General features: G+C 40.5%; 1 protein-coding gene across 3 annotated transcripts; it reads left to right on the top strand.

Moving 5' to 3' along the window:
• The first annotated feature begins 37904 nt into the window (after positions 1 to 37904).
• Positions 37905 to 58152, top strand: LOC147629203 (syntaxin-43-like). Of its 3 annotated transcripts, none has more exons than XM_086812465.1 (8): positions 37905 to 38423; positions 54475 to 54760; positions 54890 to 55009; positions 55206 to 55280; positions 56281 to 56358; positions 56572 to 56637; positions 56766 to 56846; positions 56957 to 58152. In XM_086812465.1, the coding sequence occupies exons 1-8, from the start codon at positions 38242 to 38244 to the stop codon at positions 57062 to 57064; spliced, it is 996 nt and encodes a 331-aa protein (XP_086668591.1). In that variant the 5' UTR covers positions 37905 to 38241; the 3' UTR covers positions 57065 to 58152. The 3 variants fall into 3 exon arrangements, with proteins under 3 accessions (XP_086668591.1, XP_086668593.1, XP_086668594.1); XM_086812467.1 differs by having other exon boundaries at positions 37984 to 38423; positions 54890 to 54979; XM_086812468.1 differs by having other exon boundaries at positions 37984 to 38423; positions 56766 to 56871.
• The last annotated feature ends 13937 nt before the right edge of the window (positions 58153 to 72089 follow it).

Here is a 72089-nt window from a genome sequence, read left to right as displayed (position 1 = left end):
GATTCATACACTCTGTTTGCCCATCAGATTATGGATGATCAAAGCAATTCATACTCAAAGTAGTTTCCTCGTTGTAGAAAAACTCAAAGTAGTTTCCTCGTTGTAGAAAAACATGGCATCATAACAGCAGGAACCATGTATCCATCGGCGGCCTGATGTACCCCACATCTGCTCATGGAATTATCGACATCTCAAGTTACCCATATCAACATAGAGAGTCATCAACGTCTCGATCAGTCACATATGTCCATCCATAAACCATCAGGTTGATTGTTGTATAAATCACTTAAAGTACGGAACTAGAGAAAGAAATACCAATAAAGGAAAAATCCAAATTTCCTTAATCTGAACACAATAGGATAAACTCGTTGAACTCTAAAGAAAGATATTTCAACAAGTGAAAATGCCAACGAGATTACCCTCATCAATACATGCAGGCTATAGATATAAAAGAAGTTTATCTAGAGAATGCCCACACAATAACTTTAAATGAATTCAGAAAATGAGATTGTCTTTGAATGTTGAGGTCAACATGCTAAGCGATGTAAGCAAAGCAATAATCTTGAGCCCAAATTATCTCATAAGATAATATATGTGAGAGATCGTTAGCGTCCTATACCACCCATACATAACTTAACAATTTGAAACTCTCTAGTATGCCGTATCAAGGAATAACTCTTTCTGAGTACATCATTAGAAAAGAATTTGAATTATTGGCGCCTTTCTAATGATAACTACCAAAAGACAATAAAGCTAGGTAGAAAAATAACTCACCTAGATACATAAGCAACTAGGTATCCAAGTTGGAATATGTACAAGAGTACAAGGAACATAGTCCAAAATTATGTGCAAAAAACGAAGGCAAATGCTACCTTCAAAGCACATGAAATTATCCAAAAGATCAAAAGATCCTTATAAAACCATGGATAAAAGCATAAAAGCTCTTGGAATCCATAAAAACCATAGTTGATCATAAAAATCAATGCATGCCGTCTAATGGACATTAATCATGTCAAAAGCAGCATTAAAATTGGTGGCCAACTCATCAATCTGGAGTATATGAATGTGGTGTCGTTCAAACAAAACTCCAAAGTAAGCAAGTGAAACACATATATGTAGCACTCATTAAAAAAACCCCTAGACACAAGTGATCTAGGCAGAACCTGTGATGAGTCCAAATAAAAGTTGAAAAACATTCAATAAAATCCACCAAAACAAACAGATCAACTAACCCATGATAGAATTTGTCTTAAGCTTAAGAAATTAAGCATAGACCACACTTAAATAAGTGAAAAATAAATTATCATGGAAAAGTGTCAAAGGTGAAACACACTTTGAATGCAGATTATAGCCATCAAAAGTATGGAATATGTCCAAAAAAGAATGGCTAAACAATGGTAAAAAATCATGAAAACATCCTTTAGAATAAATCCAAACAGAAATATCTACTAATACGAGGTATAATCATATTAAAAATATGTGAATAACCCGCATCTATCTAATGTTGGCAAGCATGAGAAATCGTACTTCAACCTTAAATAACCCTCAAAAATATTAAATTCTCGAGAAGAAGAATTATCATGATTTTTTTCTAATTTTTTCTACTTTTATAGGACCTCAAAATATGATAATTTTGAATTCCACCAAACCTATCTTATAGTATTCCAAACCTATATTTTTTCAGAAAATTTTTAACAATTAGATTTGCCAAAATATCATTGATATTTTTAAAATATCAATTTTTTAAGATTTTTAAAAATAATTTCTAGAATATTCCTTATTTTTTCTAAGAATCTCATCGTTCATGAAATTTTCAATTCCACCCGACAATTCTCAAAACTAATGAAAATTTACAATTTTAATGGATTTTCTAAATTTTTGGATCAAAAAATAGATTTTTAAAGAAATTTGAATGGTCACGGGCGCTCGAATGGACACACCACATGCCAAACATCAACCCCACATTTTTCCAAAATTTAAAATAACCTTTGTCTAATTTTTCACTAATTTACAGAAATTTTTTAAAAAAAATTAATTTATCCCAAACGCATTAGAATACGAACGGTCAAAAAATTTAAGAATCCCAATAGTTTTCTCGGAATACAGAAAGCCAAGAATTTCGGGAAAATGAAAAGACAAAAAAAAAAATCGGAATGTGAAAGGTCAAAAGTTTTTGGAATCCGAAAGGTCAAAAGATTTTTCGGAATTCAGAAAGCCAAAAGATTTCCCGGGAATGCGGAAAGCCAAGAGATTCCAAGAAAAAAATAAATTTCCAGAGGGAAAAGAAATTTTTTTCAGAGAAGTAATTTTTTTTTCAAAATCTCTTATTCCTTTTTCAAGCTTTTTTTAAAAATTTTAAAAAAAAAACTCTTTTTATAATATATTTTAAAGCTTTAAAAAAATAATAAAGCTTTTTTTCTTAAGCTTTGTAAGATTTTTTTTAATTAAGGGGGGGGAAGAATTTTGCCCGACGAGGCTATAGCGCAGCCCCCCCTGCACGTTTTCGAAAAACTAAGAGAGGAGGAGTCCTCTCCCCTCTCTCCTCTCCTTCTTCTCCATTCCATCCCTCCTTCTCCACCCCCTCCTTCTCTGTTAATAGAGAGGAGGTTGATTAAAGATTTTAATTAGCTTTTAATTAAATCTTTTTTAATCATAATTATAAATTAATTATGATTAAGCTTAATCAAATTATGCCTAACAAGAGGCATTCACATTGCGGGAGAGAGAAATAGAAAGAATCTCCGGATTTTGGGAAAGCGAAGAACTTTACGCGCACGGGAGAGAACCCAATGCATCAATTGATTGTCCCACACTACTTTTCAGCAAAAATTTGACAGAAAATCGAAAACATATCCGCGAAATACATTAAAAATACATTTTTAACCATAAAAATGCTCAAAACATTTCTTAGAAATTAGAAAAAAATTTCTAAAAATTATAAAAATTCAAAGAATCCATTCTACCAAAAATATCCACAATAAAATATGTGGTATTTTGGTAAAACTTTCCATTAATGCTTATTTTAAACCACAAAAAATAGAAAAAAATAGCATTAAACTCACGAAATCGATTCGTCCATTAAATAGTAGTAACACGCGTTTCAACCGCCATATCGACGATTCACATGCAAATCATCAACACAAAATCAACAAAATAATATTTTTATTTAGTAAATGTTAAAATTTACTTCAAAAAATACTAAAAACTACAATAAGAAAGAAAAAATAACAACAATTAACTAGAGATTGCTCTGATACCACTGTTAAAACCCTAAGATCTCTCTAGATAATTGTTATGCATAAACATGCATAAATCAGGCATAAACTCATCCACCTGACCACCCCTGAGCCCAAGGGATGCACACATGAATTATAATGAAGTACATCATACCTTTGCCTTGATGTCCCATACCACCAAGAGATATAACTCCAATCCAGTAGCATGTCGCTATAGTGTGAAATGGTAGGTGAGTAGATATAATCCTCTATACAAGAGAAAATCATATCATAACCTAGCCTCAAGATAATATAGCCTTAGTCCCCCTTGAGTGTGCCCCATGCCCCTATTATATAGGAGAGCCCTCAAGTGACTCTTGACTCTCTATTTCCCATGTGTGATCCTTGGATGCCTGACCCTAACCTTAACCCTTAAAGTTAATCCTAACCCATGCTCCACTAGAGCTTGTTCCCATGCTCCCATGCTCACAAGCCTAGCCTCCTAGTATATGCACACATAATGTGCATACAACAGCAGCTTACATTGCTAGGACCTATTGCACCACAGATCCTTAAAGGTTTTCAAACCTTTATTATGCAATCTTTTATTTCTGAGTATAGGTGGGATCCCATCCTTATATGCAGCCTTGCATAACCAGATGCTTTGCAACAATGAGGAGTCACCTCTAGCAGAGCCACTCTGCTCAACATCCAACAGGGACTCCTTCCAGCTCTGGATTAGTTTTTGAAGGTGTTCATAACCTTTGATTTTGATACTGCCAGCAGGGAAGACTAGCTTGTCTAACCAGTGGATACTAGTCCACCTTTGTCCCAAAACATCTACTTCACCTATTTTGCTACTTGTGATGATTACCCATGGCTGATTTTATTCAACTTTTGAGATCCATTTAGTCAAGAGACTACTTGCCTACTTGGTGATATCTAGGATTCCCTAGTCTCCAGCCTCCTTGCTAGAGCACACCTACTCCCATGAACCAAAATGCCAAGCATTAGTGTCTGCAAAAGACTACATGAATTCCCTGAAGCATTTGCAAAGTCTGCAACAATCGACTTTTGAGAATTTCACTAGAGTGGCCACATATATTGGTAGGGCCAACAAGATGCGTTTCAAAGCAATTAATCTACCAACCAGGTTGAGCCTCAATTTAGCCCTTGCCTTAACCTTCTAGATAATTCTTTGCTACAGCCAATCCAAGCATTGATGGGCTATAAGACCAAGACCAATTGGGCATCTAAGATATATGATACCTTTGCCAGGTCCAATGTCTTTAAGTTGGAACTCTTCTAGTATGTAATGTTTTTGTCCATGACTTAACAGCAAACATTTAGTCTTATTAGGGGCGAGCTTGGAGCCAAAAACTTCACAAAACCTGTTAAACACAGTCAAAAGGTTGCCAATGCTTTGTCTGTCACACCTGATTATATTGTAGTTGTCATCAGTAAGCATTTGACATAAAAAGGGTTTGCATTGTGGGAGCAGTAAAGGCCTGAGTGAAGCCCTCTAGACTAGCAAATCTAGATTCCTCAAAAGGGGGCCTGTGGTGATGGCAAATAGAAGGGGTGCAAGGGGGCACCCTTGCCTCACTGATCTTTTCAACTGAAATTTGCCAGAGACATACCCATTGATATGGACTGTAGCATAGGCATTGGAGAAGAGTGTTTTAACCATGTTGCAGAACATGACACCAAACCCCATCTTCTCTATAACTGCCAATATGAATTCCCAGCTGACCCTGTCATATGCCTTTTCAAAATCCATGTTGATTATTACACAGTCTTCATGTTGTTCTCCAGCCCAATCTATGATTGAGATAGCATTGAGAATGGCTTCATGGATGCTTCTATCATGCACAAACCCATACTGTCTAGGGTGTACTTTCTGGTTGACCAATGCTTTGATCCTTAAGGCAAGTGCTTTAGTCATGACTTTGGACTCTGTGTTCATCAACATTGTCAAAGGTCTGTAGTTTTTCACATCAGTCTTATCCCCTCCCTTGTGGATGAGCTTAATGACTCCTCTGTTGATTGACTCAGGCATAACCATGTCTCTTCTGCATGCATTGAGTAGATTGCATAGATCTTGAGAAGCATAGTTGCTCATTGTTTGCAAGACTTCAGCTTGGATACCATTAGGTCCAGGGGCCTTCTCTCATTTGAGGGATCTAATAACATATTCAATTTCATCCTCTGTTGTGAGAACTGTTGTAATAGCCGCTCTCTATGACGTTGTAACTCCATCAAAAATCCCCCACAAACATCTCTGATCATGAAATTGCATAACTCTGCTGAGTGGACCAAATCCCTCCCTAAAGAGACATGGGTATCTCCCCCGAATCTCATAGTATACTGGGCAATGGCAAACATAATGCTCCTCTGCCTCCACCTCTCTGTGGCACAATCTGCAGAGATACGTGTCTCCCTTGGGGATCCTGTAGCTCTCCCTGCCTCTATCTCTAGAGTGTGTGAAGATTCCCGAAGCTGCCCAATAGTAGTGCACATGGCATGAGACATATATACATCCATGTACCGCGGTCTCTGTGCATAAGCCCATCCTCTGTGAGCTGTAAGAAATTATCGTGGTAGTGCTACCTCTCTTCACAGGAAGAGGCTGTGGGAGGATCAATCCATGTATGACATGTGATAGCTGTATCAAATCCTGATGTATCAACCGGTTCCTCTCCACATGGGAGAGTCTCATGGTTGGATGGTCCTCATCATACTAAAACGGAGGGAGCATGTCCATGCTCATCCCATGTAGTGAAAACCACTGTAAAACCTCTGCATACCATGAATATTGCCCTAATGCTGCTACTCGCTCTCTCATGACTCTAGGGCCTATCTCAGTAATCTATTTAGGGGCATGTGCCTAATCCGCTAAATAAATGTCACTGTTTAAAAGAGTGCCTCCACTAGCATGGGCGAAGATGCAAATTCTACCAAAATTATCTCATGTGGCGTCGAGGTTTTACTATGAATCATTCGTGAGAGAACATAAGTATCTGTGGGCACTCTAAACCTCGCCATCCACTCGTCTCGCTGATAGTCCTCAAGCCTAGATGGGGGATGCATACATCAAGGCTGGTGTGACCATGGTATTAAAAATAAAGATAGTGTGAGAGACAAAGAGAGACGGAGACAGAGAGTTAGAGAGATAGAGATAGAGACAGAGATAAAGAGAGTTAGAGGGAGAAAGAGTTAGATAGAGAGATAGATAGATAGAGAGAGAGAGAGAGAGAGAGAGAGAGAGAGTTACATCACGGTAGTCACCGCCATAGCCAAGGAGGACTTCGAGCTCTAGTCACCACCCAACCATAGAGGAATGTCGATAAGTGTCCACATTGCTAGGCTTATATAGTGGCATGGTCACACTGCTTGGCCCCATATGTAAGCATCACCGATTACAGTCGGCCCCACCACAGACCAGCTTGGAGGCTTTTCCTCCCGGTTACTTCTCCGACGAAGTGTCCTGGACCACTAATTCCTTGATGAGCTTCTTGGAGAATTTCTTATTCATGTGGTGGAATACACCCTTGGAGGATTCGATCAAACTTTGGAAAGGTTATCCTCCATTAGACTTGTGGCAAGAAATGTTAGCATTTCATCGTACCGGGTCTGGGAAATCGGGATGACTGCGTCGGCTGTGAATAGCTTGGCATTTGGTAGGTCATCTGCTACTCCGCTTGGGGCTTCTCCGGACTCTAGCCGAGATAGAGAATCCACTACTGTATGATTTGCACCCAGGGTATGCACTATTGTGAACTCAAACTCTTGGAGTATTAGCATCCACCTTTTCAGTTTGCCTGCTAAACTCTACTTATCCAAATACAGCAAGGTGGAACCATCCACATGAAGGTGAACTTATAACCCAACAAGAAGTGACAAAACTTGATTGACTGAGTAGATCATGCTACCAAAATGGCTTCCCTGTGTGTAGTTGAGTAGTTTTGCTCAGCATCAGAGAGACTTCGACTGGAATAGTAGACTGGCCGGAACCATTTCTTCTTAGCCTCCTCCATCAGAACACTACCAATTGCCACATCAGAGGCACCGCAAAGATATGAAAGGGCAATTCGTAGTTTGGGGCTTGTGTTGAAATATACAAGTGAATAGGGTGTGTGCGGGAACAAGCCCTTGGTTAGAGGCTGTAAAAGAGAATGTGTAAATGTGAAAGAACCTGTGAAAAGGTAAGAAGAATCTACTGGGAGAGAATAAAGGGTAGCATAAGAAGATTTAGGAAGTGTGGAGATATTCTGGGGGGGAGAGGTGGAGATATTCTGGGAAAAGTGAAGAGGTGGAGAGAATCAAGCAAAAGATGTGGAGTGAATCAAGCAAAAGAGGTGGAGTGAATCAAGGAGAAATCAGTGGGATTTGATGCTTGGATTAAACACTATAAATTGAGGCATTGGCCTAATGAGAATTTGCTGGTTTTTGATTATCCATGCCTACATTAAGCTATTTGTTAATTACTCACTAATCACATCTTAATTATTTGCTAATCACTTGATTAATGATATTGATTCCAGTATTTGATCCACCATAGCTCATCACATTACTCTAATTTCAACATGGTATCAGAGCCATGCCTAGAATCCATCAATTTGTGGGCCCATTATCTTGCTAATTATTTTGCTAATTAGGATTATTAGCTAATCATAAAATTTTCCTCTTTTTTCAACTGGAGAAATCAGTGGGATTTGATGCTTGGATGTAAACACTATAAATTGAGGCATTGGCCTAATGAGAATTTGCTGGTTTTTGATGCTTGGATGTAAACACTATAAATTGAGGCATTGACCTAATGAGAATTTGCTGGTTTTTTATTATCCATGCCTACATTAAGCTATTTATTAATTACTCACTAATCAAATCTTAATTACTCATTAATCACATCTTAATTACTCACTAATCACATCTTAATTACTCACTAATTATATCTTAATTATTTATTGGTTTTTGATTATCCATGCCTACATTAAGCTATTTGTTAATTACTCACTAATCATTTCTTAATTATTTGCTAATCACTTGGTTAATGATGTTGATTCTAGTATTTGATCCACCATAGCTCATCATATTACTCTAATTTCAACAGCTTGGACAATAGGTGCTTCAGACACCATGAGCTTTAGACATCGGAACACAATGTCACATTCCCCTGTCCAGTTGAAGTCAGCTTGCCGCAGTTGCTGGGTCAAAGGCGCTTTGATCCACGTCATCTATTGGTTAAGGGGATATGTGAGCCAGATACCGGAGCATGCAGCTATGCCATCAGACCTGCCCCAAAAACCTTCTGAGCTCTTTCACATTTGTCGGAATTGGAGCTTTCCGGATTACCTCTACCTTGGCCAGGTTGACTACAATGCATTTCTTGGAGATGATGTGGCCGAGAAGCATACCACTTTGGACAGCAACGGCACACTTAGCCAGATTCAATCTTAATTTGGAAACTCGACACTTGGCCAAGTAGCACAACTACAAGTGCATCAAATGCTAAGATGATTTCCCAAAAACACTGGAATCATCAATGAATACTCGCATGAAAGTGGTCAGAAAATCATAAGAATTTCCTAGAACATGTGCTAAAATGTGGCGGGAGCATTCTTGAGCCTGAACGTCATGACATTGGATGCAAAGGCTCCCCATTCCGTGATAAAAGCTATTTTCTACCGATCTTCCAGGGCCATTTGAGCTTGATTGTATCCACTGAACCCAAGAAGGAGTACATCTCATGGTCGGCAACAACATCAAGCAAGGAATCTGTGAATGGTAGGGTAAAGGGATTGAAGATGGTTGTGGCATTCAGTTTTTGATAATCCACACATACCCGTAACTTTTCGTTTTTCATTGGAACAATCATGATTGGGGACAACCAGGTCGCTCAATCAATCAGATACATGAATCCAACTTGAAGCAGCTTGTCCAATTCCTCTTTCACCCTTTTGGTAGAGTTTGGATTCATCCGGTACCTTTGTTTTGTCGGATAGGGGTGGCATGCTCCTTCAGATTGCTGTGATGTTGGTAGAATCTTGGATCAATCCCTCTCATCTCAGTGTAGCTCCATGCAAATACATCCTGGAAGGATGTGAGCAACACGTGGACTTGGAAGTCAACATCCAACCTAGCACACTGACCCGGACCATCTTTGAGTCATCACATCAGTTCCTAAATTTATCTCCATAACTCATCTTCCTTGACCCCCTTGGAGTGCTTGAGATCCCTGTCAAAATCCTTTTCCACTACAAAAATCTGATGTAGGCTCAGGGTACTGCTATCATCCAAAACCTTGTAAAAATCTTCAGCTTCATCCGGACTTTGCCTTGTGCTTTGTGGATTAGACCGATCCTTGGTGACTTCATCCTTGTGTGGAGGGCTTGGTCAATATCTGTCCACCATTATTCAGATACATCAACCTCGAATAGGCTGATCGGGTTTGCATTTTGCTAGAGATACTCTTCCTCTTCATCGAGGTCTAACCCTTACAGCATGTTGACTCCCTCAGCTACTTTTGACTGGGATGATTTATCCACCTTCCGTCTACTAGCAATGGAGATCCTTACTTTCTTTTTTCCCTGCTAGATAGTGATCATATCCATGTCCCAATCTTGCTTGATCCATGCCTGCTAGAGCTAGGGTCTCTGCCAAGCAACATCGGGTAAGCACCTTTGATATCCTCCATCCAAAGCACCCCTACTGCAATCCGGAAACTAAATCTGGATAATTTAAGTGTGAGCTCGCAGATCAATCCGAATGGCTGCACTCGCCGCGCTGATGTGCCATTTTGATAGTGAACGGAGCAGGCTCTCATCTGCTCAACTCGAGCATTCGACATGTTGCATCCGATAGTATTTTCTCCAAAACCGCCATCCAACATAACTGTTGCTATATCCACTCCGGCGGCCAACTTGACCTGGATCATTGGGATGACTTCATCATAGACAGGGGCTTCCCTTGGTGGGGTGTCTGCCTTCTTGATATTCAGGGCTTCCAATGGCTGTGAGGGTGGCATCTTCTCTTCCTGAGGTTTTAAAATGTGAGGAGATGTTCCACCGAGATGTGAATTAGTTGCCGCTTTAGATCTTCCCATAGATCGTATGCGGCTAGTGGTCAGCTTCTGTGAGCCTGCTCGGGTAATCCACTTGCTTCTATGCTTTTGCACATCCTTCCAGCCATGGTGTCTCCGCACCTTGGCTTTTGCATCTCCATTGGCAAGGACACTTCACCTTTCTTCTGTGGGTATATCTCTGAGAAACTGAGTTGTGATTTTGGCCGACATATGGGCTTGAGCTTTTCCAGGTTTATCTTTGAGAAACTGAGTTCTCCGGGTTTATCTCTGAGAAACTGAGTTGTGATTTTGGTCGACATATGGGCTTGAGCTTTTCTGGCTCCTTTTTCCACAGTGCCTCTCTGGCCTATTGCTTTTCCACCCAATCGGACACTTCTGTCTGGACTTTGTGATGTTCCTGCCAGGTGACCACATTGATTCCCCTTCTTATCCGAGGTCGGTTCTTGCGTCGCCTCCAGAGTCTTGGGCTGCTTGGATCTTGTCTTTCACCACCATGGCTGCTTGGATCTTGTCTTTCACCACCATGGCTGATGATTCCGCCACCTGTGTGGTTGGTCGGCACCTAGGCTTGGATTTCTACTACATTTACTACCGATGGATCCGAGGCTGAAGCCTGGGCTCCCTCTACCTCGGCCCTATGCTTCCTCCAGATTTCACACTCCGACTTCCGGGGGCCTTGTCCATGGCAATAAAAGCATGTGAAGGCAATCCTTTGAGCACCGGCTATGTCCCTAGGAGGAAATTTCCCGCGTGGGTAGAATTGGGGTATTTGGTACGGGTCCAGTGGAGCCATTGGGCTGATGGCAGCCACAACGGGAGCTTGGATCACCGGTTGTGGAAGGGCTCTCCTCCCATTGTAGTGGCAAGCTTCAGTGGTATGTGTGGCTATTCTGCAAATGGCACACTAGAGTTCATTCAAGCCACACTCTTCGGCTTCGTGTCCATCATTGCGACACCTCGCACACCAAAGGCTTGACCGGACGGTTGCAGTGGACTTTGCACCTTCACTATTCAGCTGAGCCATGGCTACAGCCAGTTTCTTGGCTGTCTTTCCTACCTTCTTGCTCTTCAACCATGCTTTGCGAGCTTTCTCCTTCTCCTCCAATTCCTCACTTGCTGTGGAATCATTAGAATCATCACCCTTGTGGATGTATGTGAAAGAATGGATGTGGATGTATGTGAAAGGATGGATGTGGATGTATGTGAAGAATGGATGTGGATGTATGTGAAGAATAGAAGTGGATGTATGTGAAAGAATGGATGTGGATGTATGTATGTGAAAGGATGCATGTGGATACATATGTGAAAAGATAGATGCGGATGTGTATGTGATAAGTATGGATGTGGATGTATGTGGAAGAATATACGTGGATGTGAATGTGATGGATATGAACGAGGATGAGATGTGATGTAAATTGGATAGATATGAATGATAAGGGATGTGAATGAATGATATGGGATGTGAATGATTGTGATAGCATGTAAAAAAGGGATGTGAATGAATGATATGGGATGTGAATGATTGTGATAGCATGTAAATCAGGATGTGAATGAATGATAAAGGATATGAATGAATGTGATAGCCTGTGAAGCGGCATGTGAATGAATGATAAGGGATGTGAATGAATGTGATGGCATGTGAATCGTCGGGATGAGCATGAATGGTATGGGATGTGAATGGATGTGATGTGATGAGAATCGAGATGTGAATGAATGAGATGTGATAAGATGTGATGTAAATTGGCTAGATGTTAATGAATGTGATGTGATGAGATGTATGGGTAAATGCGAGTGGATGAGATCTGATGAGGTTAATTGAGGAAAGAAGTGTTGTGATGGAAAATGATGTGATTGGATGAGAATGGGAATGCAAATGAAATGAATGTGGATTAGGTAATGTAGATTGATGTGGAAAGACGAGAGTTCATTATAGAAATTGTATTTATGACCTGTTTTTAAATTACTGTTTTATGTCAAGAATGGTGGGGAAGCATTTTCACCGTCTTGTGAATGAGGTCGTGGAGACCTAATCTGATAAAGTTGCAACAGTTGACGGAGAGTCAATGGAGGACATCTTGCATAGCAAGGTCGGCCGAGGTCTTGATTCCTCCCCCAGTCCCTCAAGATGTCCAGTTTCTCTCCCTGTAATCAATCCCCTTTTCAGAATAATAACAGATCTTGTTTCTATCTGTTTTGGCCTAGAGAGAGAAAATATTCTAGAGAGAGGTAATTAAGTTTCTAGATATCTTTGGATGGAAAAATATTCCTTCTTATTAAAATGATTTCCCCTGAAATAGAAATTCAAAAAGAACTTTCCAGTGTGCAATTGGAATAAATTGAAAATAGGTAAAAAGGACCTTAGCCTGATGGTCTAGATTTTCTAAAAAATTTTGGATTAAGGCTCCTATGGACCAATAATATTAATCCAAATGTAGGAAGGAGATAAAGTAAATAATAAAAGAAAATCTATCAAAAATGAGTAAATACTCACATAAGATGAAGAGTTAACTAAGGACAAGGTTTATTAGTTAAAAAAGAAGAGATATTTAGAGGAAATGATGCATTTTTGACACCTCAGTGTGGGGAATTTTCCTCATGAAGGAGGTGCCTATTTCACATGTGTGGATGAGTTTTAAACTCACAAATAATGAGATATTTTCATCTCTCCTCTCTCCTGTTTCAACTAGATCCAAAAAGTGACAAAAAGTGAGCTAAACTGACCCAAAAATGGTAAAAAATTGACCAAACTCATCTGGAAAATTTTAGAATCACTTTGCTTGGTTAGAGGCTCATTTTTTCCTATAATTAGAAGCCTCCCACTTTATAAAAGATTAATAGTGTTTATGCACTGTTACTCTACTCCTCCCAAGAGCTAAAAGCATTGAATTCATTAATAATTCACTTGTTTTTGACTAATTCCTCTACAAAGAATTGGTGGCCACTCTTGATCCAAGCAAGAGTAGAACCCTCCAAAGGAAAGCTCACAAAACTCCATGTAAGCTAGAAATTCTATTTTTTTAATTCTATTCTATGGTTTTTTGAATTCTTGCTTTTTTTAATGTGAAATTGGATGTTATGCCTTGATGGAAAGGCTTCCCCCTTCTCTTCATTGTGAATTCAGCCCTTCTTTATCCAAAATGTGTAATAAAATAAGTAGAGTTAAACTTTTCGTATTACTCTTAAAAAAATGAGAATTGATTAGATTAGAGTGCTAAATTCATCTTGGGGTAAATTCTAAATAGATTTAGAATGTAAAAATTGAGAAATGGTCAGCCATACAAAGGAGGTTATGGTAAAATTTTCTTAAATTTTGTGAAAATAATTTTTTATCTTTATGTCATTCAAAAAGAGAAATCCCCTCCGTTTGTGTATTCTAAAAGTGTTATTTTCATTCTATGCATAGAAAGATGCATATTGAAATTTTTTTTATTATAAAAGTGTTATTTTCATTTAATTTTGATTTTATGCATAGAAAGATGTACAAAGAAATTTATTTTTATTTCAAAAGAGTTATTCTCATTAATTTTGATTTTATGCATAGAAAGATGTACATTATTTTTATTTCAAAAGAGTTATTCTCATTAATTTTGATTTTATGCATAGAAAGATGTACAAAGAAATTTATTTTTATTTCAAAAGAGTTATTCTCATTAATTTTGATTTTATGCATAGAAAGATGCATAAAGGAATTTATTTTTATTTCAAAAGAGTTATTCTCATTAATTTTGATTTTATGCATGTAAAGATGCATAAAGAAATTTATTTTTATTTCAAAAGAGTTATTCTCATTAAATTTTATTTTATGCATAGAAAGATGCATAAAGGAATTTATTTTTATTTTGAAAAGTGTTATTCGTGATGTGAATCAGATAAATGAGAATGAATGGATGGATGTGATGTGAATTAGATAAATGTGAATGAATGGATGGATGGATGTAATGAGAATCAGATAAATGTGAATGAATGGATGGATGGATGTGATGTGAATAGATGTGATGAGATGTCATGTGAATCAGGATATAAATGAATGACATGGGATAGATGTGGATGTATGTGAAATAATGGATGTGGATGTATGTGAAAGGATGGATGTGGATGCATGTGAAAAAATGGATGTGAATGTATGTATGTGAAAGGATGGATGTGGATGTATGTGAAGAATGGAAGTGGATGTATGTGAAAGAATGGATGTGGATATATGTATGTAAAAGGATGGATGTGGATGTATGTGAAGAATGGATGTGGATGTATGTGAAAGAATGGATGTGGATGTATGTATGTGAAAGGATGGATGTATGTGAAAGGATAGATGCGGATGTGTATGTGATAAGTATAGATGTGGATGTATGTGGAAGAATATATGTGGATGTGAATGTGATGGATATGAATGAGAATAGAGGCGATGAGATGTGATGTAAGTTGGATAGATATGAATGATAAGGGATGTGAATGAATGATATGGGATGTGAATGAATGTGATAGCATGTTAATCAGGATGTGAATGAATGATAAGGGATGTGAATGAATGTGATAGCCTATGAATCGGGATGTGAATGAATGATAAGGGATGTGAATGAATGTGATGGCATGTGAATCAAGATGAGAATGAATGGTATGGGAAGTGAATGAATATGATGTGATGAGAATCGGGATGTGAATGAATGAGATGTGATGTGAAATGGATGTGATAAGATGCGATGTAAACTGGATAGATGTTAATGAATGTGATGTGATAAGATGTATGGGTAAAAGCGAGTGGATGAGATCTGATGAGGTTAATTGAGGAAAGAAGTGTTGTGATGGAAAATGATGTGATTGGATGAGAAAGGGAATGCATATGAAATGAATGTGGATTAAGTAATGTAGGTTGATGTGGAAAGACGAGAGTTCGTTATAGAAATTGTATTTATGGCCTGTTTTAAAATGACTGTTTTATGTCAAGAATGCTGGGGAAGCATTTTGACTATCTTGTGAATGAGGTCGTGGAGACCTAATCTGATAAAGTTACAACAGCTGACGAAGAGTCAATGGAGGACGTCTCGCGTAGTAGCAAGGTCGTCGGCCAAGGTCTTTGACCAGCCTCGGTTCGATTAAAATGGTGAGCTTCCGATACGATAGATGAGGGACCAAGGAAGCGGCCTATGAGTGAAGCACTAGGTCACCTGCAAAGGATCCTAGAGGGTGCTCACCATACGGTGCTCGGGGGTCGCCCTGACGATACCCACACGTGTGTCATGGAAGATATTGGAACAAGGAGTAAGAGTTGTTTTCTGAATTCGGGCCTGGATTTGGTTGATTGACCTTGCTGGTCCTCAACAGATGAGTCCACGGCTCTTTTATATAGATCGGTTGGTTGATCTTGCTGATCTTCAACAGAGATTCCATTTTGATATGTGAATATATTACCGGTTACTATGAGCTAGGAACTATCAAAAAGGCCCATGAGTGGTCAGGTGGTGAGCGTTCTGGTTGCCATTTATGCCATAGATACACCGATGAAGGAATGATTGGAAATAAGGATTCAACCGGAGATTTTGAGGATTATGATGAGTGAGACAATGGTTTCATTAAATGATTATTTTTAAAGATAGATGATGCTGAGAAAAAGGCAATTTCATATTGGGTGTGTAAGTGATGTGACTAGTTTTTTAAGTTTGCATGAATATTCGGCTAGGGGGCCTAGGACTCTTTTCCCTAGTACCCGGGACAAAACCTAACCAAATTCTTAATTGGATCCCATCACTACAATGGTTGGGATGGGTGGTTGGCTAACCCTAGACTGGACTGATGGATCCCTAAAATGAGACTAAATTTTTGTTGGTACGATAGATGAAGTAAATCCCGGATAAAAATTATTCTATAGAAAAGAATCAACGGTTGTGCCTCTCAATGAGGAAAAAAGCATTGGTCTCTATGATCCAAGTGCAATCTTTCCCTTGATTTGACTATGGAACTTACGGGTTCGGTCAGATCAGTTCGGCTAGTTAAGGTTTTTGACTACGTTAGAGAAAAGTTATCCTGGTGGAATCGCCTGTGCTTTCTAGGCAAGGGAAGTTTTTTCGGGTTCAGTTTTGCAAGAACCGATGGATTAGTCTCTTGTCCGGATATCCGTTGGGCGAGGCCCCGAGTGTGGGATCCCGGCTTGCGCAAGAAGTGCTACTTCCGCTGCTAGCACCCCTGAATTCGTTGCGCGGTGGGGACAGGGATCTCACAGCTGGTATCAGAGAAATTTTGGCTAAAGTGGATGAACCGAGAAGCCAAGAATGTCATAAATTTATGAAGTACTAGTAAAAGGTTGGAATTGTGTGATGAAACTCATACGAATTGTTATTCAGAATGAAATTCTTAAATTGATAATTGGGTCTTCAGATGGAAGTACTGCAATTGTATGGAATCCCTGACTTGCTTGAGGCCTAGACATGATGGTATTTACCTTATAGTTCCAAGGACAGTGACTACCCGTATATTCGGAGGGTATAACTACAGCTTTTTACTGACAATATATACGAGTAAATCTAAGATCTTGAAATTATAAGCTAAAATACTATCTAGATGATGAATTGGAATGTGGTTGATATGATTTTAAAATTTTGATTGAGAACTGATGAGTTGAATTGGATTCTGATTGAAATATGATGATTCCTGAATTTTTGGTTGAAAAGCGATAAACTGAGCAAAACCACGATGAGGATGAATGGGACGAGTCCCTATGTTGATGTTTGTAACAGGAACTATGTTAATGACTTCAGCAAATCACTATGAGATTAGTGGATTGTGCTAACAGATTGCTATTGTTAACTCTTGACCCAGTGGATCAAGTTAAGGGATGACAAATTAAAAATCTATAAAATTGAAATCCCCCATGGAGGGCTGTTCAGATGGAAATTTCTATCTAATAGACCATTATTGTGTTAAAGATATGAATGATATGTTCTGAATAAATTGTTATGTGATAATGCGAGTATCTTTATCCCACGATTCTGTGGGGAGCTGACCTATCTTAAGAACCCCAGAATCAGATGAATCAAAAATCGGATTTGAATCATAAATAAAGGGACTTAACAAGATTTTTCGTATTGATAGGAACATGGATCGAGGTCGTCGTGGTAGAAATGATAAGGAAGAGCTCGACTTGGATGTTTGTAAAACTCTTCATAGTTCGCAGCTTGGACCTTTCAAGGGTGAAGGGAAAAACTTAAATTTCTGTTGGTACGATAGATGAAGTAAATCTCGGATAAAAATTGTTCTATGGAAAAGAATCAACGGCTATGCCTCTCAATGAGGAAAAAAGCATTGGTCTCTATGATCCAAGTGTAATCTTTCCCTTGATCTGACTATGGAACTTACGGGTTCGGTCAGATTAGTTCAATTAGTTAAGGTTTTTGACTACGCCCGTGCTTTCCGGGCAAGGGAAGTTTTTCGGGGTTCGGTTTTGGAAGAACCGATGGATTAGTCTCTTGTCCGGATATCCATGGGCGAGGCCTCGAGTGTGGGACCCTGGTCCGCGCAAGAAAGGCTACTTCTGTTGCTAGCACCCCTGAATTCGTTGCGCGGTGGGGACAGGGATCTCACACCAACGAAGTTCTAGAGCATATGCTTGTGCATAAATGAAAAATCTAGTAGAGAGGAGTATCTCTCACCTTTGGAATCAATTTTTTGTTGTTCATAACTAGATTTTCTCCATTTACATTGTTTTAGACTCTAGTCTAGATCTCCTATGGTCATAGAGCTATGCAAGAAGAAGAGTCAACAAGTTGGTAGCATAGCATGGTAGCGTGGTCTACAAATATTTAGTAGCACAGTCTATAAATTGTTGGTAGCATAGTCTACAAATTGTTGGTAGCAAACTTGAGTTGCCGGAGAGCTCTCGAGTACACCTAGTTTTTCATGTCAGTGGCATGTGAAAACAATGTATCACCAAGACAACATAGTTTATATTAAAGTTGTAGTTGAGTCCTTAGAGTTAGGTACCATACTTCCACATGAACCAAGGAGAATTCTTAGGTTCAAAAATTGAGACACGAGGTGTACTATGAACTAATGAGAAATCGTTAAGTGTGGAAGGATAGGTCAGAAAAGGTCTCAAGTGAGAACAACTATATATGCTTTACCAACAACTTTTCCCAGTTATTTTTGCAAATCAAAACTCTTTAGAAGGAGAGATAATATCACGTAGCCTGTAATAACATGCGTGAGTTGCCCATAGAGCGACAGTGGAGCTTGACCGGACATGGAGTCCACACACCAGAGTCCATGTGGCAAGTGTGTCTAGGATTTAGGGGTGAGGCACCTGGGTCGGAAGACCGTGTGGGTGGCCAAGCTAGTGTGGGTATGATTGTGTCTCTGTATATTCATATATGTTTATGTATTATGTTTATTAGGGTTATCTATTAAGTAATCGATGTCTTTGTACCTTTCATTAGGCGATCAGGCTAATAGTTTTTCGTAGCCTGTGGACTATGTCCGTATTGTGTTGGGTTCGTATCCACCTGGTGTATGCTACGCACATAACCCAAGACTCTTAGCAGGTTGCTCGAGGATAAGCGATCAATGCCTCCGACAACACTGCTTAAGACCATATAAAGCTTTCTTCAATCTGCATACTTTTGATTCTTGACTTTTATAAACAAAACCACGAGGCTGAGATACATAGGCCTCCTCATGAAAATCTCCATTCAAGAAAGAAGTTTTGATATCCAATTGAGGTACATGCTGCAAGTGCAATGATAGTCATCATCAAGCTTTCTACAAAGTTGCTCAAGCACACAAGTGCATAAACAAGACATCCAAAAATGCGTAAATGAGCCACACAGGGCTTTCTTCCATTCCAAGATTCAAAATGCATCAATGTATGCAAAGCCTTTATAGGACACCTATTCAAAACATATGTTGCACACATGATTGCTTCTAGCCACCAGAAACCATGAGGTAACTCCTGACTTTTGACCACATCTCCATGAGAGACCTATTTTTACGTTCAGGTACACCATTTTGCTTAGGTGTATAGGGCATAGTACATTGGTGTTTTATCCCATGATCAACCATGTATGCATGAAACTCCTTAGACATTTACTCCCCTCTCGATCAGTACGTAGGGTACCAATCTTACATGCAGAAGCATTTTGAACCATAGCAGAGCAAAGTGTCTAAAGCACATAAAAACCTTTGATTTTGGTTTCAATGGGTATACCCAAGTATGCCTGGAATAATCATCAATGAATGTGACAAAATAGAGGTAACTCCCAATAGATGGGGTTCTCATAGAACCACATACAGCATTATGTATAAGCTACAATTTTTGGATAGCTCTAACTGAACCATCGTTGGGAAATGATGTCTGCTGCATTTTTCCAAGAATACAATCCTCGCAAACATGTTTGATAGGGGCTTCAAGATGTGGTAGCTCAGACACTATGTCATGTTTATACAAACACAATAAGCTGTCAAAGTTTAAGTAACCAATTTCTTTCACAAGATGAGGAGTTGTTTGCACATGTTACAGCGTTTCCTTGTGGAGAAGATTCAAGTGCTGAGAACAAACTGCGATGAGAAGTAATCTAAGTTACTAGCACCACTATCAAAATACCAAACATGCACATCTGTAACAGTCATGCATACATCCTTATGTGAAGGGTCATAACTGCATTGCACAATGAAATCCCAATCATCATGTGCATAGTTTACAGATTCTTTGTTTTCTACATTGGATGATGATGCATCAGCTTACAACCATACCTGAGTCTTTATTTATCTCCTTCTCCAACCATTTCCTACACTCATTAATGTAGTAACTAGGTTTCTTTGCAATAGATACATTTTTCCTTTTTCTTTGTCTTGTCACCTTCCTTGTCTGCAGGCTTGCCCAATGACTTTGATTTTGGCTTGTAACTTGCTAAATGAGATGGATTTGAGTGCATGAATATGAAAAAATAAGAGCTATGGTGGATAAAATATTGAAGAAGACATGATTATAGCATAATATTAGCACTAATGAAAGTAAACAAGATGTGGATTAGGGCTAATCACATGCTCATGTTTTTATAGATATGAATATAGCATAATATTAACACTAATGAAAGTAAACAAGATGTGGATTAGGGCTAATCACATGCTCATGTTTTTTTTACATTAAGAAAATGAGTTTGCTACATCCATTTATAGCTCTCATAGAGCTCTCATCCATTTATAGCTCTCATAGAGCTCTCATCCACATGCTCCATGCACCCTTGTGCTATCCATGTGTTCATAATAAATGCCCACATGCCTTGTGCACCCTTGCACTTTCCATGTGCTCCTCCTTACATTCACCATTCACATACCCAAATAACCTTAGCCTTCATCCATTTCTACTTCATATCATTCTAGGCTTCATTTACCTTGCTCTCATATACGTGTGCCCCATACATGACATGATGGGCACCATATTTCAACACCCCCCCTTGGTGCCCAAATGGGCCTTATCCCAAGAAGGTAATGTAGACATGACATTTGCCCCCCTTAATGGAGACACACACATACATCACTTAGCCTACATCACCGGCCGTTATTACATCATTATGAACATACATTGGCATAACTGCCCATTTCCAACTTGTCTCACTCACATTGAGCTTAGAGGTTAGCATAACATACATGAAATAGACACCATCATGTCATCAACATACATAAACATGACATTGTTGGCATACATCAACCATACATTGTGATGGAACCATCATCATAAACATCATGGACATGAATGTAAGCATCATCACATCCACATACATATGGGCACATCTTCACCAAGGGTTGCCCAATCCCAAGGTTGACATCAACATAAGACATGACATGAATCATCATCACACCTAAAAAAGGTATTCTTGTGGAGCATCCTCATGAGTTGCTTCCACCATCAAGTTGCTTTGACCAAGAATTCTTCTCAAGGTGTCCTACCTTGCCACATGTATCACATACAAGCTTAGGCTTGCTTTGATGATGACATTGCTGAAATATACAAGTGAATAGGGTGTGTGCGGGAACAAGCCCTTAGCAAGAGGCTGTAAAAGAGAATCTATAAATGTGAGAGGAGATGTGAAAAGGTGAGAAGTATCTACTAGGAGAGAATAAAGGGTAGCATGAGAAGATTTAGGAGGTGTGGAGATATTTTGGGAAGAGGTGAAGAGAACCAAGCAAAAGAGGTGGAGTGAATCAAGGAGAGATCAATGGGATTAGATGCTTAGATGTAAACTCTATAAATTGAGGCATTGGCCTAATGAGAATTTACTGGTTGTGTTGATTATCCATGCCTACATTAAGCTATCAATTAATTGCTCACACTAATTACGTCTTAATTATCGTCTAATCTCTTTTCTAATGATGTTGATTCTAGCATTTGATCCACCATAGCTCATCACATTATTGCAAATTTAACATGGTATCAGAGCCTAGCCTAGAATCCATCAAATTTATGGGCCCATTATCTTGCTAATCACCTACCTAATCAAGATTAGTAGATAATTAAGTTTTTTACCTCTTTTTCAAAGAGCTTCTGTACCCCCAGCTGGTGGAGGGGCTTGATCTCCCTCCAGGCTTAACAATAGCCTTCAAGACTTTAGCCACACATAGCTACAAGCTCTGTGCTTCAGCCCATCCACTCACATCAGCAAACTGCCAGCGCACACTATAGATTTTCGTGTTTTTTCCAGCGCCTTTTTTCTAAAGGAGATTTGAGATCTTGTCTGCACTAGAAGACATTGCTCTAATTCCTCTTGGCCCAGGGGTTTTCAAGGGTGCTCTACAAGCTGGTGAAGATAGTTTTTGATTTCATCAAGTCTACAGTGAGATCCAAGCTCTTCATCAAATCTGCAGGTGACTTTGGTAAAATAGAAATTAACCATTCAATGTTTGGTCAAATCTTGTGTTTCTTGGCTTAATCCTCTACTAGACTAATTGCTTGTTGATGGCCTTGAAAGGATTTGAGCTCATTTGAACTCTAAGGTCTCACATACTCTGTTTTCTACACACAAAATAGAGGATTATTTTGTTAATCAGATTAATCAACACTAATCACTATATTTTGGTGCAATTGAGGGTTCAAATTAACCATTGGGTATGTGATACAGATCCCTATAACTTCAGGTTACAATTCGGAGATGATTTGATACTCCAACCATTCAGTACAGATTTGTTACCCTTGGTTTAATGTAATTTCTGGTGAATTTATGCTGATAAATCTGTTGTAATCATCACCTAAACACCAGATTGAGTTGTAAAAGGGTAGACATTGCCCTTGAATCTTGAAATTGGATCGAGGTGGTAAGACAACCTTCACATCATCATGAGCACGGCACAAGAGATAGCCAAATTTAATGGGGAGCAGTTTTATACATGATGGCAAACAAAAACCATGTATTTGCTCATGAGGAAAAATCTGTGGGGGCTAGTTGAGGGAAGAGATGAATGCCCAGAGGTGATTGGGAAAAATGAGTGGAAGAGCAGGAATGAGAAAGCATTAGGACTTATCGCACTCAGTTTAAATAATGAAATCATTCATCACATCACAGCAGGGATACAATGGGCAAAAGATGCATGGGATGAAGTCAATAAATTATTTGGCACTCAAGCAAAAAATTCAAAGATAAATCTGTTAATGCAATTCTACAAAGTGGATATGAAGGAAAGTGAACCTTTAATCAAACACTTGAACAAATATAAAAGCATTAAGCAACAACTGGCAGCCATTGGCAAAGAAGGTAGAAGATGATGAGGTGCTTTTGAAGAGTGTGGACAAAGGTGAATATGAAAACGTTGTAGCAACATTAAAGAATGTACCTGAATTGAAGCTACACGAGATAGAAGGAGCTCTACTAGAGCAAGAGACCAGAGGCAAAGAGAAGAAATGGCTGGACTCAATAGTTGGAGAAGAAAAAGCATTCTTCACCCGAGGAGGATTCTCTCGAGGACGAGGAGACGAGGAAGAGGCAGAGAAGGAGAAAGGCCCTTCACTTGCCACAATTGTGGAAAGCCAGGACACATGGCAAGAGACTACTACAGCAAACCCAGTGGAGAAGGAACGACATCGGCAAACTTCATGGAGGCTCCTTAGAAGGAAGTGGAGTCAGATCATCTTTTCTGAGAGAGAGAGAGAGAGAGAGAGAGAGAGAGAGAGAAACCCCATAACCCAATGTAACCTGCCCCAACAGAGTAAAACCACCTCTGAGCCACTGATGATGTAGGCCATGTGGTAGATGTATGTGTGAGCACTTTAGTCAAGGTCACGGGCACTTGTAGTAGCCTTGGACACATAGAGAGAGAGAATGTGTGTGTGTGTGTCAAGGACTATGAGTTTAGGGACTTGCGGCACTGGTTGCGGACTACCAATTAAGAGGGAAACTTGGTATAGGGTCCAGGTGTGCTAGGAGTATTCACTTGAGGGGAGGTGTTGAAATATACAAGTGAATAGGGTGTGTGCGGGAACAAGCCCTTAGCAAGAGGCTGTAAAAGAGAATCTGTAAATGTGAGAGAAGCTATGAAAAGGTGAGAAGTATCTACTAGGAGAGAATAAAGGGTAATATGAGAAGATTTAGAAGGTGTGGAGATATTCTCGGAAGAGGTGGAGAGAATCAAGCAAAAGAGGTGGAGTGAATCAAGGAGAGACCAGTGGGATTAGATGCTTGGGTGTAAACTCTATAAATTGAGGCATTGGTCTAATGAGAATGTACTGGTTTTTGATTATCCATGCCTACATTAAGTTATCAGTTAATTGCTCATTAATCACGTCTTAATTATCTTCTAATCTCTTTTCTAATGATATTGATTCTAGCATTTGATCCACCATAGCTCATCACATTGCTGCAAATTTAACAGACATTGGGCGATTACATGTCCCATCCTTCCAAAATGACGACATTGGACATTTGATTTGTTGAATAGATCCATTTCCCTCGATGTTGAGCTTGATTATTCATCACACTGTTGAGCTTGATTATTCATCACACTTTTGCTTCTTGTCCTCTTCCAAAAGAGATTTCTTCAGCTCCTTCAAGTGTAAGATTGGGTAGATTCCTCAAATTAGTGACCACAAATGAAAACTCCTTAGGCATGCTTTTGATCAAGACCACAATAGCATCCTTTTCACTCACTGGAGCTTTAATACCTATCATAATACTCTTCATTTGTCCTTCATGACCCAGAATGAGTCTTTGAACTCCATATTCAACCCATACAACTGAATCTTGAGATTTATCTCTGAATTCTTTTCCCTTGTCCCAAAAATTTTTTCTCGTTCATCCCAGGCTTCCTTGGCATGCTCCTTGTTGTTGATATGATGAATGATGTTATCCCCAAGGCTTAGCCCAATGATGGCCATCGCTTTTCTATCCTTTTTTATCCATGCTTTAACTTCATCAAGCTCATCTCCATTTACTACCCCCAAAGTTCCTTTTACATGAGGAAACAGATGACCTTTGTTTGCTATGTCTGAAATCCTTCACCACTAAACTTATCTATTGAGGTTTGATTAGACATGACTCAATGAGGAGGGTCTTGTTGAAATTTATAGTGATATCTCAATATTTTCTACTCCCTTACAAAGTTTTAAGATGAGATTTTGCTTAGCTTGGTCACTAATCACTGATTAATTACACTAATCTCGTGTTAAACCCAAAAAGGTGAATGCAAATTTTGAGCAAGCAATTGAAAGACTTATGCATGAAATTGAACCAAACAGTGCAATGGTATTACATAGCTGATGTGATGGGTGCTCTGGGATTGAGGATAAAAATGCAGCATGTAATCTATTGGTTGTGAAGGATAGCACTGTCCAGTGTCTTTTGGGTAAGGATCTCTCCAAACATTGGATGTAGGAAAGATGGGTAAGCCAAGGTCGCCCTTTGAGTGCTACTATGTGCAATTACTACGCATCCTTTGCTCTTGTACATTGACAAATTGACGCGTGGAGCGTCTCTCTGCTGCCAAGGCTGTGTTAGTGAAAATAATAAATAGATAATGGTGGATTAGCACAAAACTTATGGATGGCTATCATAGGCATATACTGACCTCTAATTAACTCATCACGCATGGTTGACGAGGATGTTTGCTTCATCATCATCATAGAGAGATAGCCAGTGGAAATTCCAAGTTCTCCTTCTCATAACCTTTCGCGTCTGGCCATCCAGAAATACCAGTAGGGTCCGATGGCCCCTTGCGCAGATTAGATTTGGGCCGGACGAGTGTGAACCCACTCTAATCTAAGCCTCAGCCCTAAACGTAAAAGCCTAAACCTGGCACTGAACCCATACCTTGGAGCAGTCCATATAGCATGTTTGATAATGCAGTTCTAGAAGACCAAGTGCAGGGAGCGAGGAGGCAGAGGGACACCTCACCGGCCACATCCTTGTTGTCCAACGAATCCTCTCATTCCTCTTGCTCAGCCTAAACCTGGCACTGAACCCATACCTTGGAGCAGTCCATATAGCATGTTTGATAATGCAGTTCTAGAAGACCAAGTGCAGGGAGCGAGGAGGCAGAGGGACACCTCACCGGCCACATCCTTGTTGTCCAACGAATCCTCTCATTCCTCTTGCTCTTCGTACCAACTCTATCCTCTCATTCCTCTTGCTCTTCGTACCAACTCTAAAGGTGGATATCCTCTCATTCCTCTTGCTCTTCGTACCAACTCTAAAGGTGGATAGAGGGCTCTCATTAGATATCGGGGTGCCCTACAACGTGGCACCTTATTCGACCAACACGTCACCAGTCGCGCCGGTCGCGTTAGTGACGTGGCCCTTTTTTTAATAAACATGTGTTTAAACAAGGTTATGTATTACTGCTTGGACGGCGATGGTTAGCACACTCGCCTACCAAAGCAGGGGTCACGGGTTCAACTCTTGGGTATGCGCACAAGGTTCAAACTTTTGTTTAAAATGGCAAATTTTGAAAAATAACCTTCGCATTTCAAAATAACAATTCATAAAAACCTACAAATCTTAAAGATTTCAGCTATGATTTTTTTTTAAAAAACCTTTAAAATTTAAGAAAAAGGGCAAGCCTTTTTGTCAGCCCATGCTTGAGTGCAGACATCTGGCTTCTATCCAAGGAGCTTGTCCATTCAGGTCTGCAGTATAGGAAATCTGGTGGTGAGCAACTCTTTCTTCGTGAGGGGGAAGGCACATTCAAAATCATAGATATCCTGTCGGTTTCTGCCTTTCAGATAGACAGGCTCCTTTACGTGAGGCTCCAAGGATATGAGATGCTCTTGGAAAGGGAGTTGATCCATTTCTGGCCTTTGCAGATTCTGGAGCACATGGGAGTAAGCCTCAAAGTAAGCAGCACATGACTCTGCCATAACGTACACTCTGCTAGCCTCTATTCTTTCCTCCAAAAGCCGAATGTCAATCAAACCCTTAGTGAGAAGCTCGGGCGTCCGGTTCATGACGACCGCCCACAAGAATGTCTGAAATGTGTCACATGAGATGCATAAGAGCGAGCCATACATGAGACGCTTTGATGACTTCCAATTCCCATGCCTTGCATTGACACCGAAAGAGACTCGATACACAATGCCTTCATGACCACATTGGATGCCTGCCAGACGGACATTCTTGTAGACATGCAGGTTAGGATCTATGGAGTTCCTGCGAAGCTCGCGGACACCATCCCTTAGTGTTGCCATGCAATCTTCCTGCATTAATCTGAAATGTGTATCCAGATATGCTGCAACACTAGGATACCTGAGTCCTACTTGGTTCACAGGCAGCTGAATCGGGCTTTCGAAAGAGAACAACTGCTCTTTTGAGGGTATGATGGGAAGATTTCTGAAGTTTGAGCCCTGTTCAGAGGGTTTCATCACCGCTTTAGCTCAGACATTGTTCAACACAAAACATAATAACCTAGCAATTTCACACAGATTGCTCAATTTAGCATAGAATATAACTCAATCCATCCAGATATGGCAGGCTCATCACTAGTAAATTAGAGTCTGCCTTTCCAACATAGCCAACAACATGATTCTAAATGCAGTACGCGTTTACTTTATTAATTCAGAAGAATTTCAGTGTCTGTAAAGGCCTTTGGCCGGTGAGAAATGTCACAGCTAGGGTTCTTACCATAGAGAAAGAGCTTCCACTTGGTCACCCACTGCATATATTCTCTTTTTCTTGGCCCTGTAATCGAGCAACCTTGCTATGATGCAGCCAAGGTCCCTTGCCAAGTCATGCTCCACCTCGTCCACCAGGGTTTTGAGCTCATCCAAGGGGGCCTCCTCTTGGAAGGTTGGCGATTTCGAGGTGTGATCTATGGCTAGAAGGTGCCTTAAATTATCCCATAAGTGGAAGCATGGGAAGTTGAAGAGTCATATATAGGCTAGAGTGGCACATTGTCATAATCATCTCCTCCGGCCGGTGTTTTGGCAAGCAGCTCAACGGGAGATGGGAGCCCAATGGAGGGATGCTACAGTGCCCGTTGGGGATGTTCGTGGTGCTCGATGGTGATGCGTCTCCTACGTGCATTAGTCTTCGGCTGCGCATTCTGACATGGTATCAGAGCCCGGGCGTGTGTCGTCCTGGGTGGCTCAGGCATGTGTGGTCTTGGGTGACCCCCTCGCGCCTCGGTGGCTTGCGGAGCTCGAATCGAGGGAGGGTGTTGGAAGGTTGGCAATTTCGAGCGTGTGATCTATGGCTAGAAGGTGCCTTGGATTATCCCATAAGTGGAAGCATGGGAAGTTGAAGAGCCATATATAGGCTAGAGTGGCACCTTGTCATAATCATCTCCTCCGGTTGGTGTTTTGGAAGGCAACTCACTGGGAGATGGGAGCCCGGTGGAGGGATGCTACAGTGCCCGTTGGGGATGTTCGCGGTGCTCGGTGGTGATGCGTCTCCTACGTGCGTTAGTCTTCCGCTGCGCATTCTAACACCTCCTTCCACCCATTGTTGGTGCATCCCACAAGCCCTTTACAGAGAAAAATATATGGCTGGATGCACCCTGTGGTGGGTTTCACATTGCTGCGGATAAGGGAGTGCAATGTGATGAGAAATTGAGATCCAATGAGAGCACTGTAGATTTTGTCTATGGCTTGCTTGAGCATGCTGGTGCAGAACTCGGGACGGGTGAGCATGACCACGAGCTGATTTATGACCCTTGCAGAGAGATAGGGCTGGTTGAGGATCTGAACCATGCTGTCAAACCCATCTGGAGAGCTGAGATATGAGATGTTGTCATTCTCAGATGCATTCTGCTGGGCCATCAACCAGTTCTCAATCTCTGATTCTTGAAGGATTGAGGCTGATTTAGCACTCATCAACTTGTTGCTACCATCATAATGACTGATGACGTGATGCAAGAACCTGCATGAAGAGCAAATTTGCAGAGACCAGCTCTGAAATGCTGGCAAGGAGTAGTACGAGGATGCCCGTTCAAAGGAGAAGCTGGGGTTGGCATTGACCTGTGAAACACATCTGGAGAGCTGCGATTTGAGATGCGGTTGTCATGCTCGGATGCCTTCTGCTGCGTCTTGAACCGGTTATTGATCTCTGATTCTTGCAGTATTGAGGCAGAATGAGCATCAATCAACTTGTTGCTACCATCATAATGACTGATGACATCATGCGAAAACCTGCATGAAGAGCCAAATTCGCAGAGACCAGCTCTGCTGAAATAGCGGCAAGGAGTAGTACGAGAACTCCTATTCAATTCAGAAGGGGGTATTTGCTTTGATGTGTAGGAATTTCTGGTATTATCTTGTTCATTAATGATGGCATGATTAAGCTTAAGATGGATCTGGATCTTGAGGTCAAGTGATCCTTGGAAGCTTAGAATTGTTAATCTGAGGGACTCATCGCCATCTATTACAATCTCGTCTCCTTTGTCATGGTAAGTGAGCTCAATTGAGCTAGTGTTTTGATTAATTAGAGAGTGTTTTGGGTTAAGGGCATAATTTGCATTGCCGGCATTTTCTATCTCAGGAAAAGCTTGGGCTGCAATGGTGAGGAGCTTTGAGAAGGTGAGTTGAGAAGGGGAGACTGAAGAGATCTTAAGTCGATCGAGGTAGCAGAGCTTCAAGCGAGATATACTGCTAGTGATCAGAGAAGTGGCACTGGTGCTGCTACTGCAAGGCAGCTCCTCATCAGAAGAAGCAAAACCTTGCCATGCTAACTAAACGAGCTCGTTCGAGGGACACACGCGTTTTATTCGTTTTCTAACGTAAGAATCACGCGCGACCGTAAGAAGCGTAAGAATCACGCGAGCACCTCCTCCGTGCAAAATACAAAAATAATGTTTGAAATTTCAGATTTTGACTAAACGAAAGTCGTGAAATTAAGAAAAATTCAATGATAAATGATCTAAGTTTTGACTAAATGAAAGTCGTGAAATTAAGAAAAACTCAATGATAAATGATATATAAGAGCCTGAAAAATTATACTTTCATTTTAAATTTAAAAAATATGAAAATATCTCTCGTAGAAAAAATCCCAAAATTATCATTTTTCTTTGACGCCTTTTGGAAAACTTACAAGAAAGACTTGTCTTGCTCTCTTTTGTGTGTGTGTTTGCTTGCAAGGAACTCAAGCTCTCCATGTCTCCTGCATTCTCTTTATGGTCTCAAGGCAAGGAAGCAAGGAAGCGATACACGGGTAATTGTATTTTCGTCTCTTTCTCTCTTTGATTTTAGAGCAACACCTTTGGTAGTTGTGAGAGCTAATATTATATGCAGACACAGAAGTCACTGTCACGGGACTCTTTTGTACTTCTTGAAGAATTAATTAAAAATCTCACAAATTACATCATAATTAAAATTGATAATTAAATAACTTAGCATAACACACGGTAAAAGAATTAGAATAACATCACCATCAAAAGTAAAGGATAGAGAATACCACACAGCAAACTAGATTGGGTGCAATCTCCTCCCTAAAGTGTGTAGCTCCACTTCCACGACTTGAGTATTTTGAGAATTTTATTCATAAAAATAGCCCAAGGAGCTAAGAATAGATGAGCATACAAAATTGGGCTTGCTTTTCTCGCTTTTGGGGTATTGCTTTACATATTTCTAATCATATTTCTAATCATATCAAAATCCCTAAGGTTTGTACATATAAAAATCTTTGCCCAAATATAATTGCTAGTGGGCCTTGTTACATAAAATAACTTTGTGCACATTTTCACATATAATAATCTTGTGCACATTTGCACATTCTATTAAGCCGATTCCTGCACACATTAAATCAAGCATATTTTTCTTCGATTATTAATTCATCAAAAATATGATAAAATATATACTTGTAACAGTCCTTTCGTTTAAGAAAGCAACTGTCGTTTAAGAAAATGCTACAACAACCAAAAATCTCATGCAACACCTAAATTGGTGTTCCTTGCACCGATCATCAAATCACAAATAATGATAATAAATAATATGATATAGACAAGATCTCTTATGTGCGACACACACACATTGCTCATCACCTATTTCTGTAAACATATCCCAAATCAAATATTGACTCTTTCAATCTAAAAACTCTAGGAATCAATATACTTGTTGCTATAAATTTATTTAAAAAAATTTAGCTTAATTTGAGTATGGGAAGGTCCATTTTCAATCCTCCCAAGTGAAAATTTCCATAATGTGTCCAATCTCCCCTTTTCAAGTCTAAAACCAATCCTAGTTAGGTTTGAAAATCTAGGCTTGGTAAACTTCAAAGCCTAGATATCATTCCAGGTATGAGGCTTGGGTAGGCACAAATCTTATATATGCACGCCACTTTATGTCCACATCAGCTTCGAGAGGATCCACATAAGTAGCTTGCCACCTCACCTTGCCACCTCCACCCTCCATGTCAACATGGTCAACCTAGTTTACTCCCCACCTCATCATCCTAGTCATCATTAATGCTACATCTTCTTGCCACCTTTGCATGCCATCTCGCACTTGGTGACATGGCATGCCACATCATGGAATTGGTGGTTGTAGGAAGTGCTTGTATCCATATAATTTATCTTGCCCTCTAGCGAGGTCAAGTGTGTGATAAAAAATGTCAAGAAAGTAAAATTTATTCCTAGAACCAAGGAGGTGGTGGTTGCCCTTTGTTTTGAGCAATCCCAAGTATAATCATCTTTTGCTTTTGTGGAATGCCAACATGGTGTTAATCCTTATGGTAAAGGGCACCGACCTTGATAGTGGTCATACTCCCCACACCGATAGCAAAGGACTAGATGGTTAGATGGTTGCAGGGCATAGGTGGAAGGCTTGTGGGTAGGTGTAGGTGTAGTAGCTAGAGTGATGGGGTTCATGCAAGTTAAGAAGAATAAGGGTTGGGAGATATGATTATTAAGAGACTAAGGTTATGTAAAAGGGGAAGAGAAGGGTGTGTGTGTGAAGGGACTTAAGGTCCATAAGCTCATCAATTTAAAGGTGGAGCTAGAAGGCATTTTTGTATGGAGCAAGAAGCCTAGTTGTATTTGAGCAACTTAATAAGCAAGATATTTTCTTGTATTTTGTGACTCTCTCTCCTCCACATAGTTGATCTAGCATGAGCACCACAAATTCTAACATGGTATCTAGAGCTTGGCAAGTGTAGGTCACTTTTGTGGTGTAGAATAGGTCAATTTTCTTATCTTTTCCCTTGTGGAGCTGAACCTCCTGGCAGTGGAGGCCCTCCAGCAACTTGTGGAGGCAAGAACTCGTGGAATGTTCAACTAAGAACTTGTAGAGGAGGCCCGGGCGCACACATTCGTACAGCCAATCAGCCGAATCGTCTCCTCTCTGTCACGACATTCCGACTGGTTCAACTCGGCGCTGTTTTTGTTGCACAGCTGATGTCGTACAACAATACGCCGTGTATAGGCGGTTGTAGGCTGTATTGGCTTAGGGCTTTTGAAGCCCATAGCCTTAGGAGTCTACTAATCGAATTTAAACCCTAATGGTCGCTCGACGCGGTTGCTACAGGAGAAAAACTAGGGCTGCCCTCTTGAAATCCATTGAAGCTCACCATTAAAGCTTCAAAATCAAGGTTTTTCTTGCTCTAATCCCCTCTTCTTTGCTCTAATCACCTAAGTGCTCTTGCTGATCCAATTTTTGATTTTGAAGCGGTAGCCATACACCATGAGGTATTCATGAGCCTCATTCTCATCAAGCTCCATCATCAACATCATCTTCAAGTGCACAAAGCTTTTCAAAGTGTGCTTATGAGCACTAATAGTGTTTATTAACACTAATGAGGCTTCTAATCCAGCAAAGTGTTTTTAAACACTAAGAGTGTTCTTAAACACTAATGGTGAATCTAATCACCAATGCAAGTGTCATTAGATACTAGAAATGTGCTCTTAAGCACTAATCATGTTTTTAAACACTAATGGTGATCTTAATCACCAAACAAAGTGTTGCTTAACACTAATGTGGTCTTAACCATCAAAGGAGGAGGCCTTTAACACTACGGAGGCTCTTCTTCATCAACATTGGAGGCCGAGCACACACCATAAGTGCCACATTATAAGTCTTCATCTCGTCAACCCGCTTCTATGCTTACCTTGGCAAGCTTCCAAGGAGAAATGGTGCAACCATAAGCCGTTGTCTTCATCCTATAAGCCAAAGAGGTTGAAGTTTTCTGGTTTCTAATCAACAAAATCAGTTTTTTTGAGTGGTTTAAAGTTGGGCACATGTACACTAAGTGCTCATCTTTAATGTTTTTGTGTATCACCCTTGAGGCTCTTGTTTGTAAGAGGCATAGGCATGTCATAAGCCATATGATATCATTTACGCTGCATATTCAACATTTTCATCTTCTAAGATGAGTTGTAAGGTTGAGCATAGCATCACTAAGTGCTCTACCTTGTTGTTTGTCATGTTTTTAAGCATCTCTTGGCATTGTCTTTGTAAGAGGCATAGGCAACATTATGAGCCATGCCCTCACCTTCTTGAGCCAAGAATGATGTACCTTATTGGTTTGAGCATTTACCTCAACCACTTACTCACTTTCATAAAGCTTGTACCTTCAAACCTTAATGGGTATCATGTAACCAACATGCATAAAAGCTTTTGTTGTAATCAAGGAGTAGACATTGCCCTTGACCAATCTATAAGGCAAGTGGTAAGACCCTCCCTTTCCCTTTCTCTTTTCCATATAAAGCTACCTCATAATCATTACTCTAAGGAATTCCCTCATTGCCCATGGAGGAGGAGGTATGGTATGCGGAAAAGCATCAAGCATGTTGAAGGAACATCTATGTGCAAACCACGTAAGCAAGGGTGGCAGCCTTGTTTTGATCATTGTGTGAGAATGGTCAAGGTGGAAAGCATGTGGAAGCGATGGCATGTATGTCTAAAGCATGTCAACTACAAGAGGTCAAGCAAGCACAAAGAGTGGGGTGCACCATCATTAAGGTGTACATCTTCATCGTTGACATCAACTAAAGACTTAGATGGCATCATTGTATTAGCCTCTAAGGCTCTAGGAACATAGTTGTAAGTCCTAGATAACCACACCACCATTCTTGTAAGCCTAATGTTATAAAGGTAATTTTTTTCATATGTCCAATACCACCTATTCCAAACACTTTCATAGTTGGTATTGAGGGGGGGGTATTAAGAGACTAAGGTTATGTAAAAGGGGAAGAGAAGGGTGTGTGTGTGAAGGGACTTAAGGTCCACTAGCTCATCTATTTAAAGGTGGAGCTAGAAGGCATTTTTGTATGGAGCAAGAAGCCTAGTTGTATTTGAGCAACTTAATAAGCAAGATATTTTCTTGTATTTTGTTAGTCTCTCTCCTCCACATAGTTGATCTAGCATGAGCACCATGAATTCTAACAATGATGCTCAGGGTGGAGAAGGAGATTTGGGATAAATTTTGCAAACATCACCCACACAAGTAGGTTGGTAGGGTGGGGTGGTGGTGGTGGTGGTGATGGTGCAATGTAGGATACAATGTGCATTGGAGCATGACCAAGGGTGGAAATTGTGGTTTTTATTGGTGAAGCTAGCTGAAGCCCTTCAAATAGTAGTACTGCCCTTCTCAAAGAAAGTGCAATAACACAGCCAGGAGCATTCTTAGGTGGTGAGTTCAGATGTCTATGTATGGCAGGCCACAAAGCTTTATTTGCATGCATTGTTAAGATTTAAGCTCCTCCAATTCCTTATTTAGTTGGCCCAGGGTGCCCTCTTGAATTTTATCAAAGCCTTTAAGTTGGGCAACTAGGTCATTGAGAGGAGCAAAAACATTGGGGTGGTACCTATAGGGTCAAACAAGAGTTGAGGATTCTTAATTTGGGCACCAAGTCCTAGAGCTCTTGCAAGGTAGACCTCGACAAAAATCTCTAGTTGGATTGTTGTGGGAAACTCCTGCATCATCCATTAGCGCACTATGACTCACTAGGATGGGTTGGTAGGTGGGCCACTAGTACGATAGTTCATGGCATTAGTTAATAAGGCAGTCTCCCTAGGCCATCCAAGAAACCAAGCTCTTTTTCAAGACACTGTCCTTGTAATTTCTCAAACAGAAGTTGCGTAGAAAGGTATATCTTAGAGTGGCCTGGTCTACAAAGTGGTCAACTTGGAATTCACTATTTCATCTTCTATGGTGGAGCTCTTAAATGTGGGGAGCTTGACAATGACTCATCCTATCAAATTGGATTTTATTAAGGCATCTTCTATGGTGGAGCCCTTAGAGTGGCCCAACTTACAAATTGGTCGACTTGGAATTCACTAAGGCATCTTCTATGGTAGAGCCCTTAATTGTGGGGAGCTTGATAATGACTCATCCTTGCATAGTGGAATTCACTAAGGCATCTTCTATGGTGGGGCCCTTAAATGTGGGGAGCTTGACAATGACTCATCCCCACTTTCGTGACCTCAAGAGGTAATCCCCACTTGGCCTTCCTCAAGAATACCACTTGGCCTTCCTCAAGAGAATACCACTTGGACATCGTCGAGAATTCCACTTTGGACACACCACCAATGAGGTATTCCACACTTTACCATGGGCAACTAGGGCGGCTACATTATGCATAAGGTCCCATACATAGGGCCTTATGCATTATTCACATGTGAGCCTATGCATCATAGTAACAACATACATCCATTTCCTAGCAAAAAGAGTAGAAATGATGTTTCTATGAAGCCCCCAATTCTCTTTTCCTAAGGTCTCCCCCGCAATGTTTTCCATTATTTCCTTGTCATTTCGTGTAAATAATTATCCACCCCAGATTTTTTTCAATATCTTGTTCAACTATTTTCTTCATTCCTATTTAGTTTTACAAGTTTACCACATTTGCCCCTTGGTAATGGAATCACTAGAAGAAAAAAGAGTGGTCATAAAGGGTGACCACATGGTTGATCTCCCTTAGTATGTTTCAAAAGTGGCCAAACATGCTTTTGAGTGGCCAAAAGGGCAACTGCAATTTCGGCAGGTGACCACCCTTGTCTTTTGCAACACATTTGGGCAAAAATGCCAACCTTTTTTTTGCAAATTAAATTGAAAAATGGCACACAATTTATTTTTTCTCTTTTTTGTTTTTTTTGCAAATCAAATTGAAAAAATGGCACACAATTTATTTCTTTTCTCTCTTTTGTTTGTTTTTCTGGGCTAAATTCATACTTTCTATCTTTAGACTTCGTATCTTTTTTTTTTGGGGGGAAATTCATGTGGCAAGTGTTGCCACGGTCAAGCCAACAAGTGTGTACTTGGATAACCCTAATTTGTAAAATGCAAACTACAAAGCCACATGCCACATATTTGTTTCACTAGTGTTGTAACAATTACTCATGTAAGCAACCAAAATACCCTAATTTATATAATACGTATTGTAACACTTACTCATGTAAGCAACCCAAATACCCTAATTTATATATTACTGAATTTATTTTACTTTCCTAGCATAACGAGACACATGTACATCTATTTGTTTTACATATTGGGTTCACTATTGAAACAACAATCATGTATGCAACTCAAATAGCCTAATTTGAAGAATGATGATTAATTAAGAAAAAAACATCGAAATCTCAAAGAGGGTTGTTCCACTCAACCATAGAATACTATCTCATGTGTGACTTCTTCCCAATCGAGCATTTCTAGACTTGATAAACCAATACAATGTTATAGAAAAACTTTCTAGGGTGCATTACATAAGACATGTGTCACACATATACATTGCTGGTGGTCAAGTGTCTTTAACTTCACATAAGTCAACCTATATTAAATCAATCTTGGGGTAGAGGAGCCAATTTAGTTCACTTAAGGAAAAAGAACGAAAAGCTTACAATAGAGGGATAAATTATTGCAAGGCCCCCTTTTTGCATATTAAGTTTTGCAAGAAAACCTAGTCTGCTTTTGATGGTTATCTTGGCTTATGTGACTCCATGTTGAAGGGGAGCACCGCTTTAAGGTTGGTTGTTTGATGAAACATTTTTTAAAATAAATTACTAGCTTCTATCATTGAGAGTCTAAAGGCCTTTATACATTTCTAGTGGAGTTGACATTTTGGCTAAAAAGTTCATGTAATCCTAGGTTTTGGGGGAGATCTTCCTTGACCCAGTTTGTGGACGAGGAGTCTCCCTTGTCCTTTGCCCTCGCCTCGGAAGACGTGTGTAAACCTTCAAAATTGTTTTATGCAACTCAAATTGAGAAAAACTGATTCTAACCTTGAATTTAAAGATTCAGAGTTAATAGGGGACAACAATGAGTGAAAAATGGAAATCATTAATTTGATTTAGAGTGGTGAAACAAATTTCAAAGGTTTTACCAAAATTAAACTATTTTTATTTCGTAGCCACGCAAGAGGTGTGAGGTGTTGGAGGTGTGAGGTGTTGCCTCATGCATCGTTTCAATTTTCTCTCATCGCCTCCAACTCCCTATCTCCCTTTGTCTCATCACTTGTGCCACCCACGATCTCCTAGATTCTCTCTTCTCCTCCTCTTATCTCATCACTTGTGCCACCCACGATCTCCTAGACTCTCTCTTCTCCTCCTCTTATCTTATCACCCTTTCTCCCTTCGCGGACATAGAAGTTCGAACAAAGGTAGGCGAGGGTTGAAGGTTGAATGAAAAAAGACTGTCGCGCATGAAGATCCACAGGCTTAGGAGAAGGGCATAAAGAGGGATTGTGTGCAAAGGTGATGCCTGTAGATGAGGGAGAGAAAACGTATGACGTACATTGCGTAGGGCATGAGAAGAGAGAGATGACAAGGGCCTCAAGGAGAACACAAAGCTTGATAGAAAAAGGTCTTTCCATAGGATTTTTCTTTGATTTTTTAAAAAACATGTATGGAAACAATTTTTCCATCACTATAGTTGCTTGCTTGATAGTAATTAATCTCCATGGCGCACGCTCTCTCTCTCACAGGGCTGCATTTTGTTGTTGTTTGGACGTGCATAGGGGTGTTTAGACGGTTGGCTCCCATCAGGTGCAGGTGAAGAGCAATGCTGTTGCTCTAGTCTTGGTCCTACACAAGGTAGACGAGGCTTCTGTCTCCCTCTCTCATTCGAATCCATGGGAATTTTTTTTGCATTGAGAAAAAAATGCCTGTGGAGACGGATTGGCAATCGCTTTCGCGGATCAAGAGTAATGATTTTTCAAAGGTCAGGGAGCTCTAAAAGGGAGCCATTAGAGCGAGGAAACCGGTTGAGATCCTTTTTCTCTCTATGGTTAGAAAAAAGTTTATGTATTGACACTGCCTGGCAACCCAAAAAAAAAAACTAAAAAATATAAACTATTATAATAGTCCCCCTTGTCGCCCACGCTCTACAAAACGGTGTCGATCTGCAAAACCTAACCTCTCGGTTTGAACTTTTGATCATCCGTGCCTTAGCAGTACAACAGGACACAGATTTGAGGGTTAATGTTGGGAACAAAAGGAGATGCGAAAGATCGATCGCACAGAACACAGATTTTAGTTCCAAGAAACAGGTTTTAAGATTAGGGTTAGGGTTAGGAAGATCATCTGCTGCTGCAGTCTTTGCTTTCTGTGCCCTCGCGGCCATGGCCACGCGCAATCGCACTGCGCTGTTTCGTAAGTACAGGGATGCATTGCGCCAAGTTCGCCTCACCACATCATCATCATCATTGTCATCGGGGCCTGTTATCGAGCTGGCAACAGCATCTTTCTTGAACCAGAAAGCAGGCTACAGCATCGTCAGCACTGTGGATCTCGATAACCCTCGGTATGTGCCCCATAACACTTTTGCATTAGCCAAGATTAACACTTGGCCAAAAACACTTAGATGTGCTTATTTATGACAGCAGTCAAACCTACATACATGCCTTGGAGATGTAAAAAATTCATCATTTATACACAAGTATATAAAACATTGAATCCTAATTTCAGTAATAAATTGATTGACAGTATTATAGCTTAATCAAGGGAAAACCCTAAATCTCTTTTTGTATTTTCAACCCAACCATAATGTAGTCCATTCTGGATGCTAGAAGCCCCTAATGGAATTTGTTGTGACTTCTTTCACATGCTAGGCCCCTTGCCCGAGTGCTTACCTTGTGGCCAATTACTTCTCTAAGATATAAACCCTTTTGGATATTTCACCTTATTCTTTAATTGATGCCTTTGGGCGTCCCCTTAGGCCTTTCTATCTCACATTGGCCATCTCAAGCATTGATTAAGCCCTCTAGACTCTCTAAATAAACACTGGTTGTTAGGGGTATCCTATCAATATGGGATATGTAACACTTCCTCCCCCTTAGAATTGTTAACGTCCATGGAAATGACTCTTCTTTAAATTGCTTATCTTCTCCTAGGTCAAGCTTTCCTCTAGCCTATCCCTTCACTTTATCTTTTCTAGTTTATGTGGAAGATTAGATGACTCTATAAACTCAACAAGTGTTTTATCATCTACCAAATTATTCTTGTCGCCTAGTTCTCTTTGTAATTGATTCACATATGAAACATTGGATGCATTTTACATTCTCTTGGTCGCTTTAATTTGTAAGCAAACTCAGCAGCGTGAATAGAATCACAACATGTAGGAGATAGCTTAGGGCGCTTGCCCATCAGCAGGATTTATGAAGTATAAGATACCTTTCAAAAAGACTCATCATTCTTTGTATACTCTTTTTATTTTTTTTTGGAAACAATATATATATATATATATATATATATATATATATATATATATATATATATATATATATATATATATATATATATATATATGTATGTATGTATGTATGTATGTATGTATGTATTACTCAAAAAGCATTACATCCTTTCAGCCCTTCCATAGGCAACCAACAACAGCTAATTTTATCACCCTCTATTAAGCAAGTTGCAAATCAGCTCCCATCTATCTGTTGGAAGGTTGGCGATTTCGAGCGTGTGATCTTTGCTAAAAGGTGCCTTGGATTATCCCATAAGTGGAAGCATGGGAAGTTGAAGAGCCATATATAGGCTAGAGTGGCACCTTGTCATAATCATCTCCTCCGGCCGGTGTTTTGGGAGGCAGCTCACTAGCAGATGGGAGCTCGGTGGAGGGATGCTGCAGTGCCCGTTGGGGGTGTTCGTGGAGCTCGATGGTGATGTGTCTCCTACGTGCGTTAGTCTTCCGCTGCGCATTCTGACATGGTATCAGAGCCCGGGCGTGTGTGGTCCTGGGTGACTTAGGTGTGTGTGGCATAGTTACCACGGAACGTCGTTCCGCCTTCCTGGAACGCCGGAACGCCGTTCCGGGCGAAGGCACGTTCCGCAATTTTTTATTTTTATTTTTATTTTTTGGGGGGGTGTGTTTTGCTTGCAGAAATGTATGTTCATGTCTTGGGGGAGCAAATATTAGGAAGCATATTTGGCTATCCGTATACAAAAAGTTACATTTTTTTTGTGTCATATGCTGACATGTCATATGACGTGGCGTTCCGCGACGTTCCCGATCCGCTCCCGCTCCCGTTCCCGTTCCCGCTCCCGTTCTAGCATCCGACGTTCCCGGAACGTTCCCGTTCCGCGGTAACTATGGTGTGTGGTCCTGGGCGACCCCCTTGCACCGCGGTGGCTTGCGGAGCTCGAATCGAGGGAGGGTGTTGGAAGGTTGGCGAATTCGAGCGTGTGATCTATGGCTAGAAGGTGCCTTGGATTATTCCATAAGTGGAGGCATGGGAAGTTGAAGAGCCATATATAGGCTAGAGTGGCACCTTGTCATAATCATCTCCTCCGGCCGGTGTTTTGGGAGGCAGCTCACTGGGAGATGGGAGCCCAGTGGAGGGATGCTGCAGTACTCGTTGGGGGTGTTCGTGGAGCTCGATGGTGATGTGTCTCCTACGTGCGTTAGTCTTTCGCTGCGCATTCTGACACTATCATCCTCAAATACAAAGGATGATTTTTCCCAAGAAATCTGGTAACCAAGCAAAATGAAGGCTTTCACCATAGCGTAAGTGGTGTATCCCCTAGGAGCATGTTTCTCCAACTCATCACCCTTCTTGAACTAGTTGGATGGTTCCAACTACACCCTATTACACCGGCCAATGCCACCCCTCCCACCCTTACTTCCGGTCGTGCGACTGAGGCACAGATTGATATTTGGCAGTCGAATGATCGAAGCGTTTTCTCCTTTCTGATGTTGAACTCTCAGGATTCTGTTCTCTCTCATGTGCGTACAACAGATGTTGCACATGAAGTTTGAAAGGCTTTTGCAGATCTCTATGAGATTAAGTCTCCGGGTCGGATTTTGGCGTTGGAAAAGCAACTTATGAACTTATCAGTTTCTGCCTTTCCATCTTTATCTGCTTTCATCTCGAAGATGAAAGATTTCCGGGACGAGCTTGCTATTTGTGGCAAGGACATCTCCACATAGGACATGGCTATTCGGCTGCTCTCCAAACTTCCAGAGAGGTTTGATGCATACTTTTAGTCTCTTGTTTCTTCTCCTCGTCCTGTTCCAGTTACTTGGGAGGAAGTTCTCCCCTCCGTTATGCAGATTGAGTCTCGCTTTGAGCGGACTGGCACCTCTGGTGGCCTTGATGGAGCTTTGGCAGCACGAGATAAAGGGAAGAATCAACAAAAGAAAGGAAAAGGGGTTCTGACAGGAACTCCAAGGATTCCGACAAGGATAAAGACAACAAATCTTCAAAGAATAAGGACATTGAATATCCTTATTGTGGCAAGAAGGGTCACAAGTCACCCCAATGTCACAAGAAGAAGTGTGATGAAGCAGCAAAGAACTCTTCCTCAACGGCGGTGTCTCAACCCAAGAAGGATGATGGCATTCTTCTCTTAGCAAGAACTCGGCGTATACTTGCTCTTGTGACTTCTCAGTCGCGGTCGTGGATTGTGGATAGCGGTGCTACTGCTCACATGACATCCCATCGAGATTGGTTCGAGGACTTCACTGCCAAGTCAGGCGAGATCACCTTGGGTGATTCTTCTTCCATGCCAGTGCATGGACATGGCACCATCTCCATCTTCCGCTCTTCCGAGGACAAGAGGTACTTCTCTGACGTTCTGTATATTCCAGATTTGGCTTTTAACCTTTTGTTAGTGAGTGCTCTTATAGCTTAGGGTGCGGAGGTGATCTTTTCTCGTTATGAGATTACCATTCGTGATATGGCGACTGGTAGCATCTTGGCTAAGGGAGTCCAAGATAGTGGTCTCTACAAGTTGACCGCTCTACTTTCTTCTGGTGCTTCTTCTGCTCTTTGGCATGCTCAGTTTGGCCATTTGAGCTATCAGCTTCTGCAGCGATCTTGGTGAACGACAAAGAATTCACCTCTCTAATTCGACTAAGCGCATCTGCAACACTATTCATGGACCCTTTTCGATAACGGATCTCAAAATCAAAATCTTGCATTAACTCAGCCCAACGAGCTTTCCTTCCTCTCAAATCATCCGCATCACACACATACTTGATTGACTGATGATCAGTCAATACCACAAACTTGGAGCCATATAAATAATGTCTCCAAACCTTGAGAGCATGAATCACAGCATAAAGCTCCTTTTCAAGGGTTGGCCAACGAGATTGAGTGTCGTCTAGCTTTTTACTTTCAAAAGCAACCGGTCTACCATCTTGAAATAGAGCAGTCTCAATAGCATAGTCATTAATATCAGTTTCAAGAACATAAGGCCGACTAGGATCGGGTAATGCTAAGATAGGTGCTTCCTTGACTTTATCTTTCAAAAGTCTGAAGGCCATATCCAAATCGTTATTCCAAGTGATAGGTTGATTTGACTTACATCCACGACCTTTCAATAAGTCGGTCAACGGTAGTGTGAGCTGAGAGTACTCCCGCACAGATTTCGGAAGAAAAACAACAAAACCGAGAAAAGAACGAAGTTGTTTCACTGTTCGCGGTATAGGCCAGTCCAAAACCTTTTGAACTCGGTCATAGTCAATGCTCAATCCATCTCTAGTGATCTTGTGTCCCAAGTAAATGATTTCTATCATAAAGAACTCACATTTACTTAATTTAGTATATCGTCGATTCTGTCTTAAAATAGATAAGACAATCGTGAGGTGTCTGACATGATCCTCAAGAGTATGACTATATATCAGAATATCATCCAGGAACACCACCACAAATTTTCCCAAATGTTCACGAAAAAGATCGTTCATCATTTGCTGGAAAGTGGCTGGAGCATTGGTTAACCCAAAAGGTAATACGAGAAACTTGTAATGGCCATACCTAGTCTGAAAGGCGGTTCTTTCGACATGCCTTTCATGAATACGTATCTGGTGATAACCGGTACGTAAATCTATCTTCGTGAAATATTTCGCTCTTGCTAACCGGTCAATCAGGTCATCTGATCTAGGGAGAGGATAACGATTCTTAATTGTCAGCTTGTTCAATCTCTTCTAATCTATACACATTCTCTAGGTATTGTCCTTCTTTCTCCTAAGCAACACAGATGCACCCCAAGGTGATTTACTTGGACGGATCTGGCCCATCCTCAAATAATCTTCGAGTTGTTTAGCCAACTCATCTTCCTTAGCTTGGCTCATCGTGTAAGGTGGAATACTGACAGGATGAGCACCAGGGATCAAGTCAATACGATGATCTACTGCCCGTTCAGGTGGTAAACCCGATGGCAGTTCCTTGGGAAATTCGTCTTGAAACGAATCAAGTATCTTCTGTAATTCTTTGCTTTCAAACACACTTAATTCATTTACATCCAAGGAAGGGATGAGAAAGGAAGAAAGTGGAATCAATACACAATGGAAAGCGGTATACAAAGAAGAATCCATTATATTTCCAAAATCAATTGTATTTACAAGAGGTCCCTGAGAGGGATGTATACAATCACCTAAAATACTATACTTGGTGTCCCTATGCTGAAAAGAAAAAATATGACTAGACCAATCTATCTGGACTCGAAGAGTCTTAAACCACTCAATCCCTAATACCAAGTCTACATTTTCTAGGTGCATTACAAAGCATTTCAGAGTATCTTTGTAGTCCTGAATCTGGATTGGAAGCATCTCCACCTTTCGATCCCATACTTGCCTTCCCGCAGGTAAGCGTACCTCATAGGTATGATCGCTGGGTGTCGTATCAAACTCAATTTCTGCACAAGTTTTTAGTTAACAAAGTTGTGTGAGCTGCCAGGGTCTAGAAGAATGTGAATCTTATGGCTATTCACTTCTCCATAAACGCGGAGAAGATCATGCAAGCCAAATACTTTAGAGTTGAACAGACAATCAGAACAAGTACTAGGGCGAGAAAGTACAATAATTGACGTACCTGTCAAAGACAACTGGTTAGCTGCCTTTGGCTTGGGTCCTGCGTTTGTCTTTGCACCCTTTTGCTTTGGGCACTCGTTACGCATATGTCTTTTTTCTTCGTAGATAAAACAACGTTTTTCCTTCTTGAGCTTTAAAGCCCTAAGGAGTCGTTTCTTCTTCGTTGGTGTCGAACTTGAATTCTTCGAAGGTTGGTCCAAAGATTTTCCTTCAGTCGTGTTAGCCATAGGTGTGGAGAACTTTCTTTTATGTTTTTTCCCTGCTCGGTAACTGTTTTAGACTTGGAAGAAACCATTGTATCATCATAGATACGAGCTGAATGAATGGCTTCGTCCAATAGTCAGGGTGCTGACCACAGAGGATGTGACTTGGTTGAACACAATGCTAATCAATACACTTAAATACACTAAGATTTGAAGCGCACTACAACGATCCTGACATCCTAGACTCCCTGGACCTTGCCAGAGCAACACAGACATCAGCCCCAACTTGAGGAGACACTTGCTCAAATACAAGAAGTAAATTGCTGAATTGACAAGAGACACACAATGAGCCGGAACGGCCGACCCCTCCCTTGAGTAAATTGTATTACTATTGGAGAAATTCAATACATAGCTTCACGGGCATCCATTGCCAAATCCTCCATGCCAATGCATATGAAATTCAGCATTTAGAAAACAATGGTATGTCGATGTAGATCACCAAGGAGCTGCCTTGATGCCCGGTCCGATTTCAGTGTCCATATTCTCTACCATTGGCTCTATGTTCTACCAAGCAAGGTAGCAACATCTTCAAGAGCACATAGGACAAGAGAAATACTACACAGGGCGGCTAAACAAGGAGTCCTGCCCTTCTACTGAATAAGTAATGACAACACATTATCCAATTAACTTACCAGTCTTCATAGAAGTTGTTGCAAGCGGAAGCCTTCGCGTTGGAAGCTTTAGAAGTGTTGGTATCTTCGATTTTCCGCAATCCTTTGCGACAAAAGTCTTCAAGAGGATGAAGAGAACCCTGGGAAAGCTTCCCCTATGGTTCAACTTGAGAAAGGAAGGCTGAAATTAGGGTTTTCAACAAAAAGATCAGAAATTACAGCAAAAATGAGAGCTGTTTTGCTGAATTTCAGTCATTGGGAGTGAGTAGGAGAGTGATTAGCACTTGGAAACACTCTTGGAAGCTTGGAAAACACCCTAGCAAGTTGGGTATGGCTATGGAGAGCTTGGAAATGGAGAGAAATGGTGGAAAAACAGAGTTTTCAGCCTCCAAAAATCCTCATGAAGAGAAAACACGAATTTTCTCTTAATAAGTAAGTGAATTGGGGTCCAATCAGGTGAGGGGACATGGGGAGATGCCCATTTATGAGTAAAAAGGGAGGATCAGGTCCTGGACATGGAGTCTTGTCCGCCTTGGGACTTCAGTGAGTGTGAACTTGGAAGCGGTCATAATTTATAAGTGACTTTTGGGCGCCCAAACTTTAATGAAGTGGGAACGCACTCACTTATAAATATTGGCTAAATCCTAAGGGCTATTTGAGCCATAGTCACATGGAAACGTCGTTCCACTGGTGTGGAATGGGGGAACGTGGAGGAAGCCACCTTGGGAACGGTGGAACGTGGAGCAACGTTTTTTTTATTTTTTTTCCCTGATTCGCGAAACGGCAACGTTAACGTTTTTTTTTCCATGTTTTGGCAGCCGGCAGCGTATCCTTTTTTTTTTTGAATAAAACGGGTTACGGGTGCCCAACATTTTTGGGCCTTTTTTAAAGGGTGCCCAAAACGTTGGGCACCCATTGTATTAAAAAAAAAAACGGATACCTGCTTTGAGCACCGCCGCCGACCCCTAAAAAAAAAACAAAACAAAAAACGAATAGATTATGCAACGTTAAAAAAAAACGTTGAAAGACGACCTGCAGGCTGCCCTGCAACGTTCAAAAAAAAACGTCAATATCAACGTAAAAAAAAAACGTACCTCTTTGAGAACTTATAAAATCCTGCAGAGTGCAGTTGCAAGTACAGTGTGCATAGCCAAGTACAATCTCTCTCTCTCATAGCCAAGTACAATCTCTCTCTCTCTCTCTCTCTCTCTCTCATAAGGGAACCAAGACAGCTTTCTCTCTCATAGCCAAGTACAATCTCTCTCTCAAAGCCAAGTACAATCTCTCTCTCTCTCTCTCTCTCTCTCTCTCTCTCATATAATGCCTCCTAAGGGAACCAAGAGAGCCAAGAAGAACGAAGCATGGTCATGGTGGGATGAGGTGGATACCAATCAAGGCGGAGGAGCTAGGAAGTGGAAATGTCGCTATTGTGGCAGCACCAAACATGGGGGAATCAACCGAGTTCGAGGTCACCTAATCCATGAGCCGGGACAAGAAATCCAACCATGCTTGTCAATCTCAGCTGAGAAAAAGAGAGAGCTAAAAGCTAGGCATAATGAAGTGATTTTTCGTGCTCCTCCTCCAAGAGCTATGGCTGCGAACCCATCATTCTTTACAGCTCCTTCAAGCAACTTCTCCACATCTGTAGGCTCTTCTTCCGTGCATCAACCGCCACCCCCCAAAGGCACGCAAAGAACTCTTGCGGGTTCTTGGAATCCACGCAAACGAGAAGCCGTGGATGCAGCTATTGCAAGGTTCTTCTACCATGACCACATCGCTTTCAATGTGGCAAGGTCCCCTTATTTTCGGGAAATGGTTCGTCTCATTGCTGAATTTGGACCAACCTACACTCCCCCTTCTTCGGAGAGCCTTCGAACCACGCTTTTGGCAAAGGAAAAGGAAGCTGTTGAGCAAGCCATGCAAAACGTCAAGGAAGGGTGGCAACGCAACGGTGGCTCCATCATTAGTGATGGATGGAGTGATAGCCAATCTCGCTCCATCCATGGCATCATCGCATACTCTCGAGGGAACACATTTTTTGTGTCTTCCCATGATGCCTCTCCAACGGGCAAGTATGCCGACGTCATCGTGGAGGAATGGGCAGAGGCAATTGAGCAAGTGGGTCCTCAAGATGTTATCCAGATCATTGGTGATGGGGAGGCCTCAAATCGAGCTGCAGGCGACCTTCTTTTGGCAAGGTATCCACACATCACATTCACTCCATGCATTGCACATGGCTTGAATAATCTTCTGAAAGACATTGATGGTCTTTCATGGGTAGCACCATGCATAGCAAAGGGAAAAGACATAGTTTCATTCATCACTCGGCACACATTTAGCCTCTCCGAGTTTAGGAAAAGATCCCCAAACTTGGATCTTAAAAAATATTTGGAAACTCGTTTTGCATATAATTTTATTATGCTAGAGAGGCTAGTTGCACTCCATAACATTCTCAAGCAGCTTGTAGTGAGTGATGAGTGGAGCACGTGGCCCACTGCCCGTAGCACACAAGGAACAACTTGTTACACCCACATCATGGATGTTCCTTTGTGGGTGAAGATTGAGCATGTTGTCAACATTACGAAGCCCATTATCTACATGCTGCGTATGGTGGATGGGAAAAAACCTTGCATTGGCAAAGTTTATGAGGGCATGGACAAGATGGTGGAGCGTATCCTTTCTTTGGAGCCCGACACAACAAAGAAGGCAGAACTTCAAAGTTTGTGTCAAGCAAGGTGGGACCGATATCACTCACCAATGCATGCAGCTGTATTTGTGATTGATCCAGAGTTTCAAGGCAAAGGCCAGGAATCGGATGAAGAAGTCACAAATGGCTGGGACAAAATCCTTGCCAGATTGGTGCCTGATGCTACGATGAGAAGCAAGATTAGAATTGATTTGGGAAAGTACAGAGCAAAGACAGGTAATTTTGGTTCAGCAGATGCCCAGCAAGATAGGACACTTATGGGAGGTGCTCTTTGGTGGGAGAACTACGGATCGGGTACTCCAGAGCTACAACGGCTTGCAATGCGCATTCTCAGTCAGAATGCAAGTTCTTCTCCAATTGAGCAACTATGGAGTGTTTTTAGCCATGTTGCCTCGAAGAAGAGAAATCGGCTACTCACTACCAGAACAAATGACCTTGTGTATGGGTCAGCCAACTTGCGACTATTAGCCCAGGTTGCTAGTGGTGAAAGCTTCATAGATATGGAGCCACAGTCTGAGTCGGATGATGACGACCCTCCACCTCCACCTCCACCTCCACCTCCACCTCCACCTGCATCGATGCATGATGCATCTATGGATGATCTAGCTGACATCTTTGCACCTATTTGATATCACCTAGGACTTTAGGTTTCTTTGTTCTTAGCTATCTAGCTTTCACTATGTGGCTGTACATTGTACAAGCTATTGTACTTCTGGTTTTCTAAATATGAACAAGGTCATTGAGTTTGCTATCAAATTCTTGTCTCTTTTTGTCTACTTTCAATTGTATATTTGTCTCTTTTTGCCTGCTTTTAATTGTATATTTGTCTACTCATGTGTATTGAAATATGATAACGTGTCGTTCCGGATCCCGTTCCGGATGCAAGGGGTCCCGTTCCCGTTCCGGATTGGCCCCTCGTTCCCATATCCGTTCCCGTTCCCTGGTGACTATGATTTGAGCCTAGATTGGGTAATACTTACCACGTGTTCACATGCCACACAACCATGTCAACTGATAGTTTCACACGCACGGTTCACGGGCGGGCGTCCCCTAGCCCGGAACTACACATAGGTCATGCAGGCATGAAAACAGCATGCAATTTCATTTGCAGGCAAGCACATAAAGATGCTATGCAATGCAGCATTGGCATGAGCAATTTCGGTTCATGAAACCATATAAGACCAGGCATTTCCAGGCAAGTATATGCGATACCAGACCCAGTGGAAAGCCAATCCTCCAAGCATTTCTGGGCATGTACACAAAGGCACAAGTCCCAGTGGAAAGCCAAGTCCTCCAGATATTCCGGGCATGATAACGTCAAGTCCTAGTGGAATATCATGTCCAACTATACGCCATGACACGTGTCAATCACATGCATAGGCACATTCCATAAGCCATGGACACCAATCCAATATGTACGTAGTGTGAAAGCAAGAGTGAACCATTCGGGTGGCCAAATGGTGACATTCCCCCTCGCTTCTAAACAGTTGTCCGCAACTGAAATGCATCCAAATATGTATGAAGCACATGCGGGCAATCTTTGAAGAATTCTTCATCTACCCATTTAGCATCAATGGGAAGATAGTTCTTAAACTTCACAAGGTAACGCCTCACAACTTTGCCTGCAGCAAGCTTGCGTTCCTTGTGATACACAATCTGCTCTGGTTGCAAGATCTCCTCAAGCTCATCCACTTCTGGTGGATCCTCAATGACCATTTCACTGGGCTCCAGCCCTACATACTTGCGAAGGAGACTCACATGAAAAGCATTGTGTATGTGCCAATGACTAGGTAATGCCAACCTGAAAGCCACTTCATTGATCTTCAATCATTCTCTTTAACATCTAATTGCCTTCTATGCTTGTCGGTAGCCTTTTTATGCTTGTCTTGTGACCTTGCAATGGCTGTCCGCACCTGAGCAAAAGCAATATCCAAGTCTCTTACATACTCATGAGCTGCAAATATCTCATCCTTTGTGCGAAGGATGGATGGCAAAACCACCTTACCATAAACAATCTCAAACGGGGCTTTTCCCGTAGATGCATGCACTGTGTTGTTGTATGCAAATTCCACAAGCGGTAAGTACTTCTCCCAAGAAGACTTCTGATCCGCCACATAACATTTCAAGAGATCCAACACGGCTGAATTTGCAGCCTCACTTTGCCCATCCGTTTGAGGGTGATAAGCTGATGAGAAGTCCAATTTGGTGCCCATATTATCAAATAAGGCCCGCCAAAAGAGACTTGTAGTTCTGGGATCTCTATCTCCCACAATGGACTTCGGCATTCCATGATGTTTGAACACTTGTGCAAGATATATTTTAACCATATGCTCAGCTTTGATGGTCTTTTTGACCGGCAAGAAATGAGCTTGCTTGCTAAACCTGTCCACAATTGTCCAAATTGCATCATTACCCTGTTGGGTACGTGGCAAGTCCATAATGAAATCCATTGTAATACTTTCCCATGGCTGCGTGGGAATAGGTAATGGCTGAAGCAAACCTGGTGCCTTTTGCCTATCAAATTTGACCTTTTGACAGGTGATACATGCACGTACATGTGCCTCTATGTCCTTCCGCATACCTGGCCAAAAGAAATACCGCTCAATCATGTGCGTAGTAGGCATTTTGCCTCTATGACCAGCATATGGAGGAGCGTGGCACTTATCCAAAACCTTTTGCCGCATGTCAGACACCACACATAGGCAATTATCTTTCATGAGATAACCCTCTTTGATCACATATGAGGCATGTGCATGACCAGCCATCAAATCAGTCCAAATAGTGGCAAAATCAGCATCCGTATGATACAAATCACGCAGGGTGGACAAGTCCCCATGAGAGGCAATCGAGATAGCTGCTACATACGGCTTTCGTGACAATGCATCGGCCACTACATTCTTCTTTCCCGGGGTATGCAAGATTTGAAAATGAAACATAGAGAGGAAATTTGCCATCCTCATATACTTCTTTGATAACTTAGTTTGAGTAAGAAAATATCTCAAACTCTGGTGATCTGTCTTCACAGTGAAATCAGCCCCAAGAAGGTAATGTTTCCATATAGTAAGTGCATGAATTACAGCCAAGAGCTCTTTCTCATAAATGCCAAGAGATAGCTCAGCATCATGCAATCTACGACTCTCATAAGCCACAGCATGTCCCTCTTGATTAAGGACAGCTCCTATGCAATTTCCAGATGCATCACATTCCACACAAAAAGGCTTTTGCAAATCCGGAACGATCAACACTGGACCATGAGTAGTTGCATCTTTCAATTTGAGGAATGCATCTCTCTCTACATTAGTCCATTAGAACACGGCCTTCTTTGTCAAATCATGCAAAGGAGAAGCAATCCATGCAAAGTGCCGAATGAACCTGCGGTAGTAAGAGCATAATCCAAGAAAACTACGGATCTCATGCACCGAACTCAATTCGGGCCAATTCCGAATTGCATCAATCTTTGTAGGACCCATCCGCAGTCCACAAAGAGTGTTTATATGTACATTATTTTTCTCAACATGATCTCGTACAGAAATCAAGTACGTAAAAATACTCTTTTTCATTACTTTCTTAATTTGTACATGAGATATAAGGGGAATGGTATCACCCTCTTCACCAGCATCAATTACATGTTCTCGGCCTTTATGCATGAAGGTGATCCTGTTAGTCTTGTAAGCCTTGCACGGATCAATACGTGTATGCCAAGGCTTTCCAAGCAATACATCACAGCCATTCAAAGGCGCCACAAGAAAATCCTCGTGATCCACATAGCCTTGAATGTGTATGCGCAATTTGCCAAAAATAGGCATGACCTGCACTTCTCTACCAACAAAGGCAGCCCCTGCTTCAATTTGAGGACCCATGTCCTCCACTTCAATACCCAAAGCAGCTGCCATCTGAGTGGATATGAAATTTTCAGATGCACAATCATCAAACATAAACAAAGCGGGCTGATTCTTGAGTTGTCCCCAAGCTTTGCATACAACCCTATCTTTGCTATCAGGTGAAGTGTTGCCCTGCACATCCGGAACCATATGCACATTAGGCTTCGGTACATTAGCATTTTGTTCTTCTTATTTGGGCATGCTCTTGCCATGTGCTCAGTGCTGCCACAAGTAAAGCATTTGCCTTCACGCATATATTGCTCCTTCTTCTCAGCACTAAGACCAAAGTTTGCCAGCTTATAAGGGCGCTTTTTAGCAAACTTATTTTCAGCTTTTGGACCTGATTTGGCTTGGTTTTGGTCCCTTTTAGGTGGCTGTCCATCATTTTGCAGGTTTTGGACAGCCCTCTCTTTGCCTTGAAATGAGGGTTTAGCCTTATTGGATCGACTCAATTTGAGTTCCAATTGCTCGGTGGCAGTGGCGGCTGCGATTAATTGGTGTAAGGTATGACCAGGATACATTTGTAATCCCGCTTTGTACACGGGTTGCAATCCCGATTGAAACCTTCTCTTCCTTTCCGCCTCGGTGACATGCATAAATGGAGACACCTCCAAGAGCACTTTCCAAAACTTTTGTACATATGCATTTACTGATTCCCCCTCATTTTGCTTTACCCAATCCCACTTCATTGTTATCTCATTCAATGCATTGGGAGGCAAGAATTGGGCATAGAACCTCTCCTTGAACTCTTTCCATGATCTAACAGGATTCGGTGAGAGCTTCTCCGTGAGCCACCAATGGGCAGCAGTGCCTTTCATGAACATGCTTACATGCCGGATCATGGATTTCTGAGTGAAATCCTCATCATTGAAAGCAATATTAAACTGGGCAATAAAAGCAAGTGCCTTTGATGCATCATATTCTCCATGATATGTGTCAAACTTCACAGATTTGTCTCCGGCTTTGAAGTCACGAGACTTTGATGCATGTGTGTGCATCTCAACATGTTTTCCCCCATGTTTGTCCATTGGGACAGCCCCTGTGACTGGCATCATTTTAGGACCAAAAGGTGATGCATAAGGCATAGATACATGTGCCCTGTAAGCATGAGGCATGGCTGGCCCCTCAACATGCATTGATACATTGTCAGCCATAACTTCTCCCTCACGAGCACACTCGAAGGCATGAGTGGCATGAGAGATACGCGGAATACCTGCACCAACAGAAAATTGCAGCCCATGTTGCATGTGTTGTGCATGCACATTTTCAGCCGGCAATGGCATTTGACATACATTTTGACCACTGCCATAAACATTGTATCCTTCACGGGCTACATAAGGTATTCCTGCATGGCGTGAAGTCACTGATTGTTCCTCTCCCGTAGCATGGAGATTTATCTTCTTAGACATAAGTTCTTGTTCGGGCACCAGTGGGGATTCCAAGACATGTGGGATGGTTGCCTTTTCTGCATAGGCATCCTCGGTACGAGCCAAGTATGCATGTGCTGCATCCCTCGGTTGCATGTGCAACTCTTGAGCAATCATTGCCATTGCATGATCCATATAAGATTCAGCTTTCTTGGCCTTCAAACGATCGTGTACCAATGGATCTTCGCGGCGATAGAGATTCAATTCTTCTTGTTGTGCATGGAGAAGAGCTTGCATATGAGTAAGTTCAGCCCTCAAGACTATGGACTCTTCTTCTTGTATCTTCTCTTTGCCACGGGACGGCTGTCCCACATATTCATGTTCCCTATTGTGCACCACATGAGTTTGCTCATCCTGTAAAGCATTGGAGGCATGTATTTCATTGTCCCTGCCTCTTGTATTAGCATCTCCAACATTCATTGTATGGCTGTCCATAATGTTCTAAGTGTAGAGATAGCTAGTGTTCACGGTGATCGTCTCTCACGATAGAAGTGAAAGAGAACCGTACGCTCTGATACCAATGTGACTTGGTTGAACACAATGCTAATCAATACACTTAAATACACTAAGATTTGAAGGACACTTGCTCAAATACAAGAAGTAAATTGCTGAATTGACAAGAGACACACAATGAGCCGGAAAGGCCGATCCCTCCCTTGAGTAAATTGTATTACTATTGGAGAAATTCAATACATAGCTTCACGGGCATCCATTGCCAAATCCTCCATGCCAATGTATATGAAATTCAGCATTTAGAAAACAATGGTATGTCGATGTAGATCACCAAGGAGCTGCCTTGATGCCCGGCCCGACTTCAGTGCCCATATTCTATACCATTGGCTCTATGTTCTACCAAGCAAGGTAGCAACATCTTCAAGAGCACATAGGACAAGAGAAATACTACACAGGGCGGCTAAACAAGGAGTCCTGCCCTTCTACTGAATAAGTAATGACAACACATTATCCAATTAGCTTTCCAGTCTTCATAGAAGTTGTTGCAAGCGGAAGCCTTCGCGTTGGAGCCACGAAGCTGCCCTCGTGGGCCTCGAGATTGCTGCCGGCCTCGGCTGCGTAAAGCAGGTGCACGTTTGTACTAGATCCAGGCTCCAAGACCATAGAGCTCTCACAAACTCGCGAGACTCTCTATGTCCCAATAACTAACCTTGGCCACCCTTTTATAGGCTCTTGGCCGGTCATCGGGAGTCCACACTTGGGCGCCCACCCGTCCATACTTGGGTGCCCGCCCGTTAGTTTATCCCTAACTCAGCTCGTCAATCAGCCTGCCTAGCTCCAAGCTTCCCCAAACCTCGAAGCTAGTCTTGCGTGCGTGTAGCACACGGTAGATACACACTGTGCACATGACACTGAATAACAAAGTATGCATTGGGAGGAAAAAATCCAGAAGCGGGCAGGGTGGAATGTGGGTGAAGTGTGGTGGATTCGGCCCGTCGTTGGCTTGTTGAAAGCAGCAGCAGCAGCATGATGCCACTTGTCGGGGTTTTGTGTAAATGGATGAGTTTTGTTTGGTAGCATATGAGTATCCTCTTATAGAAGACGCTTCGTGTAAATAAGGCAGTTGATGGATAAATACGTAAATTTTCACATGCTGGTTTTCACACTTTTTTTTTCAACAATCGAATTGATGTAGGGCAGAGGCTCTCACAGTTGGTTTAGGTTTACCGCCAGCATGGGTGGACATCTCGGAGCAAATATCAGATGACATGCAGAAAGCTCGCACTAAGATGAATGAGTTGGTAAAAGCACATGTAAAGGCACTGAGGCCGACCTTTGGTGACAGCAAGGGGGAGCAACGGATGATTGAGTCGCTTACTCAAGAAATCACACGTCAGCTCAAAAAATGTGAACAAAATCTTCAGCGGCTGTCAGTTGGCAAAGGACCAAGTGAGGATGCAAACCTAAGGAGGAATGTACAGGTGAGAGCTTCTCACTCCTGCCAACAAAGCCTTGAGAATGTCCTATGAGGTTTATGAAATGGAGTGGCCTACCTCCTTCCATATTTCATGTACTTGGCAATCAAGTGTGAATTTGTCTTTTGAAAACAGAGATCCTTGGCAACTAATCTCCAGTCTATATCCATGGAGTTTCGGAAACAACAAAAGGGCTACTTGGAAAGGTTGCAACAACAACAAGATGTGTGTGCTCCCTCCTTCCATGGCAATCAGGTTATTTTAAAAGGAAGAACCATTGCGTGTTTCAAATACTTGTTAGTTTATGTGGCCAAATCCAGTTTTCATCTGTCTTGATGTAGATTTTTTTTTTCAGTTTTGTCCCAAAATAGATGTGGTTGTCCATTCCCTTTTATGGAGATCTTTTTTTCTATGAAATTTTTAGGTTCTTTTAACTTCAAGTTGTTCACAGATTCCAACAGAAGCTGACCTGAGCATGGACTTGAATGACCACAGATCTATCGCCATAGATGGGGATGACGATTTGGTATTGTACTGCTTTGTTATTGGATTTGCTTGTAGTTATGACTGAGTTATTCTCCTTCATTGACAAAGATATATTTGTTTTTGGCCATGGATGCTTTGGAGCATGGTTATGAGGAATGGGGAAATGAAAATGGCATTTTTGAGGGAGGCAAAATGGAGAAATGCCACATCAGCTAGGGATGGGAGGGGAGGGAAAGAGAAACAAGAAAAAAGGATGACAATGTACAAAATAGAAGTTAGAGTAGAAGAAAGAAGATAGAAGAGTAAGTTCAAAGAACAAAAAAAAAATCTGATTTGTGCCTGAATGGGGAGTTTGTAGGTGGTGTTGTAAAAATGGCTTAAACGGCAAGGAAGAAAATGCTGAAATGGTTGAAACATGCCATGTCAAAAGTGGAAACAGCTGAAATGTGTTTTGGATCTTGGGGCCCTGAAAACGATTATGCTAATACACTGTAATTAGATAAGAATTTTCAATCGCTTTTTGAATTGCAAAAGGAGTACACATTTCCATGGATGCTTGGAGCACGGTTATGAGAATGGGTTAAACAAAAATGGTGTTTTCGAAGGAGGCAAAATGGAGAAAGAACATGTCAGCAAGGGAGATCCCTGCAAGTGAGAGGAGGGAAGGGGAAGAGGAACAAGAAAAGGGATGAAAAATAGGAGAGGAGAATGAGGAGTTTTGTAGGTGAAAGGGTGCATGGTTCTCGCAAAAACAACTTTAATGGGGGCAGGAAGAAATTGCTGATATTGTAGAAACTTATCAAGAAATGGAAACAGATGAAACACATTTTGGATCTTCCATAAATGATTATGCTAAAACACTGTAATTAGAGAAGCGTTTTCATTTTGTTTTGAATTTGCAAAAGGAGCAGATACTTCTTCTCTTGATTTTTTGTAACAATAAATAAGGACTCGCCCGCTAGTCACGGGGTTGCACGGTAGTTTGAGGTGTCCATTCTGGTTACAGGTCCTGTGTTTGATAACCTGTGTGATGGGAACAGAGTTTTGATCGTCAACAAATGTCCTGTGTGAAAAAGGCGGAAACTCAAACAGCAGAACGGGAGAAGGAAATTCTTCAGGTGCCTTAATTTTGCTTTTCCTCCTATAATTTAGCATGGCAGGTAAAGTCTTGGACGGTTTTAAAGAACCTGTCTAGAATCAAGAAAAGCAAAGCAATTTTCTATCCATTTATTTCTGCTGGCTTAGCAATCACACAATTAAGAGGAACAAGACTACTAATTTTTAATTTTATTGGCTTAAGCATGCGGTTTATCCCCACTCTGTCAATGCAGATAGTGGAATCAGTCAATGACTTGGCTCAAATCATGAAAGATCTATCTGTTTTGGTGATAGACCAGGTACTTTGGCTTTTTAGAGAAAAACCACTTGGAGATGTGTGATGTATTTTTGTGTGTGTGTGTGTGTGTGTGTGTGCGTGCGCTTATGAAAAGCCTTATTTTTTGTGTTTTTTTCCATTTGCTTCTAGGGAACCATAGTTGATCGCATAGATTACAATATGCAAAATGTTGCTGCTTCAGTTGAGCAAGGAGTAAAGCAACTAAAGAGGGTGAAAATCTTCTTCTTTTGAGGGTGTAATTAGGCTCACAAGAACCCATTTTACTCGAGGTTGGATGTTCTCAAGCTCAAATTTTGTCAACTTTGTCATGGTTTTTACAGGCTGAAAAGACCCAAAAGAAGGGGGGCATAGTGCTTTGTGTGATGATCCTCATCTGTCTTTGCCTCTTCATGATTTTTGTACTGATTATCAAGTCAGTTCTGTTGTGATTTCCTCTTGCTCCTGATGTATTAATTTTATATGCCTCAAGCAGCAAGCTTCCGAGTGTTATCAGACATTTTTGATGGGCTAGAGCAAGGCACTCTAACCCATACAGTTCTACGTCTTCGTACAAGTTCAGCTAAAAAGGGTCTGGATCCAATTGCAATTTTCATGGTGCTTGGTGGTATAAATCCTCAAGAGTATTGGCAGCCTCAATTTGTTTACTAGATTACGCCATCAAAGGCAGTACATGCCTACATCTTTATGTACATGATGCTTTTAAAGACAGCAGGGGGGGCAATCTGGCTTGTTTCTGGAAATATTGGTCCCACAGCTCTCCAGGGTTATTTGATAAAGAGCATGCAAATTGGATGCCGACTAGGGAAAGCGGTGTGCTTTTCTGTAGCATGCAGACTGAGACGAAGCAAATAGTGGTATGATCATAAAAGAGAAATGTATAAGCACTGGTAATGCAGCTCAATAGTGTTTGAGTACCACTTGTTTAACATGTTTGGTGAATCAGTTCTTATTTGCTCAACATTTATCGACCAAAGTGGTGTACCTTCACATTGAGGAGATTTGAGGTTTGCCAACATCCAATATATGGTCCAAAATGAGGTTTCAAGTAGAGAATGTAAATTGGTTTTTGGTTACATAGAGGACCTTTAATGCTCTACATGGAATATGGGAAGAAAAGATCTGACCTGTGAATGTTGGTGCATAGCGGAACACCTTGGCTGGCATGGAAGCATTGTGTCTCAGGTTTCAGAGTTGATTCTCAGCCAATGCAGTTGTAAACATACTTGGGCAACAGAGGGTGTAAGCTAGATAAACATGGTCCGAGAACAGTACCTCAAGAATCCATTGGAAATCTTCCTTTTGGGCCTGATCGTCATAGTGCAAAAATCTTCACTGAATGCTTCCTGTTGGGCTATGTTGTTGATGGTTACCTAGTGGTTGGTAGTTCTGTCTCAACTATGTAAATCCAAGGTTAGAGTGTCTAATTGGTGGCTCTGCTGGAAATTTCATTGGCTGTGTATATACTTCTTTGCAACTATGCAATTGGGCTAGACCCAGGTATGGGGACAGATAGTGACATGCACTACTTCATCTATGATGGTCTAATGTATGCATGACATGTTGTGAGACCACTGTAGATACAGGTGATTTGGTGAGTTGGAAAGGTGTTTGTTGTTTTTGGTTGCATTAAAACAATATAGAAAATGGAGGCGGTACCAATATCTCGGAGCAGATATGGAGGCGTAGTCTGAGAAAATTTTGTGAGGGCTAAGATTGTCTAGAGACTTATAAAGTTGGATCTAAAGAGGTTCATAGCAAATGTTAAGGATTAAGAAAAGTGATTTTAAGACTAATGAAGTGTTAAAATAAACATAAAACAAGCTTAAATCAAAGCGCTCTCATTGCTAAATTTTGCACCCCAAAATGAGCGTAGGTTCACATCAATAATTTATAGCTCACAAATGAGCATTTAGGCCCACGGTCATTTACATGAGTATCTCCCTCAGATCTCCACTAAGTCACTCCATCTATCCGTGATTCTCTCAAGTACATCCATGAATCTCAAAATCACTCTCCACTTTTTGCGATGTCACCGACCGTTCAACCTTTGCACAAGCAAACCTTTGTGCACATAAATGTGGAGGACCCTTGCCTCCATTAAAAAAATGGAGAACATCTCTCTTTCCTTGAATATGAACTCGTCTCACACTAACAAAAGCAGATCACGAATTTCAACACCTCCCCTTAGGTATGTATTCCTAAAATCCACCATCTCTAAGACCGTTCACCCTAGACGCACTCAATGTAGAATTCACCACACCATCAGTGAAATTTACAAGCGATACAAAGCCAACAATTCGTAGGCCTCTTTATGCATCTTTACATACGTATTAGAATAATGTCTAGGGAAGCATATCCAAACACAAGTGAAGTGGAGGAGTCATACTCTCCCGTGATTGCATAATTTGGTGTGGATGTAGTGTTCATTGTTTAAACTAGAGCCTACAAGCCACAAAGGATTTGCATAGTGTGGGATGTGATTATCAAAGTGTCGACAAGTCTAGCGGATGTTGGGATGGTGAGCTACATGAACATGATGCTAATAATTTTCATGGAGTACTAGAAGTATATGATCATTTTTGACCAAGGTAGAGGAGCCTATCTGCTAGAAGACCCAAAGTTGATGATGCATGGACAAAGGCATCAATTTGAAAAGATTCGGTTGCTTCTACTCCTCATATAGAAAGGATCTTGTACTATGGGATGCCAAGAGTGCCAAAGAAGGAACAATTGTTATGTTGTTGCAATTGCTAGTGCAATTGATGATGAGTTGGAGAGCTTCACACATTGTGACATAGTTTAAAGAGTGTCCCATTGAGTTTCTTGATTAAAGAACTTGGTGTTGTTGATGCTTACATAGAACACTAGTTGAACTACCTATGTGTCTTCATGGGGAGCTCACACGTAGAAGGCTTCAAGTGGAGAAGGCCACTATGTTGTATATGCTGTAGTAGATGAAGACTCAACTAATACAGAGTTGTATTAGATAAATTGTTGTATTCTTTCTTGCTATGAATGAAATTTTAAGACGTAGATGCACACTAAAACTAGAGAGAAATGTCTACAAACATATTCACCTCATAAAAAATGTAGCTAATACTCCCTAATCTTTTTCTTTACTAGGCTTAAAACCTCCTAACCTCTCTTTGGTACCAACTTAAAAATTTGGAGGTTCATAACAAATGTTTAAGGCCATTCTTAATTAAGTGATGTGATTAAGACTAATGAAGGGTTAAAATAAGTAGAAGTAAGTATAAATTAAAGCTCTATTTCATTGTTGAAGTCACACCCGAAAATTTACAACTCATCAATGAGCATCTAGATCCATAATCATCTCCATAAATGTCTCCAATCAAATCTTAATTAATCACTTCTACATGAATATCGCCATCAAATCTCGATTAATCACTTTACCATGAATCTCTTAATCAGTTTCTTCACCTTTTACAAAATCACCAATTAAATAAACTTTGGACAATCAATCTAAATGTGAAGGACTCATGTCTCCATGCTATCTACAAGTGGAAGCCAAATAGAGAAAAATGTGGAAAAGATAATGGCCAAGTTTATTGAGCTTAAGCTACATGTGGTGCAAGCACCACTAGTTGGAGTGCTCTGAATGGAGTTAAGGGTTTTGAGGGATTGCAACATCATTACTTGTTTTGAATTACGTGAAAAGGAGCATATGTTATGATTACCCATGATTGTCATGAAAAAAAGAAGAGAGGGGAGTGTCCTCATTGGATCTTGAACAAGAGACTAAAACAATGGCATGAGCATGAGAATTGGCCCAAATGGTGCTCATGGTCGATAATCATATGGGAGAAGAAAGAAGGAAAAGAAATATTGGACTAGTAGACTTTCTGGCCAAGGAGTGAAGCTCACTAATGTGGTCACATAGCTTGCACAAGCATGCATCCTACATGATAGAGTGCCAAGTCTACATAAGCCATCTCCCAACCAACTTGCAACATTTGGGCATCATTGAGTGTCTAAATTGGGAACTGTCGAGTGTCGAGTGCTCATCACAATGGTTACTCATATAGGTGGCCTTACAAAATAGAGCACATCTGTCACCTGCAATAATATAACAAGGGTGGAGCATTGGGCAAATGCTTTTCCAACACGCCCCCTCAATGTCCACCCATAGTAGGTGAACCACCTCTTCGGTCCAACGTCGAGTCAATGTGAAGAAGGCACTCCAATTGATCTTTCCTACGAGCGTTTGTGAAAATATCTACACAATTATATATAGTTGGGCAACAACAGAGTAGACAAGCTCCAACTCTCCATCCATGATAAGCTCACGCACATAATCATACTATATCTACACAATTCTTTATCATTGGGTAGTAGTAGAGAAGTTCCACCTCTCCATCCATGATAAGCTCACACACACAATCATACTATATCTCAATGTGCTTTGTGTGAGCATGAAATACTAGGTTCTTGGTAAATGCTTTTCCAACACCCTCCCTCACCAATGTCCACCAGGTGAACTACCTCTTCTGTCCAATGTCGAGTCGATGAAGAAGGCCCTCCAGTTGATCTTTCCCAAGAGCCTTGACGAAAATATCTTCACAATTCTCTATTGTTGGGCAACAATAGACAAGGTCCACCTCTCGATCCATGATAAGCTCACGTATATAATCATACTATATCTTAATGTGCTTCGTATAGCATGAAAGACTAGGTTCTTGGCAATCGTCATGGAACTCTGATTATCACACATCAAGAATGTCGCTTCCTTTTGAGCAGATGAGCATCCCTTTTCATGGTTGATTATAGCATTACGACATAGTGTATCTCCTTCGGGAGACGATGGAAGTCAATGCAGTTCATCAAAGGAATTATACGAAACAAAGCGAGTCATGGGGTATGAAGTGCATTACTCCTTAGGGAATGATTTAGATAGTGATCACCAATTGGCTATCCACATCTGAAGAATGGACAACTGATTGTCTTTGGTGTAATGGAGAATAATGAGAGTGAAAATTGAATGTTTTTCTTGAAGCCTAATGCGTTATCTATCATCTCTAGTATGGGTTTCTTCCTCTTTCTCATCATTTCTCTCATATTAGTGCTTGATGATAGATTAGTGACTGATTAAGGAGAGAGATCTCAATAATGCTTGTAAGTTGTTGTGAGGAGAGGATGTTTCCCATCTTGAAAGATGCTTGGCATCATCATTAGCTCAATCGTGCATCAAAGTCAAGAGATTTGTAGAGGTATTTCTCTTTGTTTATGCTTAAAATGATCAAAATTAGTGAATATTAAGAGTTTTAATGCATGATTAATAAAATGCTAAATATGAAAGGTGTATTATATCATAATGGACTGAGTTTATGAGTTACATCACTAATTAAACCTGAGTAGATGCTTAATTAATCAACTTTCCTAAAAAGGATAGAACGAAGGAACCCTAATTTTTAATGATATTTTTTGAAATGTTATTCAAAATAGAGAAACAAAATAATAATTATTATTTTGATAATTATTAGAATAGGTTTGCTAATTAAAGATTAATTTTTAAAATACATTATTTTATAATAATATTTTAAAGAAACATATCTAATCAATGAAATTAATGATAAGAAGTGGATCAGAGCTGTGTTTCAATGTGTTCTTACATCTTAAAGACTTTGAGAATCATTGATGGATGTCTATTACGATGGATTAATGAAAAAGTAGATTTTTAAAGTCTCTCTAGGATAGGATTTATTATAAGATAGAAGTGGTTATCCGCAAGCAGGTGAGAAGTCAAGAGGCAGTCCTCGATCTTTCTAATATCCTTCTCTTGAAAGAGAGAAGTTGTATTTGGCTTTAATAGTGGGGAGCATGTGAAAGTCTTCAAAAGCTCGATACCGAAAGCGGCACTGTCCTCCCTGCATGTTTAAGTGCTATCCTAGGAGGAAATAATAGAGTTTATCATTTGTGTGTGTGTGTGTGTGTGTGTGTGTGTGAGAGAGAGAGAGAGAGAGAGAGAGAGAGAGAGAGAGAGAGAGAGAGAGAGAGAGGTAATTCTATATGAGGTAATTTTTTAGGATTATGTAATTAGAAAGCTAAATTAATAATAAATATATTTTAAATTCATTATCTGTAAACACCCTTTTACATAGACATTCTTCACTTAAAAAAAACATTAATATTTTCTTTTCAAATCATCATCAATATCATTATGTATCTTCAATTATTAATAACTTTTAAAATTAAGCCCAGAAACTAAAAATTTTCCTTTAAAACCATTTTTTACACTTTTTGATCATCATACTAATTGATAACCTCAAAAAAACTTACTCTTAATTTTCCATAATGATATAAACTATTTTACTAATTATTTTATTTATTTATTAGATTTTCTATTTACTAAAAATCCACTTTTCCATTAATCCATCATAACAAACATTCATCGATGATTCTTAAATTTTTAAGATGTAAAACACATTAAAACACATCTTTGATCCACTTCTTATCACTAATTTCATTGATTAGGTATGTTTCTTTAAAATATTATTATAAAGCAATGTATTTTGAAAATTAATCTTTAATTAGCAAACCTCTTCCAATAATTATCAAATATATTTTTTAATCAATTCCTTTCTCTTTTTTGAATAACATTTCCAAAAAAATCATTAAAATTTATCAAACTCCGCTCACTTCTGAGCTAATTTGTAAAAATTTTACCATGAGCCCATTTTTGCAAAGAGAGGATGTGTGGAACTCCTTAAAGGGCCCAATTTGAGTCCAGATTTTCCCTAATGACAATCCAATGTTGCCTTCCATTGCTTTTTGTAAAGTGGATTAATTACTGATTTGTTGGAGGGTTAATAAGTTAGAGATGGATAAAGAATATGAAAGTACTTTAAACAAAGGAAAGCTTATTTTTATATGTTCTTTTATCCTTAGAGGTTTTAGATTGAATAGTTTTGGTTTAAGGGTAATCATAGCTAGAAAATATTTAAGGGGTAATGATTGAATATTTTGTGGAGATCTATGTAGGGTGGTTAAAAAAGATAAAGGTAAATTCTGTTATGAGGAGCGTGAGAGAAGAATATAAATGTTGAATGCTATGTTTTCTCATATATGTGCTTTATAAAATGAAGATTATCCATTGCACATACGTAGGTTGTGTTATTGTTTGAGTAGCATGGGATTATTCCCAGTATTTGAATGATTGCATAGTTGTTTTATCATTACGGAAATATAAAGGTTTATTAAAGTTTGTCTAGGATAGAATTTATGGCAGGATAGAAGTGGCTATCCACAAGTAGATGAGAAGTGGAGAGGGATCCCTTGATCTTTCTACTATCCTTCTCTTGAAAGAGAGAACATCTTTACCAATAATCTATGAAGTGATTAGTTATGTAGAAGAGAAGATAGAGTGGAATAGTTAGGGAGAGAATAGTAAGAGTAGAATGGATGAGTGGTGAAAGCAGTAGAGAAGTAAGGAATAGAGAAGAATGTTGGAAGAGATGTCATAAGGGAATAAGGAGAGGTTGAATGAGTTACTAGAGGAAGGACCTAGAGGAACGACAATAGCCGACATAAATTTAAACAAAGAATGTAGAGAAGTAAGGAATAGAGAAGAATGTTGGAAGAGATGTCATAAGGGAATAAGGAGAGGTTGAATGAGTTACTAGAGGAAGGACCTAGAGGAACGACAATAGCCGACATAAATTTAAACAAAGAATGTAGAGAAGTAAGGAATAGAGAAGAATGTTGGAAGAGATGTCATAAGGGAATAAGGAGAGGTTGAATGAGTTACTAGAGGAAGGACCTAGAGGAACGACAATAGCCGACATAAATTTAAACAAAGAATGTATTACAAGAAGTACTCCTTGGAGGATAAGTGAGAACGATCCCTTCTATTGGGAAGAGCTCGTATCAGGTGTGACCATGAGGATTACCAACCGATATAAGTCCAATAAAAGAAGAAGTAGAGAGTAGTAAGGAAGGAAGGAGAATTCGAGGAAGATAGTAGTGTTCAAAACCACACACCAACTCCACATATCAAAGAAGAGGATAGAAACCTGGACAATTACAAGGATTTTGGTTTCAGACGATTGTTTCATATACCTGGACAATTGCGAGGATTGTTTCAGACGATTGAGGAGGTAGACTTAGGATTAGAATTTCTTTTTTGTTGGAATAAAGGCAATCCCACCACCCAAAGCAACTGTTTGCTTAGCAGACTTTACCCAATTTTGGGGGCTTTGAGATAAAGACCAAGATGGCCATGAGGTCACATGTGCGGCCAAAGAAATCATAGATGATGACCAGTTTCCTAGCTACACTGAAAGATGAAGCCGCTATTTGGTACGAAAATCTAGATCTAGCCTCAAGAGAAACTTATAATGATTTATCGCAAGCTTTTCAACTAAATCTAGGATGCAAGGTTTCTAGGAGCAACAATTACATTATCTATGTGAAGGGATTAATGAGAGTATAGATCATTATATTGAGCATATGGAGATGATTGTGAGGAATATGCGAGCCAATGCTCCAAATGAGGAGACCTGAAAGCGTTGATTTACTGATGGACTTAGAAATGTAGAAACTCAAATGCATGTAAGTCTTAGACTCCCGATGAATCTACCAGATCTAAAACAAGAGGCTAGATACTAATCCACCAATCCCTCCAATAATACAACATTTGCAATCATCTTAATTAAATCTCTTGCACCTTTCATGCACCTTAGAGAAAAAGAATCAAGGTCGGATGCCCTTTTGGAGGCATAGACAACCACATTAGAAGTGCACAAGGTCTACAAGAAGCTCATAATAGAGAAGGTGGTAGACCTTGCATATAAGAACATGCTAAAGTGGCAATAGCCATTAGGATGTGGAGATCCTTTGGCATTATATTGAAGAGGAAAAAGTGGCTCCTCTTCGAGGAGAAGTTGCCACCATCATCCCGAATTTGGGATAGTCAGCGTAGTCAAAGGTGATAGTTAAGGCCCAATAGTATTATAAGGTCTCAAATGCTTTCTTATAGTGTTGCTTATGTTCAACATCTCCTACGTGGTTGTCATAATATGAAAAACTCTTGTAACTTTCTTTGGAAAATAATGGAAGTTTCATCTTTGATTGATTAGAGAAAAATACATGTATGGTCTCTTTGTGTGCTCCTACATCTTTCTATGGTGTCTTTTTAGCATGAGATAACTCATGAAGTTTTAGTAAATTGAGAGAGAGAGAGAGAGAGAGAGAGAGTAGAGAGAGAAACCTCTTGCCTTAAAACCAAAAAGCCCTTGCCATAAAAATACACCTAGAACGGAGCATGGCCAAATGGTCGAATGAGAGGACTTTTTGCCCTTGTTTAAGGTGCAAGAGACAAGTCACACATGCTAGATGAATCACATGGCAATTCATGTATGAAATGGGATGGTCCACAAATAGTGATTGGACTCTTTGGACAATGTAGATGATTTGGATGAGGAGAAAGTTCATTGAAGAGCCATCAATTCAATGCCACATCACTGAATGGCCAGTGGTGGCATAATAGTAGAGGCGAGTCACTCCATGAGAAACTTGGGGTGCATCTTATTCTAGCATGAGTGGAAAGAGAGCCTGCAAATAAGGGCTACATGAACCAAGTCCATTCTTGTATGATGTCAATGTGGAGGAACACCACATGGAGGATATGAATGATGACCTTTTTGAGGACCATGAGCCTTGTCCACATGATAGTCCAAGACGGGAGGTGGAGGATGAGGGAGCTTTTCTAAAGCAAGTTGTGCACATAGCCCACTATATGACAGGTGTGCATATTCCATCCTTTGAGCCTCTTTGGAGCTACTTAACCTACAAACCTTGTATGGTTGGAGAAATTCAGGGGTTAATAGTAGCCTCTTACAGCAGTAAGTGTACTTCAAGCTTCCAATGTGTTACAATTTTCCACCACCCATTTGAAACTGCTCATTCCTAATTGCATGTGTATACTTGTACAAAAGCTTCTTCCTCAAGGGAATCACATGCCGATGTCAAGGAGCCAAGCTAGGGCATTTGTGACCATGCTAGGTATAGATTACAAATGCATACATGCATGCTCAAATGATTATGTTCTATTTTGAGGAGCCCATAGTGATGCTACACATTGCTCCATATATGGAGAAATGTGTACAAGGTGTTGTACAAGGCACAATGGCCCCAACAAGGTATTACACCATTTTCCTATTATACCTCGCATACTTCAAGTGTATCGTAGTAGCAAGTCTATTACAAAGCTCATGACATGGCATGCTACACATTAATGGCAAGATGAGGATACCCACCATAGATTCACTCACTTGGCATCACATATAGAGGAGACATGGCCCGAGTTCTCTTTGGAGCCATGACACTTACTTGGGCTAGTATGGATGGGGTGAATCCTTTTGGTGTAAGGTCAACCGCATGGAGCGCTTGGCCGGTGGTGGTAGTGAACTAAAATATACCATCGTGGAAGGCCATTAAGAAGGGACATGTCTTGCGTGCTCTTCTCATCCCTTGAAATCACAAGTTGAAGAACACGAACATCTACCTTGAGACCTTGATTGAGGAGCTTGAGGTTCTATGGCGAGGGATCTATTTGCATGATGTCTCTCATCCAATCGGCTGAGGTGAAGGGCATTTTATTGTGGACCATTGGGTTTAGGAAAGGTTTTTGATAAGCTCATTGGAACTTGTGTATCTCTTATTGGCTTTCACTCTACTATAAATTGACTTTCGTTGGTCTATGTTATGTATACCTTTGGTTTGAGCACTTTAGGATATCATGCTTGCCCAATATGTGGGCCATTGCTTGTGGGATCAAGACTTGATCATCTCAAGAATGTGGTTTATGAAAACCATCACTTCTTTATCCCTTTTTCCTATGCAAGTTTTTTTCCTTCTTAGAAAGATGTTCCACCGCACCCCATAACCATGGCCAATTAGCAAATATATTCAAATGGAGTGGCCACCATCCAGGATGAGTTTTATTCCTCCTTAGAAAGATGTTCCACAACACCCCATGACCATGGCCAATTAGCATATATATTGGAATGGAGTGGCCACCACCCTAGATGAGTAGGTACTCCATCTCTTTCACCTCCCCTATTCAATTTTTCCACAACTAAAGATTCACCACTTCTTGGATCCAATGCACATCTTTAAGAATGTTGCCTCCAACATTTGGGATCACTTCATTGGTGCACATGTCTTACCAAAGGCACTTTGAATCCTTACCTCGACGGAGAGGAAAAGAGGGTGAAAGATCAAATTGCCTCTTTTTGCACACCCACAGGCTTCATGCATTCATTGAAGGGTGCCTTCTCAAAGACAAAGAAGCAGGATCTCCCCAATTATATAGGCTAAAGGCCCATGAGTGACGACTGGTACAAAGTCTTATAGGTATGTTGGAGTCTTTTTCTCATTACATCTAGTTGTATTCATTTTTCTCATTACATCTAGTTGTATTCATTTTTCTATGGTTAAATCTATTGTTGCACTCATTTTTCTATGGTTTTATGGTTGTCTTTGTTATGTGACTTTCAATGTAGTTTACCCTTCCCATATGCATTAGTGGATGTGGAGATAGAAAAGTGTTGGGGCAAGTAGTGAGGTGAATCCTCAGCCTAATCAATCATATTATCTTCCCTAATCTTATATACTCTATGTGTGTTAAGTATGTGTACCCTACTAACCTATGTGAGGATGCTTGTGTTGATTATCTTGTAGATTCATAAGTTTAAAGGATATTGATCTTGTAGATTCATAAGTTTAAAGGAGATTGATCTTGATTCTCTTAATGGGGCACATGTCATGCTATGGAGGTAGTGTGGCCATCGAGGAGGCGTTTCCATGGTCTATTCTCACTAGCCAATTGCATCTTGTAGTCCACTTTAGTGGATGAGGTGGCCACTATAGGTGTTGCTCATACAAGATCGATGTTCTTTCTTGGGCGCTTCTTAAATACCTTGAAGGACTTTGTGAGGCAAAGAGCTAGGCCAAAAGGAAGATGGTAGGGGGTTGGTTGGTGTAAGAGTACTTTGTCTACATTTTTAAGTATTTGTCTCGAGTGGATCCCTTCATGCCTCGTCTATGGACAAACGAGGAGGATGTCCAGATGGTGTCTCATGACCCATAAGGGAAGGGAAAAGTATGCACCATGACTTGAGCCATGCTTGAGAAGGTAAACACATTTTGTATACTAAATTCTCCCATCACGACCAAGTGGGTGGATAGGTATACATTGGCACAAAGACAAGGATAGAATTTGAAAGAGTTTCTTTCAAGTGGGTGGATAGGTATACATTGGCACAAAGACAAGGATAGAATTTGAAAGAGTTTCTTTCATGAGAGAAAATGCTAAGAGAGAGAGACATAAGGTGCCTTTCCCCCCTTAAACCAGGTCTATTTCCAAATAATCCTACCATTGATTGGCTTCATGAGACAAGATATCAAGGGTGGAGAATGAAGGGGAGGAGGTCACCATAGAGGAGTGGGAGTATGCAAGAGGATGTCTTCCTAAGGTATGTGTTTGAACTCTTTTACCTACGTTTCTTGATGTAGCTAGCCCTTATCATATGCACTCTTTTTTCATTGTAGTGTAAGTACAATGCCATTTGGTCAAATGGGAGGTATTGTTGCACTCACTGCATTGACTCAAGGAGAAATGCCCAAGATTGTGGGTTCATGGTAGGGACTTTCATGGATGATAATCACTATTACAACATCGTCATAAACATTCTTAATTTGGATTCTGAACTAAACATCCATGGGCTTAAGAAGATAGACTCTATAAGGCTTTGGATTCTGAACCTAAACATCCAAGTGGGCTTAAGAAGATAGACTCTACAAGGCTTTGGTGATCTAATTAAGACACTCTAGTCTTGCCCTCCACAAGGCTTTGGCGATCTAATTAAGACACTCTAGTCTTGCCCTCCACTATTAGCATGTGTTTTCGTTCATCTTCAACATTGAATCTTTTTCAATGGCTCATGAAGGTATAAAAAAATACATATGGTTACTTCCTTGTTTTTGATGTGCATAGATGGTCGATGGGTTACTTCTCTATTTTATAAGCTATAATCTTTATAAAGCTTACCTTATAAGTTTTTATTATAAGCTACCAATCTTATTATTATTTTTAATTATGGCCCACAAAACATTTCAACCTCTGCACAATTATCTCTCTTAAGGTGTGTGGTCAAAGTACCAACACAGATTGCAAGTGGTAGAGTTGACATGACACCTGGTTGGTAGGGGGCTTATGTCTTTGCCAAGAGTCATGTAAACTGAGACACCTTGTTGTGGCAGGGGATTATGTCTACACCAAGTGTTAGTAGATTGGAATTTGGTATGCCAGTGACTTGATGTCTATGCTCAGATCTAGTGGACGTTCTACAACTGTGTGCATGGTCAATTAGTCTTCTATTTCTCAGCTTGGTCTTCGCATGTGTAAGCATGGAAGCTAGCGGAGAGTAGCATGCATTTGACATGACACTAGGGATTGGACGAGTAATCGTTCCTTTTAAGTTGGATTATGGACAAAGAGACATGATTATGATATCTGGACTTATAGGAATATTTTGTCTTGCCCATGTATTTTGGGACATGATTATGATATTTGGATTTATGATACTTTTTTGTTTGCCCATTTATTTTGGGACATGATTATGATATCTGTACTTATGGGACTATTTTGTGTCACCCATTTATTTAGGACATGACTATGATATCTAAAGTTAGGGAGCTATTTTGTCTGGCCCATTCATTTTGGGACATGAATATGATATCTAGACTTATGCGACATGATTATGATATCTATACTTACGGGACTATTTTTTATCTTGCCCATTTATCTTGGAAATGATTTTGATATTGGTATTATGGAGACTTATTTAGTCTTGCCCATTTATTTGGGACATGGATTCTTTCAGTTATATTGGATTTGTCTGGCCCATTCATTTTGGGACATGAATATGATATCTAGACTTATGGGACATGATTATGATATCTATACTTACGGGACTATTTTTTATCTTGCCCATTTATCTTAGAAATGATTTTGATATTGGTATTATGGAGACTTATTTAGTCTTGCCCATTTATTTGGGACATGGATTCTTTCAGTTATATTGGATTTATAAGATTGTCTTGTCTCACCTAGTTGATGGGACATGATTACATCTTGGATATATGGCTTGAAGCTTAAAGTTGTAGTGGACAACTTTTAAGAAGGTTGAGAGGTTGTCACCACCCAACCTAGACATTTCCAAGTATGAAAGGGAATTGGTGTACTCTAGGACATCTAAATATGTGGAAAGTACAAGCTTTGGGAATGGGAGATTATCTTGGAATACAAAGGATCACACTCCTAAAATTTAGAAGAGTTGCAATTTTTGACCCAACTCCGATGGAAATTCCATTTATGTCATTACATCTAGAATTGACCAAATAGAAAGAGTTACCGAAACCTATGATAATTAATCCATTTTTATGGTTAACAAGGTTTGCCACACCTACTATTATGCCAAAGCATGAGTAATCTACATCAAATCTCAAGTATGGACACACTAAACTCATGTACAAAATAAACCATGAAGCAATGGTGTCCCAATATCAAACTTACATGGGCACCTGTGTGAACAGATAATTAATGGTGTTTTCCACTCCAAGAGAATGTGGTAGTGAGCTAGGATGTGCTCCCTAGTGTTGTAATGCATCAGTGTATTATGAGATAAAGTAATGGATAATCGATAGGACACAATTTAAGTGTGTGTAAACACTTATGGCCATTTTATAAAAGGTAATTTCTTTCATAATGCAAACATACTCTCCCATTATGCAATTGAGCTTTCCCTCTTGCTAAACCTCTCTCTGATCTTCTCTCTAATGCATGCTAGTGAGTGTGTGTATGAGTGATCTGAGGTGAGAGGAGGGAGTAGTTCCCGTAGTGCAATGTGAGACTGTGTGACAATGCTCCTGGGGGAGAAGGAAAATGGTAAGCTACCCAAGTAGTGTTGAGCTTGGATACCTTAAGGGTTACAAGCTTGGTCGTTGTAAAGATCTCCATGACACATTGAGGTGAGTGGTTCCCTTGTACAACTATCTCATTTTGGTGCCGTTGTTGGGGAGCAATACCTTGGTTTTTACTTTCTTTTCTCTCTCTTTTATGTGTTAACATAGAGATAAGATGCTTAATTTTTGCATACTAACTAGGTTTTTTGTTGTATTTGATTATATTATCATGTTAGCATTCATACTAGGTAGCTTAATCAACAAAACATTTCATGAAAAACAAAACAGAACTCTTGATATTTGCTAATTTTTCCTAATACATTGGTTTTTTTTACTAGTGAAGTTAAGAGAAAAAAATCATAAAAAATTGGAGTCTAGAGGGTAGATTGGGTTCAATTGAACACATATTCATAATCTTCATGCTAGGGAGACCTATACTAGACAATTTGATCAAGCAAAAACATCAAA

The sequence above is a fragment of the Cibotium barometz genome, chromosome 18 (genome assembly GCF_041138505.1).
Source record: "Cibotium barometz isolate CiBa-2024 chromosome 18, ASM4113850v1, whole genome shotgun sequence".
Taxonomy (NCBI): domain Eukaryota; kingdom Viridiplantae; phylum Streptophyta; class Polypodiopsida; order Cyatheales; family Cibotiaceae; genus Cibotium; species Cibotium barometz.
This window is presented reverse-complemented; position numbering and strand designations above follow the sequence as displayed.

Bases quoted from the DNA above. Each gene is read 5' to 3' on its own strand.
- LOC147629203 (XM_086812465.1), top strand. From the start codon at position 38,242: ATGGCCACGCGCAATCGCACTGCGCTGTTTCGTAAGTACAGGGATGCA. The intron at 55,281-56,280 runs GTATTGTACTGC...TGATGGGAACAG, and splicing joins TAGATGGGGATGACGATTTG to AGTTTTGATCGTCAACAAAT. The intron at 56,638-56,765 runs GTACTTTGGCTT...ATTTGCTTCTAG, and splicing joins CTGTTTTGGTGATAGACCAG to GGAACCATAGTTGATCGCAT.